The 69,958-nt window shown below is 50.4% G+C and overlaps 2 protein-coding genes across 4 annotated transcripts in view; both read left to right on the top strand.

Annotated features, from left to right (window-relative positions):
- Pnpla5 (patatin like phospholipase domain containing 5) overlaps positions 1-5,646 on the top strand; it is a 9,642-nt gene extending 3,996 nt beyond the window's left edge. The window contains exons 6-10 of one of the 2 annotated variants that reach the window (XM_028788792.1): positions 358-543; positions 2,192-2,318; positions 4,032-4,148; positions 4,703-4,783; positions 5,016-5,037. In XM_028788792.1, coding sequence (XP_028644625.1) covers positions 358-543; positions 2,192-2,318; positions 4,032-4,148; positions 4,703-4,783; positions 5,016-5,037 — 533 coding nt within the window. Of the gene's footprint in view, positions 1-357; positions 544-2,191; positions 2,319-4,031; positions 4,149-4,702 lie in introns of both variants that reach the window. The other variant, XM_028788791.1, reaches the window with a different exon arrangement.
- A 4,876-nt stretch (positions 5,647-10,522) lies between these two features.
- Positions 10,523-40,399, top strand: Sult4a1 (sulfotransferase family 4A member 1). 2 transcript variants are annotated; one of them, XM_028788774.1, is made up of 8 exons: positions 10,523-10,845; positions 23,699-23,829; positions 25,446-25,526; positions 25,908-26,034; positions 29,565-29,659; positions 35,819-35,957; positions 37,685-37,813; positions 38,940-40,399. In XM_028788774.1, exons 1-7 carry the CDS (start codon positions 10,677-10,679, stop codon positions 37,783-37,785), a joined length of 843 nt encoding a protein of 280 aa, XP_028644607.1. In that variant the 5' UTR covers positions 10,523-10,676; the 3' UTR covers positions 37,786-37,813; positions 38,940-40,399. The 2 variants fall into 2 exon arrangements, with proteins under 2 accessions (XP_028644607.1, XP_028644606.1); XM_028788773.1 differs by lacking the exon at positions 37,685-37,813.
- Positions 40,400-69,958: the final 29,559 nt, after the last annotated feature.

The raw sequence follows: 69,958 nt of genomic DNA, 5'->3' as shown, positions 1-69,958 counted from the left end.
TGAACCCAGGCTTTAAACACCGGAGCTATCCTCAGTCCCAGCACTCCATCCCAACCTACAGTGCCTTACTCCAGGCCAGAGCTTGAGAGTACTGCATTCAACTCTCATGACAGTAGGTTTTAAGTTCTTTTTACAGAGGGAAACTGAGGCAGAAGGGTTGAAACTCACATCACTGGCAGGTGGGACTATGGCAGAATTTGAGAACAGGGCTATATCTCTGGGCAGGCTGGACAGCAGGGCATGGCCCACTGGAGTCCTGGAGTTGGTTTGAGCACCAAGACACGTGGGTAGTAAGACACCGTTTTCTTTGGAGGTTGCCACTGTGCCAACTATCAGACCTTCTCCCTCTCATTCCAGGACTTACCAAGGAGCCAGTGCTATGGTCACTGGTATCTAAGGAGCCTCCAGCCCTCGTGGAGGGGCCCAGAGGCACTGACCATGACCAGGGCCAGAAGGCTGGCCCAATTGTCAGGTGGGATGTTCCCAATGTGCTGGTCAAGGATGTGCCCAACTTTGAGCTGCTATCACCGGAGCTGGAGGCTGGTACTGCCCCTTCTCATTCCCTTCTGCAGCCTGCATGCTCGTATCTGCCAAACCCTTACCAAATGTCAAGGGTGGCTGGGGGCTTTTTCTGCACTCTTAACTGCAACCTATTTCATCAGTGGGGAAACTGAGGCCCTGAGAGAAGGAACTCAACAGCTCTTCTTATCTGCCATTAGGGTACTGAGCCCAAGCCTGTGCCTGGGAAAGACAGGTTTGTGTCCAGACCACAGTGAGGAGCCTAGGGATGAACACAGGCACACCTGGCAGGTGGCATCCCAAAGACACTTCAATGGGAGCTACCAGTCAAAGATCGAAGGATGAGAGTTTGGGCAGAGGTCATCACATGGGCAAGGAAGGGCCTTGGGACTGGAGAGGCTGAGCTGGTAGGTCTCTGAGATCATAGCATGGTGGTTGGGGGACATGGCAGACATGGACTTAGGGATGACTGGATAGGCAGGAGGAGAGAGCTGGTGTCTTGGTTACTTTTGTATTGCTATGATAAAATGCCACGATCAAGGTACATATAAAAGGAAGTGTTTAATTTGACTTACAGTTCCACATGCTGGTAGAAATAGCTAAGCTCTCTCATCTCAAATTTCAAGAGTCCGGTGGGAGTCTTTTGAAATCTCAAGCCTGCCCCCAGTGACACACCTCCTCCAACAAGACCACACCCCCTAATCCTTCCCAAGCACTTCCACCAATCAAGGAGCAAGTATTCAAATATATGAGACTGTGGAAGCTATTCTCATTCAAACCACAGCTGGGGTACAGTGGAGCTAGTGGGGAGGGCAGTGGCCAAAGAAGTTGAGGTGATAGTGAAGGTTCGAGAAGAGGCAGTGAGGAAGCAATAGATTAATTTATATTCGGAAGGGTTTTGGTCTGCACTGAGCCCTGCGTCCAGGCTTCTGAATTTGGAATCAGTGGGGTATGGTTACTGCCCCTGCACACTGCCGCTAGCTGGAGTAGGAATTGGGAGAGTAAATCTAATGCTTAGACACCCTGGGTTCCCACCCACTGCCTTGGAGGAATGTTCTGCTGGGGACCCATTTCCCATGGCTAGGGCATAGCTGGAGTTAGGTGTTGTCTCCTTGTCTGCCGTCTGAGCTGCAATCTGAGCTACCAGCAGTCTGGAGTGGCCTTCTGGCTCTTGCCCTGACCAGTCACTCCCACCCTGCTTAGCATGGTAAATAGGGGATTGGATAGCAACATGGATGCTGTGGTCACAGCTGCTCTGAGGCTATCGCTGTGAGAAAGGGCCGGGGATGCTTGTTTATCCAAGGCACCATGGTGGGCTTCTCCTGGTAGGAAGACGGGAAAATAGAGCTCAGGACCGGAGCTTGGCGGGCCTCAAGATTGTCTTGTCTCTGTCTCTTCCTGGAAGAGGCTCTCACTGGGCACTTCCAAACTACCACTCTGAACCTGAGTCTCCTCTTCTATAGGGGGCCTCAGTGGGTTAAATGGGGTGTGTAGAGGGTGACCCCTGATGGCAGCTATGACTCCATCCATACAGAGACAATGAGGGTGAATACTGTCTACATCTCCTGGGAACACAAGGCTTCATGGCCCCAAGGTGACCTGGGCTGGCTAGGGGAGACAACTCCACAGCCTGAGGCTACCAAGGAGCCGTGGGCCTCTTCCTGTCTTGCAGCACTGAGAAAGGGATGCAAGAGGGACTTCTGGGCCCAGATCCAGTGTTCAGTGCCAGGGAAGGTGCTGACCTACCTGCTACTGCCCTTCACGCTACCCTTCGAGTATGTCTACTTTCGGGGCAGGAGGTGAGATAACCTGGGCTGAGGGGAGAGGTTTGTGGCCAGCAAGGGTGGCTGGGTGGCTAGAGATGGAAGGCACCTGTCTTCCCTGCACTACCTGCCATGGGCTGGCCCATGGAGTGCTTGGGTAGGCTCTGCCAAAAGAACTGATAGGGAGGTGATGGGGTTGGCCACACAGAATTTTGGCTAGTACTTAGGCTGTTCTGTGACCTTCTGCCCTCTGATTTGTGGCAGAGTTTCTGTGACAATGTGATGATGCCCTTGGCACCTTTCTCAGCTGATCTACCTCAGATTGGCTGTGTGGTATAGGCTCATTCTCCTGACCTCTCTGGGTCATAGCACGTTTCCTAGAAACAGGGTTCCTTCAGGTCAGTCTGTCTGCAGCTGAGCACTCCCTGCTGGGTTAGTGGACTATGTTACTTCGTTTGCTCACTCACCAGCTGCTGAGGACCAACCGAGGACCAGGTGTTAGCTCGGAGCAAGAGAGGTAGGCTGACCCTGACCTGACTTCTGGCCTGGTGGAGCACACAGCTCACAGCCAGCACAAGTGTGCCTGTGTAGTTTTAGGTTCTAAGAGAGAACCATACTAGCAGTGAGCTAGCCCAGCACATGCTCGGAACTGTTTGTTCATGGAAGTCAGGCAACGACATCTAATTATAGTTTTAAGGATGGGCCACAGCCTGTTAGGCAAAGGAGAAGGAAAAAAAAAACCTTCCAGGTGGACAAGGTACTGTGTGCAAAGGTCCTGGGGCAGAAGGGAGTCAAGCATACTCTAGGAACCCAAGGGGAGGAGGGTATAAGGAAAGCTTGAGAGTGGAAGAGGCCAGAGACACAGAAACACACAGTCTGTGGTCAGATGTGTGAGCTTCATGAAGACACAGAGGTGCTGCAGGGAGATCTGATGTTTTCTTTTGGAAAGGATCTTTCTAACCTTGTAATCCAGAGGATTTTGTAATCCAGAGTGGTCTTGAACTCAAGATTTCCTCTGCCCGAGGTTCCAGCCATGTGCCTCAACACTAGACCTGAGGTCTGTGCTTCTAAAAAGCCTCTTCCTTAGAAGTCTGTGATGGTGAGCCCCAGGACTCTGTGTTGTACTACCTGGAGTTAGCGATCAGGTCGGCAGTGGCCCAAAGCTGAGAGACTCACCTCACGCAGAGCTGTTTGCTAAAACCATGAGCTGCTGAAATGAAACTGAAGGAATGTAAAATCTAGCCATCTCTGTGGTGTGAGCCTGCCGGAGACAGTTCAGAACACTGCATCTGCCCTTCTGGTTTCCTATGACCCACACACAGGGCATTTGGAGCGGGAGAAGGCACTAGCCTCTTCATGAAAGCGACATGGAAGAATGACATGGGGCAGGAAGAGGGATGGATGGAGATAAGTAGGGGGAGGGACCATAGGCAGATGATTGACATTTGGCAGGTGAGCAAAGCTGAGCCCCAGAGAGGTCCTCTGAATCCCTAGGCTGCAGAGCAGAGGAGCCTCCAGCCTAACATCACACCACACTCTTCCCACGGAACTCTCTGGAAGCTGACCCCCAGTCACATCCCTCCCTAAAGTTCAAAGTCTACCTCAGGTCATCCTACCATGCATGCTCCCTGTGCGGCCATCCTGAGATGATCTTGACCAACCTGGGCGCTCCCCCTCCTCCTCTGTCACCATCTCTGATCTGTCACCATCCCGAGGCTCACTGGGAAGCTGACATTGCCCCTCCCGCAGGCTGATACAGTGGCTGCCTGAGGTGCCAGATGACTTGTATTGGATGCAGGGCCTACTGAAGAGTACCACCGTCGAGGTCTACTCCATGGCCAAGTCATGGCTGCTCAGGTTGGGCAGGCGCGGTGGGGGAGGGGCTGGAGTGTTTGCATGCTGCCCACGTTCACTACCCAGCACTCAGAGCCTATCACCTACTCTACAGTATCCATCTAGGGTCCCACATCTGATACATAGTACCCAGCACACGTGCCATATCCTTCTGTCTGTCCACCTGAGGGTTATGTGTGTGCCACCCAGTGTCTGGAATCTCTTCGCCAGTCATGCTGGCCAGTCTGGCCAGACTGCTGGGGATCTTTATCATGGCTCTGTGGTTGGAATGGATTCCCCCCCACCCCCGTGAGCCTCAGCAAGGCTGGCTCCATGTGGCTGGGGGCTGCTGGGCTGTTTTCTGACTGATGTCCTGCTGCTGGAGACCCAACCCAGTGTACCACCCTGTCCCTAGCCTCTTAGAAAAGCCACCCTGATATTCTCTTGTTTGGTCCTGCTGAGGGTTTGAGACTTCCTCTGTAGGGCTGGGATGAAGTAGCCTGCTCCCTGTAGGGGTCCCCTTATGGTGCATTCTACCTTCACCAAAATCTAGATCTTGCACTGACCCATGATTCCTGCTCCTACAGCCCACCTGTCACCAGCGCAGACTCCGGTCTCCCCCGGCAGCTGGGGACAGCTGCAGCTGGGAACAGTTCCTTGAACCACAGGCTTGCTGACTGCGCACTGGGTTAGGCCAACCACGTGTGTGATCCTCTGAACTCTGTCCTTGCCCTCGTCCTGTGTGTTTATCCCTGCCCCTGGCTGTAGTGACTCTGGCAGGTGGCCTGTGTCAAGTTCATCCCCCAGGATCTCTGAATTCAATGCCGAGCTCAGGGAGGTTGCTGAATTTCTGGCAAAAAGACCTGGCCTCCTGTCCACACTGGACCACGTGCTTCTTGTGTGGTTTCCTGGCATGGAATGAGGACCCTCTGCAGCTGTTCCTGGGACCTTGATCCCCAGGGCCTCTCTGGATGCTTCCAGCCTACTGTGTGCTCAGGCCATTGCAATCTTGTCAGTTTTGTCAGAGAAGAAAAGACAGAGCAAGCTAAGACACGTCTCAGTTCTGGATCTCCATGTGAGGGACACAGAAGGCATAGGCGTCTAAGCAGAGGTGTGTTCTGCACTAGGCTGGGACTGGAGATGGTGCTCCAGGGCTCTGACCATGGTACTGACTGCTCTAACAGGGCTCCCCCATCTCCTTTCTCTGACCCACACTTGTCCTAACCCTGTGACAAGTGCAGGTGGAAGGTGGCTGGCTGGGGAATCCATTCTAGAGGGTGGGGAGAATCCTAATCATAGATGCTTCTTTTGGGGATGGAGCCCACTGCCACTGAAGCCTGGTTCCTAGGGAAGGTTTCTGGGTGGCACACATACCAAAGCTCCTCTGGCCTCTCCTGGGGTCTCTGTTCTTCCTACCCCTGAGGAACTCACATTGTGCCCCTGGCCAGACTATAGGGGACACTCAGCCCGAGTGGAGGTGGGACTATAGAGAAATGGGGGTGCCAGTGAGAGAAAAGATTATGTAATAAATACTGGGCAGAAGAAATGATGTGTCATTCATTCATTCATTCATTCATTCATCGATTATACATACATTGATTATTCCTCTATCATTGATTGAGTCACCATTCATCCACCATTCATTTATTCACCATTTACCACTCATTCATTCATTCATTCATTCATTCGGCTCTCAGATGAGACACAGGTGGGAAATCCTTCCATGAGCTCTCCCAGGGGTGCTTAGAAAGGAACACAGTGAGTGAGGATGAAGCCAAGTGGAGAGACAGGGGCCAGGCTGTCAGGAGGCTGCTCCAAGAAGGCTGCTGTTGCGCTGAACTCTGAGAAGAGGCCAAATGTTAAGCAAGGCCCTGGAGGGAGCAGCAGGTGCAAAGGTCTGGCAAAGAGATTGAAGCCCTTGTCACAGCATGGCCATAGCTGTGGGAGAGAGGATGGAGGGTGTGTTGAGAACTACAGGCAGGTGGCAGCAAGGCTGTATCACCAAGGGCTTTGGCCATTTATTTTTATTATGTGTGTGTCTGTGTGAGTTTATGTGTACCACTTGTGTGCTGGTACCCACAGAAGCCAGAAGATGGCGTCCAATCCCCTGGAACTAGAATTGTAAGCATCTGTGAGATGTTTGAGGAGGATGCTGGGAACTTGGATCCTCTGCAGGAGCAGTGAGTCTCCTCTCTAGCCCCATCACCAGGGAGTTTGGATCGAGGAAGGTGCTGAAGTAAAGTAATGAATGAAGAGCTGGTGTAGGGTTTAGGGTGCAGGCCTATAATCCAGCAGTGAGGGGGCATAAACAGGGGAAATATCAAGTTCCAGGCTATCCTGGGCTACACAGTGAAACACATCTAAAAGATAAATAATCCCACATCCTCTGAAACCTCAGAGGTGTGAGCCAGTGGCACACAGACAGGGCAGCGCTTAAGAGACAAGGAGGGCAGACAGCAGGAGCAAGAGGCTCTCCACCCTCTGGCAGTGCAAGGACTGAGCCAGCCTCAACTTCCTGCTGTCTCTGCTGTCTCCCAGGTGGGCCAGACACAGATTTTATCACTTACATGAGGGAGGGGTGGTTCATTTTTGGGTTAAGTGGTTCCAGAAGGCCATCCTCTGTCTCAACCTCTGTCTGAGCTGGGGGTGCTGCCATGCCCTACCCTCAGACTCCAGTTTGAGGCTTTTCCACCCTGATCAACTGGGGCTCTCGGCTGGGGGACTTGACACCCATGAGAACATTCTCATCCCTGTCCTTTGTATCTTCCCATGGACACATCCTCTGTGCTAAAGTCTTCTCAGCCTCTCCATGACACCTTCGTCCATGCACTATCTCATTCTCTTATATTTTCTATGTTTGGCATTTCAAGCCCAAGAAAAAGTTATGTACTTATTTAAATTACATGCATTTAAGCCAACTAATTTAAATAAATTTAAATAAAATTTCTCATTTAAACCTTTATTTGTCCATCCATTAACCTATGTGTGTATGTGTGTGTGTGTGTCTAAGTATTGATCTATCTCTTCAGTGTGTGTGTGTGCCACAGCAAATATTAGGAGGGATCCATTCTCTCCTTCCACCGCAAGGGATCTGGGGATGAAAATCAGATCACATCTTTACATCTTGCCAGCCCCACCTTAAGGTTTTTAATAGTTTAGCGAAATAGGAGAATATGCCTCAAAACAATGTAAGCTGGGTTGCTGTGTGCTAGGCGGCAGGGGCCGAGCTTCGGGCGTTCAGCACCACGGACAGTGACACGGCGTCGCGCCTCTGTCAGCTGCTAGCAGAGCACAGAGGTCCTACGCACCACCTCTTAATACTCCTACAGCGGGTTCTCAGCACTCTGCCAGCATCTCTTTCCGTCTCACCAGGCTTTTTTCTTTCTTCTCTTCTCACATTTGTACAGTGTGTGACACAAAATGCTTGCATGGGGTTTCTTAGCTTTGTCTGAAGGACTTTTTTTTTTTTTTTTAAATTTTACATAAATGTTACCCAAACCTTAGACTCCAAGTGCTTGTCCAAGTGTGTGTAAATAGAATGGATTTTGGTTCAGTGGCCACACCTATCCTGAATCCACTAAACTCATTTCTTAGGTCCACTGGTTTTCATTTTTTTTTTGTTGGATATTTCTAGGAATGTCGTTGTTGAGGGAGAATTTCTGTACGTTCTTATTCTGAAAAAAAAAAAAACCCATTGAAAAATCTATTGTCACTCCGGAAGGCAGGATGCCTGTCCTCCAAAGATGTCCACTTTCTAGCTGGGAATCTGTTAGTGTAGCACTACATCAGAGTGAAAAGTGGGCATGCACAGCCTTGAGGTGAATATCTCAGAGCCAGGAATCAAAGTTTCCTCAAGCGTGGGAGAGGAGGATGAGGGGAGAGGGGTTGCTCTGCCGTGGGAAGTGATCAGAAGCCCAGGCATGCAGGCAACGTGTAGGAAGAGTCAGTGCATCCCTGTAATTGTGTCAGAGGCTGAGCCAGGAGGACCTGGTGTTCAAGGCCAGCGGTGGTGATGCAGAGCATGGAGTGCTGCCTGCAGGGACCTTGTGTACACAATGAAGCAGGAGCCACAGTGATGTTCATGTCTGTCCTCATTCCTGTCAGTACTGATATCATGTGACCCGGGGTCTATTCCCAGTAGACGCCCAAGTCAACACCCTTAGACTTCTGTCTGCAGATGCTGGTTTTGCTTGAACTGTGTGTAGCATCACATGGGACCAGTTGTTTCGTGTGCCTGGGCTTCTTCACTCCACACTGAGATGACAGCTTACCAGGGATTGTCATGCGTGCGGGTTAGCTTTTGTCAACTTGACACGAGCTAGAGTTATTTGGAAAGAAGGAACAAATTGAAAAAACAAAATGCCCCCAATACGATTGACCTGAAGGCAAGGCTGTGGGGCATTTTCTTGATTAATAATTAATTGATGAGGCCTGGTCCTATCCATTATAGGTGGTGCTATCCCTGGGGAGAAAGCCAGTAAGCCACACTCCTCCATGACCTCTGCTTCAGCTCCTGTCTCCAGGTTTCCACTTGGAGTTCCTATCCTGACTTCCTCCAGTGATGGTCTGGGACCCATAAGCTGAAATAAACCCTTTCCTCCCCAGGCTGCTTTTGGGCAAGACATTCAGCATAGTAATAAAAAAAGCAAATCAGGGAGCTGGAGAGATGGCTCAGTGGTTAAGAACACTGGCTGCTCTTCCAGAGGACCTGGGTGTGATTCCCAGTACCCACACAGTAGTCCCTGACTGTCTGTAACTCCAGTTCCAGGGGACAGCCTCTGTCTTCCTGGGAGCCAGGTGCACAGACATATGTCCAGGCAAAACACTCGCGCAGGTAAGTCAGTAAATAAATAAATAAAACCAAACAAATGCAAGCAGACCAGGGCATTCATCACGTATGAGGAATAAATTCTTCACTGCTCTGTGGCAGGATCCTGCCCTGTGTGTATACTATGTCACAGGGATCCTGTGACAGTTATTAACACCCCAAATGCCTCCAGCATTTGTCCATAAAGCTGTGACTGACACAGCCAAGACGCTTTCTTTAAAAAAAAAATTACATTTATAGTGTGTGTGTTAAGTATGCAAGTTGATGTGTATGTGAAGGTCAAAGGTAAGTTTGTAGGAGTTCTCCCCTTCCACTATGTGGGTTCCAGGCATGAAACTTAGGTTGTCAGGCTTGGCAGCAAGTGCTTTACCCACTGAGCCATCTTGCCAGCTCTGGGATGCCTCATCAGCGCTATGAATTCCGGTCTACGTGTTCTCTTCTTACTCAGCGGGGCTTTTCCTTGCCTCCTCCTCTTCACTTCACATGGATCGCGCCGGAAACAACGGCACTGGGGCCCAGAGCCCCTTTGTGTCACCGTAATTGCTCCCCATGATGCCCTTCGGTGTGGAAAACCAGCAGGTCCCATATCCCCTCTCTAAACCCAGACAGGTCTGCGCATCTCCCGTGCTAGACAGCAAAAAGAGCCAATTTGCTCTTGCCTTGAGAAAGGTTCTCGTGTATCCTAAGCTAGCGTCAAAAGTACTGTGTAGCTGGCTTTGAACTCTTGATCTTCTTGTCTCCACCCTCTAGCTACTGGGATCACAAGTGTGTGCAAGCCCAACTTTTGTTTGTCTGTTTCCCTTTTCTCCAGTGCTGGGGAACTGACCCCAGGGCTTCACAAGAGGGAGTAGCTCTATTCCTAAGGGGTTTCCCAGCCCCTTGGGTTCTTGTTAGTTGCTTCCCCCATATGTGGCTCCTGGAAATAGGATTCCATTTGTCAAGGGTGATGCGGACCTGGGCAGGTGGCGGGCGCCACCTGGAGGGTCCTCTCTACTTGGGGGTTTCCTGAGGGTGCATCTCTGCTGGGGTTCCCCTCTACCTGGGGGAGGTCCTCTTTGCCTGGGGGTCCATTTTTGGGTTTCTCTCTGCCGAGGGTCTTCTCTGCATGGGAGTTTCCTCTGTGGGAGAGGGGGATCGCCTCTGCCTGGGATGTCCTCGGGGAGGGGGACTCTTCGCAGCCTGGAGATTTCTCTGCCAAGCGTCTGGTCTTCTCTGCCTGGAAGGGCCCACTCTGGGGTTCTTATCTGCAGGGGGAATCCTCTACTGATGGTCTTCTCTGCTGAGGGGGGGTCCCTCTCTGCCTGGAGGTCTTCTGTCTTGGGGTTTCTTTTCTTGGGGCCTCTCTGCCGGGGATCTTCCTGGGGGAGTCCTCTCTGGCACCTGATTCCACCTCTCTAAGCGCTCGCTGCCTTTGTCAGCCGCGCTCTGATGCGGGCTTTTCCATCTCTGGCATCAGAAGCTTCTGGAGGTGCGGCTTCCCGGACCCCGGGGCTCGCCCTGAGTCTGCGCGGACGCCTCCTTTTTGCTCCAGGGCGTGGGGACCCTGACCTGGCACGGATGACTGACAGGCAGCGGTACTGACCGAACGCACCTTTGCGGCAGGCGCGGGGCCTCGGCCACCGACGTCACGGGGCGCGGCGTGCGTGGGTGCGGCCATGACGTCATGCCCGCGGAGCCCCGCGCCGGCGCCGTGACGTCACGCCCTGGAGCTGCGGGCCGGGCCGGGCGGCGGCATGGCGGAGAGCGAAGCGGAGACCCCGGGCACCCCGGGCGAGTTCGAGAGCAAGTACTTCGAGTTCCATGGCGTGCGGCTGCCGCCCTTCTGCCGCGGGAAGATGGAGGACATCGCCGACTTCCCAGTGCGGCCCAGCGACGTGTGGATCGTCACCTACCCCAAGTCTGGTGAGCCGGGAACCCCACGCCGTACCGGTCGCTCGCGCGGCTGTGTGACCTTGGGCAGGTCGCTCAGCCTCTCTGTGCCCTAGTCCTGTCCGGCTCCGCGTGTGGTGAGGGCAGCAGGGGCAGCGGGCGCGCCTCCAGTGTGGGCTCTGTGGGGGATGGGACCGCCCTCCGCTGCCCCTGTATCCTGTTTACAGGCCGACTGTCACCAGGTGGGACCTGGGCACTTGGTTCCCCAGCAGCCTTGTAAGGGAGAGCTTCCAGGCAGAGGATCAGAGAGGGGAGGAGGCTTGTCCAAGGTCACACAGCTGGGCTGAGATCTGAGCCACTCAGCTCTCCAGGCCTGGTGTAGAGATGGCTGTGTGGTGCCTTTTCTGGGGTCTGTAGGACAAGCTTAGTCGGTTCTCCTGTTCGTTCGTTGTCCCTGTAGGGCGTCCTTGTGACCACTGTCCTGCAGGCTCAGGGTTGTTGAGAAGGTGGCTGTCCATTACCCCGCGGTATCCAAGCAGGCGCTTACAGGAGAAAATAGAAGCAGGGTATCTCCCAGGGTGGAGTCCCGGTTCCCAGGGTAGCTGCCTATCATCCTCACAGAGAGTGGTGGGCGCTCTCGGGTTAGGAGTGGGGGTGCAAAGGCCCTGGGGTCAAGTCCAGGTGTAGCCACTGACCCACCACTGGGCGTACAGCCAGCTGGGCTGTCCTGGAAGAGGCATTTCAGGAGACAGGCAGGGCTGACTGAGGCTGCAACCACCCCACAATCTCATCCCAGCCCTGAGTCCCTGCTGGCTTTAGCTAGGGTTGGCCTTCAGAGAACTCTCTATGTGCTGGTCATCCCGCCGGGTGCTCCACATCTGGGTTAGTGGCTGCACCTGGTGTTTTCTCTTTTGGTTCAGTGCCTGGGATGAACCCAGGGCCTTGTGACCCTATCGTTCGTGTATGCCCAGCCTCAGGGTGGTACTTAAGGAGGAATCATGGTTGTACTGTCCTTGTCACAAAGTGGATGAATGTGCCCATGGGTAAAGGAAGATTCCAGTTCCCTCCGTAGACCCTGGGAATTGTGGGAGACTTGGGTTTTCAGAGCCCTTAGGACCAGGGGGTGTGGCTGGGGTTGTAAGCCGCTGGAGGAGAGGGACAGAGGCATGGGGTACTTCCTGGAAGGGGCTTGGGAGGGACTTTGATCCAGGATACTTGAGGGAGTAGCCAGGCTGGAGGTCCAGGTATGAAGTTGGAGGGCTGGTGAGTGTTAGACAAACTCTGTGCAGGGGCCTGGTGGGCTCTGGGGAGCTCGCTGGACACTGCAGAGAGGAGTTGGATGGGAAACATCTATGTGTTCGCGTGAATGTGTATGTGTGTGTGTGCACGCACGCATGCACGTGCGAGCATGCGTACATGCGTGCATGAGTATTTTGAGACAGGGTCTCTCTGTGTACCCCAGGCTGGCCTTTAATTCCAGTCTTCCCGCTTCAGCCTTCCCAGTGCTGGAACTGTTGGGGTGTACCATCACAGTCACTCCACAGGGTGTCAGTTTTTTTGTTGTCCGAGACAGGGTCTCAGGTAGCACAGGCTGGTATTGAACTTGCTGTGTAGCTGAGGCTAGCCTTGAACTCGTGACCCTCCTGTCTCAGCCTCTCAAATGCTGGGCGTTACAGGAGTCCTCCACCACCACCCTTGGCTGGATGCTGGTTTTCTGGGCAACAGACACATCTTGTGTGTAGCATGTACCAAGTGCAGAGAGAAACACAGGCAAAGTTGGTATAAAAGCATCAACTTCTCAGCGACAAAACCCCAGCAGTGCTTCAGGGGTCCCAGCTCTGCCCTCCCCACCCCATCCTGGGAGCTGCCTTCCTGAACGCGACAGTCCTATGGATGGCCTGGTGTTTCTTGATGGATGCCCCTGCCACTCCCTGTCTCTCCCTCCCCAAGGCCACCATGCTAGAGCACAGATGAGTTAGGAAGAGCCAGGAGCCACCTCCGGGCTCTGTGCTGGCTGGCTCAGCTCCTAAACTCTCACACTGTGTTTGAGTAGGGTGGATTGGGAGTCCTGCAGCCCAGGTGGAGACTGTGGCTCTGGTAGTTACCTGTGCGTCAGGTTCCAAGCCGAGGTGAGGTCCTCAGGCTCTGCTGGGAGGAAAGCTTTCTTTTCAGAAGTCAGGTGACCAGCCTCTGGGTCACTCTGGGGTCAGTGCCTTGGCACCAACATTGCTGCTGCAGGTGCCAAATACTGTGTGCCCAGGGTACTGGGGTCACTCACCTCACTTCCCAGAGAGGAGCCATTGTCAGGGCTGAGCCTGGCTGGCCCCAGCTCTCCTGGCACTTCCTGGACCCAGTGACCTCCAGGGCTGAGAGTCTGGGCCTGACAGTAGGACTGGGGTCCTGAAGAGTAGCCCAGCATTAATCAGGCAGGGAAGTGGTCTCAGTTGGGAGAGGGGAGGAACCAGAACCAGAGAAAGACAGCCTCTGTGGTCTTCTGAGAGACAGGTGGACATATCTCAGGTTCTTTGCATCTAGGAGAGAGGTTAGAGTCACTGGCAATTTCCCAACCCTGCCCCAGTGCTTGGGGGTTGGGCTATGGTTACTGTTCTTCTAACGTAAGCCTCCCTATGGAAGAGCTGGCTCAAGGCTGAGGCCAGGCACCTCCATGCATCAAGGAGCCATCCACTTTAGTGTCAGGGGACCCCCAGTGGCTGAAGGGCACTGTCTACTGGAAGAAGACAGGTGGCGAGGACCTAGGTTTAATCCTAGAGGACACAGCTTCCAGTCTGTCGAAGCTGGCCTTGGAGCCAGCTTATGTGTCTGCAGGGTATCCAGGCTTGCTCCAGGTGGATATAGCCAAGCCTACCCTCACCTACTTCTAACTCCTGGCTTTGGGATAAGCAGCCCAACCTGGGAAGGCCATCACAGTGGTAGGCATATGGAGAACAGCCAGAAGTCTGCATTGGTCACAGTGGGTCACATGGTTCTACCAGAGTGACAGCAGAATTGTTACGGCTGAGTGGCTGAGTTGCACCCGGGTGTCCGCTGTGCCCTCATGAGGCCTTTGATGTCCCCAGTTGTCCTAAGCTCTTTCTTCAGGAGCACCTGCCCAGTGATTTCCAGTGCATGTTCTTTTAGGGGTGCATGCTTCACCACATGGGGTCCTGCATTCAGCGAATGGACTGCAAGGTGGCATCTGCACCAGTGGGTAGCAAGGATAGCCTCCACCCGTGTGAGTGTCCATTCAAGAGAGCTGTAGGCTCTGGAGATTGGCACTGTGGGGAAACTGAGGCCCAGAGGAGTGGTGACTTTCCTTGGCTCCTAGAGTCACTGGAGGACCAGGTTGGATATCCTGGTGAGCTTTCGCTTGTAATAAAATACCCTTTGAGCAAAGCAACTTGGAGGAGGACTGGGTTTTTTCAGCTTATGAGTTCTGGTTCCAATGTATCATTGCGAGAAGTCAGGCTAGGAATCTGAGACAGGAGCCTGCAGGCAGGGACTGTGGAGGAATGCTGCTTGCTGGCTCAGCCTGGCTCATGTTTTTTTAGCTAGTTTTGTTACACAGTCCAGGGCCACCTGCCTAGGGATGGTGCTGCCCACAGTGGGCAGGGTGGGGGTCCCACATCAACAGCATCCTTTTCAGACACACCCACAGGCCAGTGTGAGCTGGATGGTCCCTAGATTGAGATTTCCTCAGATGCCTGTGGGCTGTCTAGAGCCAATAACTGAAGCAAACCAGGACAACTGTGGACCGGGCTCCAGGGATCTCTGTAGTGTGGCAAGGTGGTGTTGCCTAAATAGAAGAAGAAAGTTATACTCGGTGACTGGAGCTGCTACTTTCTTGGACCCTGTGCAGGCTTTGTTAGCAGTTGGGTCAGTGGAAGGAATACCCTGAAGGGTGAGGTTCCCAGCTCCATCTATCCTTGACAGGGTGCCTGGATCCTTGTTCCAGCCCTGCACCAGAGGTTGGAGGTTGCCATCTTTGGAAACATGGACACCAAAGAACTGATCTGTGGGACAGTACAGATCCAAGGGGAAGAGAAGTGATGGGTCCTCTGCCTACTTGTGCCTCCTTCCCTCCTCCTCCTCTTCTTCTTCCTCCTCTTCTTCCTCCTCCTCTTCTTCTTCTTCCTCCTCTTCTTCCTCTTCCCCCCTCTCTCTTTCTCTCGCCCTCTCTCTCTCTTTGTGTATGTCTGTCTAATCCCTCCATCTCATACGTGCACACACCTGGACTTCCCCTCGCTTCCCCAGCTGCTTCTGCCTCCCACTCCCACTGAGATAGCAATGCTTCCTGTAGGATAGTTGGTTCTCAACCTGTGGGTTGTGACCCCTTTACAGGGTTCACATAGCAGACATCCTACGTATCAGATACTTATATTTCGGCTTATAACAGTAGCAAAATTACAGTTAGGAAGTAGCAACAAAATGATTTTATGGTTGGGGGGACGACACCACAACATAAAGAACTGTATTCAAGGGTCTCAGCATTAGGAAGGTTGAGAACCGCTGCTGCACCATAAGAGACCCACAGACACGTAAGTGCAGAAAAAAGACACTGAGTAGTGTCTTAAGTGCCCCCTCCCGTGCCCTGATGGCTTCTGTCCTCAGACAGTGAGGGCAATATCTTCTCAGAGGAAGCATGGAGGGGGGATTGGTGGGAATACTTTGGGTTCCAGAAAGTCTTGAGAGGGAAAGTCCAAGAGTTGGGATGATAAGTGTTGGGCTGCGGGGTCTAGTGGAGGAAATGACAGTGAAGTAGAAGAGAGGTTTTTATAAAATGATACCAAGTGGCAGGGAGATAAGTGACTTGGAAGGTTGACATGAGAGTGGGGCCGGGACGGTTGACAAGACCATGGCTCTCAGAACTCGGGCGTGAGACCCCAGTATCAGGCCCAGAGCAAGTGGCTGTACGGATGTGCCGCTGTAGGGCAGAGGGCTCCATTTTACTGCTAGATGCTGGGGATGCCAAGACCGTGTTCTGGGAAGCGGCCTGCGACACCAGGACACCAATGGCACTTTCCTACTTTCCGACCCTAAGATTCTGGCCTGGGTTTCTGTGCCCAGCCCCCACTGCTGGTCCCTCATGAGGTGAAGATATTTGAGGTTTGAGGAAGCAAAGAGGAGAGAGCCAGTGAGGAGGGAGCGTGGGTGAGGGGCAGCATGCATCTGCGATGGAGGGAGATTCCAGGGAGACAGCTGTGTAGGGTGCTTCAGGGTCAGGTCACCAAGTGGGACCAGTGATCTGAGTGGCAGGGATATGTCCCCAAGAGATACAGTGATTTCCTGGTTTAATTTCAGTTATTCACAGCCAAACATGTCTGACAGCATTTCTACAGAGCAAGGAAGAATTAAGGCTCCCTCTCTCCTTCCCTCCGTCTATCCTTTCCCTCCTTCTGAGACAAGGTCCTCCACACACATATATCTGCTTAAAGAGTACACACACACACACACACACACACACCACAGTCACAGTCACACACATGCATAAGGAACATGTACATACACATACACAAAGCATCCTGAGAGAGAGGGACCATATTTATATAACTTTTATTACAGCATATAGTTATGAGTTTGTTTTATTTATTTATTTATTTATTTATTTATTTATTTAATCAGAGCTTTTCTGTGTAGCCCTGGCTAACCTGGAATTCACTCTGTAGATCAGGCTAGCTTGAACTCAGAGATCCACCTGCCTCTGCCTCCCGAGTGCTGGGATTACAGGGATCCATAACCACACTGGCTGGATAAGTTACTCTTAATCTCTTACTGTAAATGAACTTTATCGTAATTGTGTATGTATTAGAAAAAAAGCATAATCTGTGCTGTTCACAGTTTCAGAAGCCTGCTGGGGCTTCGAATGTGTCCCTGTGGGCAAGGGTGTGTATTGCAGACGGAGCTGGGGATGCCCAGGCCTCTCATCACACAGGAAGTGTTTGTTAGACTTGAATTAATGACTAAAGAAAACCAGACACAGGAAGACCAAGGCCCTGTATGAGACAGGATGCACAATTGCATCATGGATTGTACTGGCTGGTTTGTGTGTCAACTTAACACAAGCTGGAGTTATCACAGAGAAAGGAGCCTCCTTTGGGGAACTGCTTCCAGGAGATCCAGATCAACTAGTGATCAAGGGGGGAGAGCCCAGCCCACTGTGGGTGGTGCCATCCCTGGGCTGGTAGTCTTGGGTTCTATAAGAAAGCAAGCTGGGCGAGCCAGGGGAAGCAAGTCAGTAAGCAGTATCCTTCCATGGCCTCTGCATCAGCTCCTGCCTCCAGGTTCCTGCCCTATGTGAGTTCCTGTCCTGACTTCCTTTGGTGATGAACAGCAGTGTGGAAGTGTGAGCTGAATTAACCCTTTCCTCCCCAACTTGCTTCATGGTCATGACGTTTGTGCAGGAATAGAAACCCTGACTAAGGGAAATTGGTACCAGTATAGTGAGGTATTCCTGTGACAACCTGACCATGTTTTGGGGAGGACTTTGGAACTTTAGGCTAGAAGAGCCATTGGGTATTAAGAGCTCTGTGGGATGTTCTGTAGGACCTTTTGAGAGAATGTTGAGAACAGTCCAAATGACGGAGGCCTGGCTTGTGACATTTCAGAGGGAACATTAAAGATCAGGGCCAGCTGTTTTGATTGTGAAGATTCTGTGGTTTGGGTTAGCTGGGGCTGAAGACTCAGCTGTGATAACAAGATACCAGAACTACTAAAGAAAAACCTTTGCAGTACTGGGACTATTGATGCTGGCTAGCTGGATCTAAGAAGGATTAGTGGTGATTCAGAAGAGACCAGCATCAGTGAGGTGAAATCTTCTTGGAAGTGTTTTCTGAGAGAACAAAGAGGCTGTGTTCCAGAGATAGCCAAGGTTGTACCTCATGCTGCAGCTGGACATGGTAATGTGTAAGAGTCACCCAGGTGGTACTGGTTTTGAAGACATGAAGGGGTCATGAAGAGCAGCTGAGGCTCTGCACTGTGAGAGGCCATGGAAGGCCATTGGTGAGGTGCAGCCTCAGTTGTAATTGACGGCCCATGACTGAAGGGGTCATGCAAAGGAGTTAAGGCTTGACACCATGAAGAGAGCCTATGAGAGGCTATTGGTGAAGCCTAGTCGCAGCAGAAGACAGTTGTGTTTTGGAGATGCCAGTACCATAAGATGACCACCAAGAACAGCAGCAGCAGTGGGGTACAGGCAGCTGGAGCCTAGAAGACAAAGTGTGTGCTGTTAAGGGCAGGGCTGGAGAAGTGACCAAGCCCTTGGAAAAGCCCAGAAGATCGTGAGTGGATCCCAGACAATGGATGGTTAGAGTTTGAATTTGCTTTTAGTTGTGACTGTGCCCTGATATTTTTCCCTCTTGAAGTACGAAAGTATTTTAGTGGAGCCCACAGTTAAGAGACTTTGAATTGTAAAAGGATTTTGAATTTTAAAAGAGATTGGATATTTAAAAGGGATTGAAATTTTAACAAGAATTTTAAAGACTGTGAGACTTTAAAGTTATTTAGATCTTGGGGGTGAATAAGAAAGTAAGGATTGAGGCTTAATAGTGATGTTTTTGTGTGTCAAGTTGACAAGGGGTCAATTGTACTGGCTGGTTTTGTGTGTCAACTTGACTCAAGCTGGAGTTATCACAGAGAAAGGAGCCTCCCTTGAGGAAATGCCGCCATGAGATCCAGCTGTAAGGCATTTTCTCAGTTAGTGATCAAGGGTGGGAGGGCCCATTGTGGATGGTGTCATTCCTGGGCTGGTAGTCCTAGATTCTATAAGAAAGCAAGCTGAGCAAGCCAGGGGAAGCAAGCCAGTAAGCAGCACCCCTCCATGGCCTCTGCATCAACTCCTGCTTCCTGACCTGCTTGAGTTCCAGTCCTGACTTCCTTTGATGATCAACAGCAATGTAGAAGTGTAAGTTGAATAAACCCTTTCCTCCCCAACTTGCTTCTTGGTCATGATATTTGTGCAGGAATAGAAACCCTGACTAAGACAATGATGTACTGTATATGGAACAAGTGTGTGTGTGTGTGTGTGTGTATACATGCATGCATGTGTATGTATGGCCTTAAGAAGTACAGTACCTCTCTAGCTTTAAGCACATATTTTGTTCCACATTATGCTGTGGTTTTCTGGGAAGAGGGATGTGTTGAGGTCGTGTGTGAAGATCAGTAGCTCATTTGAGATACACAGACTGTGAATGGTAACACATTACCTGGAGGTTGGTGGGCAGAGCCAGCTGAGCCTTGGCCTCTGGGAGTAGGGTCTGGGGGAGGAGATGAGATTTTCTGTCATACATTCCACTGTACTTAAGTTGGTTAAACTCGATAGCAGTGTGGTTTGGTAAATGCTATCAATGAAAATTAAAGGACCCATCCCCAGGAGCCTGGGGGTGATGGGCCCTGTTCCCATTAGCATCTTGTCTTCAGAATTCTGGGAAGATTTTGCTGGTCTCCTTGGGTGTGTTGACAGGCTGCAGGTCCCCAGATTCCTGGGCAGGTCCACTTCTGAATTCCAGGGGGTTCCATACATCTCCACTTAGGACTCAAGTCAGAGTGCCCTGTCAGCCACCACCAGGAGGACATCGATACTTTGTCACTCAAGCTTTGGCTCTGTCAGTGAAGTCAGCTGTCCATGGCATTGGTCCACCAATGCACAGAGCCAATGGAGTTGGCTGCTTTCCCATCTGACAGCTGTCTCCCCTGTAGGCTGTTATGCTGGGGTGCTGCAGGCTGGTAGCTCAGGCAGCATGGGAGGCCGCATCTTTTGTATATTTCGAGGTGTCCCAGCATGACAGTGGCCACCACAGCAGCATGAAGGCCTCTTGGGATTCCCCTGTTGCCCTTTTTCCTAAGTACTTGTGTGGGTTTGGCTCCAGTCCCTAGTCCTGCTCTTTCCAGCTCTGACATGGCCTTAACTGCCACTCTGTATTTGGTGACCCCCTGAGAGAGAGGTACCCCTCCACCCTGCTCCCTGAGGCCCAGATTGATAGCTGGAGAACCCATACAGGATCTCATCCAGGAGCTATCCCATCCTGTTAGCCTGTGGCTGGGATTTGATGTAAAGTCCTTCTGTATGGTTCACAGCTTGGGGCGTGGGGCGCCCACAATCTGCATACTCAGTATTAATCAGCCACTGAGTGGCTTTGACCCGAGCAGGTCACTTGCTGGTCCTTCCTATGTCTTCTGTAGAAGGGAGGCTTCGCTTTCTTTATTTTAAAAATGTAATAGCTTTACTTATTCTTAGAGAATGTCATACATGTATAAAATGCATTTTGGTCATATCCATCCTCTGTTTCCCCCTCCAGACTCCCCTGGATCCTTCAGTGCTTCCCTCTCCGGCATTTAACCGACGGAGGTTAATCAGTGCCGCCTGTGTGCGCATGGGTGGCTGGGGGGTGGAGAGCTACTTTGGCTCGCATGAGTTTGTATAGTGGAGGTGAGGGTGGACTTACAGAAGGGGGTGGATTTGAAATACAGTTCAGGTCTGTTTGGGACATGGGCCTTTGTGGGTGGAAGGCAGGGTAGAGCATGTTAAAATAGACAGTGGGCCAGGAGAGGTTCATTTCAGGGCCTTTCTTGGATGCTAGCTGAGCATGAGTGGACAGTACTCACCAGGAGTGTCGGGCAAGCTGGCCTCACCGGGGTCTTGGCACTTTCTGGCCTTCCAGCCTCTTGTGTGTGTGTGTGTGTGTGTGTGTGCGCGCGCGCATGTGTGTGTCCTTTCTCCTTCAGTTATGGCCTAGAACCCTTCCTGTGTGACTGAAAAGCCTTGTGTTGCTGGCCATTTCCTCACTGGTGACTTTGCTTCCTGGAGCCTGAGCTGTCTCCTGTTGGTCCTGCACAGCTCAGTGTGAGCTGTGTCCAGGTGGCAGGCCCTGGGAGATGGATGGGGCACCGAAACATCTTGGCTTTCTGGCTATAGCTAAGATCTGGCCTTGGGTGTGTGGCTTCTGGGCTGTTGGCACGGAGGAAGAGGGTGGAGCACAGGTCAGCGGGCCTTTGCTGATAGGTGACATGTGCTAGACATGTAGGGAGAGAAGGCCGGGGGAGAGAAGGCCGGGAGAAAGGGCTTTTACTGTCCCTCCCCCCCACACCGAGAGAGAGAGAGAGAGAGAGAGAGAGAGAGAGAGAGAGAGAGAGAGAGAGAGAGAGAGAGAAGGGGGGGAATGCGAGCGTGCTTAGGATCCTCTGTAACTTAGAGAGCCCTCCAACTCAGTCCTCCTATCTCAATATCCTGAGTGCTGGATTATAGGTGTGTGTGTGTGTGTGTGTGTATCTAGATGTGGCTGAAGTTCTCCCTTTTATGAAGTGCAAAGTCCCCTGGAAATAGATGGGCCGTGTGATTTGGCTTCCAGGCCTAAGTCCTGACAATACTACCTTGAAAACAAGTGGGACATGTATACCCGACAGCCGCTGAGAGAGGTGTGTGGCTTCTCAGGAAGCAGTTTAGGCATGGAGACAGCATCGCTGTGGGTAGGAAAGCTCACCTGTGGTGAGCCACACCTGTGGTGGGGGTCAGGGTTTGCTGAGGTGTGAGGAACGTGAGGTTGTTCGGTGTGAACACCTTTTGAAGGTGTGGATTGCTGAGGTGTTGGAGAAGGGCTGTGGACAAGACTCCACCTCCACTGGCCTGGTGGGATGTGTGCGTTATTCACAAGGCCTGGCCTACTGTGGGTGGGTCTGCATGGGGCCACCTTGGGAAGGCCAGAGAGGAAGAACCAGCTATAGGAGCCAGAGCTCAAAGAAAAGGGACCATGCTCACCTCTCTTTGAGTTCCTGGGAGTTTAGTCTAGCTTTCTGGGAAGTACCCACTCCCATGCCTTGAGAATTGGAGGGCACAGGGGCTGGAGAACTACAGACATGTCTGCCTGCCTCCCTCAGCTCCCTGCTGACTGTTGCTCGGCTGATCTGCCTGGCCCTGAGACCCCAGCTCAGATCGCGTGCCCCTGCAGAGCTCAGGCATCCTGCTGGATGTGACTCATGCTCAGGGATTAGAATGCAGTAGGGGTGGACAGGCTTAGCATGGTGGGAGTGCAGTGAGGTCTGGATGGCGGTGTGTGCTGTGAGCATCCTAGGGCTTCTGAGAAGGCAGGCTGTGGGGCTGAAGAGGCTGTAGCCACCTGAGAGGATGAGTTTGTGAGGAGGGAAGCTAAGCCTGGACTCAGGTGCCTTGTGAACAAGGGGAAGTTTGTGGAAGTAACTTAGGTTAGAGACAGTGGGATCTGGTCTGAGGGGACTGATGGTCCCTAAATCCAGCAAGGGACTCATCTGTGTCATGCTGCTTTGGGAAGATGGGGTTTATTCACAGGTCCTTGGCCCCTTGTGCTGCTATGCCCATGTCTCCTGGTAGGTCCCTGTTGTTAGAAATATTAAAAAATCAGCACTATCCCATGATATACCCAGCTACTCTGCCCACGATCTCACCGCCTCTAGGCTAGCCCCATGTGGAGACTAATCGTGGTTCTCTTGCTGCGGATTCCGCTCACATTCCCAGCCATCTACCCCTGTGGTCAGCAGTCCTAAGTCCCAGTAACCCTGTAAAATCAAAACTCTAGAAGCTTATAATTAATCAGTCAGATTTATATATCAATAAATTCTCAATTTACAAGATGCCCACACAATTATTTCTGGGCCAATTGATAATGATGCAAGCTGCCCACCTAAATTAGACAAGCTATCCTAATTATCCTATCCCCTTACGATATTCATAGCTACCTGTGGCTATTTAAAGCCACATGGAATTTGGATCATCTTCCTCTTCCTCCATCTTTCTATCTTCCCCCACCCCCATCCTCTTTCCCTATCTCTTCTTTCTCCCCCAAACTTTTCAGCTCCGCCTTCCCTTCCACTGGCCAATCATTGGCTCTAGCCTTTATTTTACAAGTTAAGGTGGGGAGAAGGTTCACAAGAAGTCACCTGTGTGCGTGATTCACTCCTTGTGTGTCAGCAGCCCCTCCTGGGAGAGCGGAAATAGCATCAAAATACAAGCAACATGGGGCTATTCACAACAGGTCTCTCTCTTTATCACGTAGCTCAGGTGTGGGCTCATTTCTTGGCTTTGGCCATCTCCTGCTGTCTTGTGGGGCAGGCTGCGTGGAACGGGCTGTGTGGAACGGGCTGTGTGGAGCAGGCTGCTGCAGGCAGAAGTGGTTTGTGTTTCTTTGTGAACATAACTTCCACATGTACCCCATGAGGTGCAGAGAGAGACCTGAGACCCTGCCCCTCTTTATGTCTCTGAGTGACCACTTCATGTGGCCTCTGGTCTCTCCTTCATCACCTCAGCTCCTTTTGCAAAGGAACAGTCAGAGTTGCACCAAGGTCCTGGGTCCTCCCCACCTTGGGTGTTGCGTATCGTCTTTCCTTGCCATGTGTCTCCCATGGTGTGAACATCAATGTTTTCAGGTCTTGGGTGTTTCATGAATAACAAACCCAGGAATGATCTGGAACATTACTGTTGACTGTGTTTCCCTCAGTATGTTCCAGGAGCATGGATGGCATGTGTGCTTAGCTTAATTGACTTTGGGCAGATGAAGGAATCATTTGGCAGCTGAGGTCATACCCCTGCCCTCTGAGCTTGGTCACTCCTGAATCCAGTGGAAAGTTCAACTCTTGGGAGCCTCAGTTAAACTTGGTCCCCACCACAGTCTGTTGGTAGTGGGCGCATTCTGCTTGTTTTCCCAGCTGTCCTGCCCTACTGAACACCGAGGAAAGCTGCAGGCTGGACACTGGCAGCCGTGGTGGGATCAGGCCTCACGTCCAGCCTGGGCCTCTCTCTCAGTCCCTCTTCAGGTTACTCTTGCTCCCTGAGCTCTGTGCGTGCTTCTCAGGCAGCAGGGGCTTCTTGGACTGTGAGGCCGGCCCAGTGGCTCCTCTGAGCACCCTTCCTGGCCTCTCTACCCAGGTACAAGCTTACTGCAAGAGGTGGTCTACTTGGTGAGCCAGGGCGCCGACCCTGATGAGATTGGCCTGATGAACATTGACGAGCAGCTGCCAGTGCTGGAGTACCCACAGCCCGGGCTGGACATCATCAAGGTACTTGTGGGACTCCCTTCCTTCATAGTTACACCTGCTCGGTAACAGTGGCTTCTCAAGAGGCTCCTGAGGGCTCATGGGACAACTGAGGGCCTCCAGAAAGCTCCAGCTAGCCAAGAGGAAGAGACTGACAGGTCTGAGTTTTTGACTGTGACCCCGGGACCTGTCAGGTACAGATGACTGCTGTCAGCGGCAGGAGGTCTACAGGGTGGAGGGGAAATAAATACATGTGTTTGGTCATGGATTGAGGGAACACAGAGGATGCAGCAGATCCTGGTCCTTTCCTCATCTGTCAAGGGAGTCGGGAAGGACGTATTTGAATAAAACCTTTGGTATCAAGAATGAGATTAGTGGGTTGGAGAGATGGCTCAGCGGTTAAGAGCACTAACTGCTCTTCCAGAGGTCCTGAGTTCAATTCCCAGGAACTACATGGTGGCTCACAACCATCTGTAATGGGATCTGATGCCCTCTTCTGGTGTGTCTGAAGACAGCTACAGTGTACTCATACATAAATAAATCTTTTTTTAAAAAAGAATGAAATTAATTAGGTGTGGTAGCTTCTACCTATTGCCTCAGCACTTAGGTGGCTGAGGCAGGAGAATAGCATGAATTTGAGGCCAGCCTGGACTGCGTGATGAGATCCTGTCTCAACAGTAAGAAGGATTGTGCATTCTGTCCCTTAGAGGTATCTGTACCTTTCTTTCCACTTCATCCCCCACTACCTCTGTAGTTCAGGCTTCACAGCCCTTAACTCTCTCTCCTACCTAGATAAGCATTGTGGGATACATCTCTGAGAGCCCCACTCCACATGTCCTGGTAACAGATGCCTCCTGTTCTTGGTGAGCTTGTTCCTGACTGGAGATGTTCCTCCAGTCTGTAGTCTGTGCTGGTCTCATTGACTCCTCCCTAGGAAACACTGGGAGTGTGGGGTGCCTCTTCTCTAAGTGCCCCACGTGTGGGTGCTGCTCCTGCATCAGGGGCGGTCGTCAGCTGACAGTTCCCACCTCGTAGGACAGGAAGTCGTGATGGCTACAGAGCTGGGGACAGTGCACCAGGAGGCAGCAGACATCTAAAGAACATCCAGAAGGAAGAGAGGGACAGACCGCACCAAGACTCAGGGTCCAAGGGGAGGCTAACAGGATGAGGGCCTCTGTGCAGAGGGCTGAGAGAGCCAAAGCTGCTGCCCATGATCCCCTGGGCTGCTGCGAGGTCAGAGTTGAGGATAGCTGGCTTCTTTAAAGCTGGACATCTTCATATTCTTATGGGCACTATTTTATGCCTGTGTTTCGTGTTTCCCCTGCCCCACAGACCCTTCCTCATTCTCAGCCACTCAAATCCAACCCCTCTGGTCATAAGGGATCGATCCCTCAGGCTGGGGACAGGGATTCTCATTATAACTCTCAGCCAGGTGTGTACCGTGTCCAGATGGCTCAGGCGGGTAGTTGGCTAGAGCATGTATTAAGTCCTGTTTGGTCAGGATCCTCCCAGACCTGTTAGAAAGGCCCTGGGAGGAGAAGAGAAGTGCGTGCGTGCGTGCGTGCGTGCGTGCATGCTTGCTTATGCACATGCATGTGTACACACATACATGAATATAACTGCCACACATCTTCCCACAGGAACTGACGTCTCCCCGCCTCATCAAGAGCCACCTCCCCTACCGCTTCCTGCCCTCTGACCTCCACAACGGAGACTCCAAGGTAACCTACCTCCCCTCTCTCATCCTCCACTTCCTCATTAAGAACCCTAGGCCTCTAAAACTCCTCCAGGTGGCACTCACTATCCCTGGCCCAGGGTCCCTCTTGGATCATGTGTGCAGTGCTTTCTCCATGCTTACTAGGTCGCAGTGGGTGTTCTCTCACGGTTGAACATTGGAGGATGGAGTTCACTGTGTTCCCTGTTCTTAACTCTGTCCTCAGTTACAAAGTTCCCAGGCATCTGTCTTCTACAGATGACGGTAGTACCCTGATAAAGCACTGCAGTGAAACAGTCACGTGCTCACCCGGTATGCTCAGCCCATGGGCCAGAGCCCATCAGTGCCTGGAATGAGCAATGGTAGCCCATCTTCCTGCCTCCCACAGGTCATCTACATGGCTCGCAACCCCAAGGACCTGGTGGTCTCTTACTATCAGTTCCACCGCTCGCTGCGGACCATGAGCTACCGAGGCACCTTCCAGGAGTTCTGTCGGAGATTCATGAACGACAAATGTAAGTGCCACAGGGTGTGTGTGCTCTGTCCTATAACTGCCAGCCAGTGCTGGGCCTTCCTGGGAAGCCCTGCCTGTAATGGTACCTCACCTGCCACTGTGCAGATGGGGCTTGAGTTATCGCCAAACGGAGGAGGCGCTGAGGCTGGGGAGCTGTGGCTCTTAGAGGTGGTACAGATCCTGGGACTTCTGAGTTCTGCTCCCCACCACCTTGTGGGTTTTCCAGTTACACGTCTGTCCTCCCTGCCTTTTAGTGAGGTGAGAATGACAACTGTGAACTCAGAGGCCCGGAGCTGTACGCTGTGAATGGTTGAGACCAGCGTGAAGGCCCCCACTGGGTGTGAATCATCACGTGGGCTGGACTTCAGGGGCTGGGAGTGATACAGAGCAGGGTGTACAGGATGTATACTTCCTGTTGGCTCCTTTCTGTTGAGGTAGAGGGAGCAGGGCTTTTTCACCCCACCCCACCTCACTCATCTTCTAGGAAATCAAGGCGCATAGGAGGAAGCAGCCCTGTCCCCATCTCTGTCTTCATCTTCACCCTGCAGTTCATCTATCTCCTTGGAACTACTGTATCAATTCCTCTTTGGCTCTGTTCCCACCACTCCCCCCAAGTTCCCCCCACGCTCCTGTGGGTCTTGTGGCTGGCAAGGAACAGTGTAGTGTGCACCCAGTCATGAGGAAGGGGTTACATCACAGGTTCGTTAGTCCACACTGAGACTGTCCTCTCCCTGAGTCTGAAAACACGTTAACTGTTCGGTGTGGCTCATCAGGGGTCCTGCAGGGAGGTTGTGAGTCAAGGTGACAAGAGAGTGTGTAACAGTGAAGCCTCACGTGCTGTAGGCCTCAGGGCAACCTCCAGGAGCTGCCTACACAGGTTGGGGTGCAGACACCCTGTAGAGTGGACTGCAGCAGGCACGCTGGGCTGCCTGCAATTGGAAAACCACAGGGACCCAGAGGGTTTCCTTCTGTTAAACATGGCTTCAGCCATTCCCAGAGCTGGTGTCCTATTCCCATCTGTGGTGGGAAACTGCAGCACCTGTTGCCCAGGGTCCCTGAGCCTGCCGCAGGCTCCCACCCAACTTCTTTCCCTGTGCACTATTGGGATGTCCCAAGCAGTCTCGCAGGTGTTTGAACAGCCCTCTCCTGGTTCATGGCATCAGACTTTCTAGTCTTAGTGCCCGTTCTGGCCTCATAGGTGCCCAGGAATAGCACCATGGTGACAGCAAGAGTCTGCTACAATCAGCTTCTGTACTCTCAGCCAGTGGTGTTAAATGTCTCCTGACCCAGGCTTCCCTGTTCAGTGCAAAGCCGCAGGTTCAAGGCTATGCACTCTGGCCTGTATCCTACTCAAAGCATCTGACATGGGTACTCACTTGCCCAGCTTCGCTCTTAGCCTCTCAGTGACCACAACATGCTGACCTTTTTCCCGTGTCCAAAGCTCAAAAGAAAATGACAGCTAAGAGAAGAAGCATTAAAACGTTATTTCCTGGTCAGGATGGTGGCTCAGGGCCATAATCCCAGCTGCTCAGGGACTAAGGCAGGAGATGTGCAGGCTCAAGGCCAGCCTGAGTTACAGAGGGAATTCAAGGGTAGCCTGGTCAATTTAATGAGACCTTGACTCAAAATGAAAGGTAGTGAGAAGGCTGGAGATATAGGCGTGCTTGCCTGGCATGGCTGGCCCTGGGTTTGATGTCTCCAGTATAGGACAGAGTAGAGGACAGAGCAGGCACTATGAGGAAGGTCTGCATGAGCATGTTGGTGGCCCAAGACTCCAGAGCTGGGGATAAGGGATGTCCAGGTCAAGTGGCATGCCTGTGGAACCTCTTTGGGCAGGGTCAGTTGGACAGTACGGTGCACTCTCTGGACAGTCTTCCTTTGACAGAAGCACATGGCGGACAGTCTGTGGACATGGTCACTTCACAGATGCTGTGTTGGCAGTGGTCTGTGGATAGACACTGACTTTGTGTACTGTGGGAAGTATTCCAGAGGTGACCTCTTCCTGGGTTGGGACAGTGTTGAGCTATAACATCCTGCAGGCCTTGGGTAAGTGGCTTCATGGTTTTAGTATAGAGAGGTGTGGAGAGAAACAGAGTTGTGGCAGGGCCCCTTCTCTCGAGGCCCAGCTCCCACTAGCATGTGTGTATCTCTTTGCTCTATGGCCGCAAGTACAGAGGGAATGGGGTGTCCCTGATCTCCCTGGTAGCAGTCAACAAGGTTTTCTTCTTCTTCTTCTTCTTTTAAAGATTTTATTTATGTATATGAGCACACTGTAGCAGTCTTCAGACACACCAGAAAGAGGGCATCAGATCCCATTACAGATGGTTGTGAGCCACCATGTGGTTGCTGGGAATTGAACTCAGGACCTCTGGAAGAGCAGTCAGTGCTCCTAACCACTGAGCCATCTCTCCAGCCCTTGGTTCATGGTCCTGGCTGGCCTTTCTTGTGCAGCATCTTGTCACCAATGTGGTCCAGGCCATCCGGAAGCCCTGTGCCTTGTCTAGGAGTGGGGAGAGTTTCCCCTTTCTTTACTAGGCCACTTGCCTTCCTCCTGTCCCAGGATCTCGTCTGCTTGGCCTGAGTTCCATGGATCCAGACCACATGGAAGCAGACAAGGGCCCAGGCTCCCATGGCAGCTGATCCCTGTGACCTGGCCTGGCCCTGCCCTTTCCTGAGACTTAGCTCTGTAAAATGAATAGATGTGCTAAGTGGGCTTTGCAGAGGTCAACCAGGTGTGTCTGAGTAGGGTGTGACAGGCAGGGCCACTGTGCCCCAGTACAACTCCTTACCCAGGGTGCTTGCAGGTGGCCATTTATGCCTCTGCATCTTCCTGCTGCTCAGCAGGGTTTGAGTACCACTTCTGTCTAGTATCTCACAGAGCCTCCTCTGGGATCCCCCATGGCAGCATGGCATCATGGCCATCAAAGGGCTGCACAGTTCGGCCAAAGAGATGGGGGCACTATGGGACTTGCCCCTAGGAATGCTGTGACATAGCTTGCAGACTGGGCCAAGTCCTCTTATACATGCCAAATGCCTAGCCCAGACCCGAGGTGCCGTGGCAAGGGGAGGCCACGCTGTGGGACATCATGCCTGTGTGTCAGCGCAGCATTCCCACCTGTCTTTAATTGCAGGTTTCTCTGAGAATGCCTGGTGTCAACCAGAGGTCATGGGGTGGGGCCTTGTTTTGGAACTATCTCAGAGCTTCACACATCCCAGCCTACTCCACCTGCCCCTTTGTTCTGATTTCTCTGAACATTGTTTTCTCTCATTGGCATTAGCCTATGTACCATGTCCTCAGATCTTCAGAGCGTTCTCTGCCATGTCAGGTTACCAGGGCATCTTTACTTGGGATGGGTAGGGGTGAAGAGTGTTGACAGGAGCAGGAGGGCATAGGACCTTTAATGGTTTCTTCCTTCTAGGAGACCCCGTAGTTTCCTTCCCAGCAGCTGGGCAGGAGCAGGGCATCCTGTGGGGGCAAGAATGCCCGCACAGTTTCCCTTCCCAGCTGTGCCCCTTTCCCTGTTTCCACAGTGGGCTATGGCTCCTGGTTTGAGCACGTTCAGGAATTCTGGGAACATCGAATGGATGCCAATGTGCTTTTCCTCAAGTATGAAGACATGCACCGGGTGAGTAGTTGGGGGTCGGTACTCTGTCCACCTTGCTCAGAGACGCTGTCCACGGTGCTGGAGCTGTCCGTGGTGCTGGTGCTGCTCAGGCTTCTGGTGTCAGCACCAAGTGGAAGCATCAGAGGGATCTACACAGTTCCTTCCATGTCCAGGGATGCAGGTGGGCATACGTCCCTGGTCCAGCACATGGCCTCTGTTGGGTCAGGCTGGGTTCCAGTGATGTCAAGGAAAGCCTGTTTCTTGACTTTACTGTCTTAGCAACAGGAACAAGACTTTGGCCATTCTCATTTGCTGTCTCAATGCCATCACCTTGGTGATTGTGTGAGGCAGTATGCTGGGGTAGTTAAGTCCCTCTGCCTTCTGTGTCAGCTTTTGGGATGCTTGTGACCTTGTGTGTTGGCCTGTGGCACTTCCTCCGTGTCTCTCCTTGGTGCTCAGGGAGGAAGGTTGCTATTGGTTATTATTGGTATGCCGGGGTAGTTAAGTCCCTTTGCCTTCTGTGTCAGCTTTTGGGATGCTTGTGACCTTGTGTGTTGGCCTGTGGCGCCCCCTCCATGTCTCTCCTTGGTGCTCAGGGAGGAAGGTTACTATTGGTTAGTGTGGATGTGAAGTCTTACTCTGTGCAGGTTCTGCTGGGTTTGGCTGTAGTGGGGAGCACTTGGTATGTGAGCATTTTGGGTGTCTTGGTAGCTGCATTGTCTTCTCTCTCTCTCTCTCTCTCTCTCTCTCTCTCTCTCTCTCTCTCTGTCTTTGGAGGTAGAATTTCTCTGTGTAGTCCTGGCTGTTGTGAAACTAACTCTGTAGACCAGTCTGTCCTCAAATTCAGAGATCTGCCTGCTTCCACCTCCTGAGAGCTGGGACTAAAGTTGTGTGCTACCATCTCCCAGTGATTTCTTTCTTAAAACAGGCCGAGAGCAAACCTGGCCTTGACTTCTCTCCCTCTCAGTAGCCTACCCTTCCTTCCTCTCCTGTCTGAGGCCTCTCGTTGCCCTGGCCCCACAACCCTCAAGCTGCTCTGTCATGGTCTGCAGTGATTCACTACTTCATACAGCAGGTAATGGTTCCTGGGTTCCTATAACCCAGCCTTCTAATGATACTTGACATGACCCCCCCCTTCCTCATTTGGCTGCCAAGATACCACCCTCATCTCCCATGATCCCCTTCTCTCAGATTTAATTGATTGATTGATTGATTGATTTTGCCTGCGTGTATGTATGTGCACCACGTGTCTGCTGGTGCCCGAACAGGTCAGAAGAAGGTATTGGATCTGGAGTTAGGAATGGTTGCGAGCCACTATGTTTATGTTGGAAACCACACTTGGGTCCTCTGCAAGAACACCAAGTGCTTTTAACTGCTGAGCCACCTCTCTAGCTCCACGTCTTGCTTTGCTTGCTGTTTTCCCATCTCCTGACTGAAGATACTTGCATGCCACAGGCCTCAGCCCTGGCCTTAACTTTTCATCTTTTCTTCTGTTCACTTCCTGTGGTTTCATTCCTTTGCCATGTTTGGAGCCCTGCTGTCACTGTACACACAGCTGGCCGTGGGTGTCCCAAGACACACGTCTGTGTGGGTGTCCAAGGGAGATGGAGGACCTGATGCACCCAGACCAGCCTCTTCCCTCATCTCAGTTCATGGCAGGCCGCTCTCCCTTCCAGGATTGCTCAGGCAGAATTCTGTATTTGTCCTAGTGTCTGTTTCGCACTGTATGTCTGTGCCCCAAGTCCTGCTGGCTCTGTCCTTAAATCCTCACACTTACACAACCAGTTGCACCCAGCTCTGCCTGTCTGTCTGTCCATGGCTGCCTCTCTCCATCCTGTTACTGAGTTATAATCTGAGCCTTTGCACCTGGCTTCCTCCCCGGCCTCTCTACCAAGTTCTCTCATCACAGTGGCTGTGCCTCTTGGTCTAAAAATTCATCATAGTTTATCTTGTCACAGCCCATGTGGCTGTGGGTGAATGTCCCAATTCCTGGATACCTTAACCTCCCTGACTGCCTTGTTACTGCTTAAACCTGTCCCCAGCTTCTGTTTCAGGCTCGTGCATTCGCTCTTGCCATCCAGAATGTTCTTCAGATATCTATGTGGTTTGCCCCCTCACCTCTGTCTCATAGGCCCACTTTGTCAGCAGGCCCCTCACCCTCTTGTGTGTGTGTGTTCATGTGTTCACATCAATTGCTGACAGGTTTCAGACTCTCAGCTACTGCTTTCAGAGTGAGACACCTACCCCCTTTCCACAGGAAGACTGAAGTGCCGAGTGTCAGAAAGCCTGTGCAGACCTCTTGCTGGAAAAGGCTAAGGGTACACAGGTCTGGGCTGCAGAGAGCCAGGTTCAAGTGTCCTCTTGAGGGTCTGAACCAGGGCCGACCAGGGCCAAGTCATGCTGCCCACTGTGTCAGGGGGGAATGGGATGGTTAATGAGAGGGGCTTGAGCAGAGGTCAAAGAGACCGGAGATGTGTTAGAGCGAGTGTGGCAGCCTGTGTGGACTTCCACATGACCTTGGAAATCTGATTGTGAATGTGTTGAAGGCACAGGGTGGAGGTAAGAGGCTTATGAAGGGATCTGGGTGACGATGGCTCCTGAGCACCAGGAAGGGCTGAGTAGAGGCTGTGGTGATATGGTGTCCACCGTATCTCCTAATCTGCCATCCTGGATGTCCTCTCTGCAGTGACTCTAGGCTGGGTGTATGCACCGGGGGCCCATGGGTACCAGGAAACATGCTGTAGGGGAAGTAGAGGGAAGGCTTGTGCTATGGGGTGCTGCCCACCTGGTGGGACCTAGCCATCCTGCTGGGAAAGCTGCAGGGGATGCAGTGGGCACCAGGCTGATAGCCTTACTAACTACTGCTGGTGGTGGAGAATCCCAAGGTATCGAGGCCTGACCTTTAACCCCACAGCCAAGGGAAGATTCCTGATAGCCTGGATGCCCACGTTTGCAGAGAATCACAGGGGGATGGCTGTATTTCAGAGGATTCTGTCTATAGTCTGTGATTTGTTGATTCTGACTCTGAGGTGGGGAAGGAACATGCTTCATAGGTCAGTTACTCCCGTGGAGAGCAGGAAGCCAAGAAGGGCCAGAGGTTGGGGGACTCTTTTCAAAGGCCCACCCCTAGTGACTGCTTCTTCCAGCTAGGCCAGGCCTCCTAAGGATTCTGCTGTTTCCACAAACACTACCCCAGCTTGGGACCAGGCATGAGCATCTGGCTTTACGTGGGGCATTTTAGTTAGACACATGGCTACTGTCTGATTTTTAAAAAATCATTTAATTACGCATATGTGTGTGGGTTTGTGCATATGAGTGCAGGTGCCCATAGAGGTCAGAAGAGGGTGTCAGATCCCCCTGAATCTAGAGTGGCAGGCAGTTGTGAATGAATGTCACACATGGGTACTGGGACCTGAACTCCAGTCCCCTGGGTGAGAAGTGTGTATGCTTGATAGCTGAACCATCTCTCCAGTCTCTGCCTCCTACTTTTTAGGGTCCATCATCATTACCCCAGAGGTGTAGCTAATAACAGGAGTGCCCTGAGGGGAGATACTCACCTATAGCCAGTCACTGAAGGCATTGCTTTAGTGTCTAATCAACGTTTAGTGATCTTTCCAGAAACCTCACCTGTAGCTACTGAGGTGTTTGATGGAAGGAGGGTGGGAGGGTAAGATTACTTTGTTTGAGACAGAGTTTCTCTGTGTAGTCCTAGGTATTCTGGAACTCACACTTTAGACCAGGCTGGCCTCAAACTCAGAGATCTGCCTGCCTCTGCCTCCGGAGTATGGGGATTAAAGGTGCGCCATCATGCCCTGCCTGAGATTACATTTTTTTTTAATTTTAAATTTTTTATTTTATGTGTATGAGTGTTTTGACTGCATGTATGTCTGTGTACCACATGGATATAGTATCCACAGAGGCCAAAAGAGGGTTTTGGATTCCCTGGGACTGGAGTTATATAGGCAGTTATGATCTACCATATGGGTGATGGAAATTGAACCTGGGTCCTCTGGAAGAGCAGAAAACTCTCTTAACCACTGAGCCATCCCTCTAGCCTCTAAAATTACATCTTTTAGGAACTTAAGTTCTCATCTTACTGTAGAAAAACTATCCATGAGAGGGCATCTGCAGTTTCCAGTTGTGGAACAGGTGGGCATGTTTTTGTCTTGGCATTACAGGCAGAGCTGGGTGCTCCCCATGGATCTACTGTGTGTGTGTGTGTGTGTGTGTGTGTGTGTGTGTGTGTGTGTGTTTGTGTATACGTGTATGCTACATGACAACGTTAGTTCCTCTGTTTCTGCCTCTTGTCCTCTGTGACGCATGCCAGGATGGCTTGCCAGTGACCTTGCTGGGATTCTCCTCTCTGCTTTCCGTCTCCCTGTTAGGAGCACTGGCATTGTAGATGTATGCATCCGCACCCAGCTTTAATCAGATTCTGGGGATTTGAACTCAGGTCTTCACACTTGTGTAGCAAATGCTTTCCTCTCTGGGCTACCCCCCACCTCCCAGCCCTCACCTCCCCTTTAGCGCCTCAGCTGCCTCAGTGCTGGCAGTCCTGTCTTGGAGGCCGGTGCCCCAATTAAGGTCCCCCTTGACCCCCACAGTCAACCTGAGAGGTAGTCTGTCACTAGTGAGGTTCCCTGATAATGACAGGTGGCTGGCCAGCACTCCTGTCCCTGATTGTGGATGGAAGGTGCACCTCAGATGAGTAAGGAGTACAGTTAAGTTTGGCTTGGTAACCATCCAGCAGTTTTCCTTAACATGTGTCCAGATGCAGAACCAGTACATCCTCCAAGAAGGGTGTTGCATGGATGCCAAGCTGCCTGGAGCATCCTAGCCATCTGGTTATTTGCTGCAGCCCTTTCCTTGGGCAGTTTTTTCCCGAGGTCCGGTTTTATTTCCCCCTTGTTCTTTTTTCTTTTAAATGCCAGATGTGGGTTCTTCTTATTTACTTCGTGTTTGCTCTGACGTCTGTTGTTCACGTAGCCCGTTGTGCCATTCCTGTGCATGGGACCTTGAATGGCTATGTGCCTCCCTGCCCACAGGAAACAGAGAAGATAGGAGTGGGGACACCGGGATCAAGGCTGCTGGGTAGGTGCTGTGGGAATCCATGGAGGAGCAGATCCTTCTACCACAGCCTGTTGAAGTTAAAAAGCATCAGTTAACCAGTGTGTGCTGTGACCTTGCACAGCTTTAGGGACCAACCTAACTGGTGTGATGGGGAATGAAGAAATGACAGACAGACAGACAGACAGACAAGCTGGGGTCAGGTGGGAGATGTACTCTGATGGTGCTGCACAAGCAGCCACAAGGAAACTCACTGGGTTTATTGTATACAGCCTCACAACCAGACAGGCTTAGCTGATCTTGGTGGGGGTCTCTGTAGGGATGCAGTATCAGGACATAGACATCCAGGAGGAGGGAGGAAGAAGGGTATGTCAGCATCCTCACATGCACCCAGGGAAGGCTTTGCAGTTCCCATGGGTCTGAGGCATGGGGTTCCTTGGTGCATCTGTGCTTGTGTTACCACACATTCAGTCAGAGCTTCCTTTACTCCTGATGCCACCATGTCTAACTGGAACTGGCCTGAGGCTTTAGGTGATGGTTTCCAAGCAACATCCAGCATTTTCCTAATGTTTGGACAAGCCAGCTACAGGTGGGGTTTTGGGGACTTGGGAGGGACAGGAAGTTCCTCAGGACTTCCCGGGGAGAGCATGACTGCTGTGAGAGATGGTGTCCCTGCTCCAGCTGTATCCTGACTTCAGCTGTGGCGTTGTGGGGCCTGTAAGTGGTTCTTTGTCCAGTGTGCCACTTTGTAGGACTGATTTTCCTCTGTCCACTTTCCTGTAGCTGGGGCACGGGTCACCGGGGCACCTGTGGGTGCAGAGGATTCCAGAAGCTGGGTAGTAACTAGATCTTGCCAGTGATGGGATATTCTTTATTGCTGTTTATAAATGAGCCACAACTCTCAAAATCTTTTATGTGCATCCCCCGGCTCCCTCCTCTTCCCAGAGCCATGGGTTCAAATCCCAGACTTGCAGGTTTCCCAGTGGGCATCAGCATCTTACCCTCCTGGCTGATTTCCAGACTTGCCTGTGCTCTGAGGAATAAAGCCAGTCAGCCCTGTGTCCTGGATGCTGGCTCTGAAGGGCTGCTCTGCTCTCTGTCCTTGTCTTCCAGGACCTGGTGACCATGGTGGAGCAGCTGGCCAGATTCCTGGGTGTGTCCTGTGATAAGGCCCAGCTGGAGTCCCTGATTGAGCACTGCCACCAGCTGGTGGACCAGTGCTGCAATGCTGAGGCCCTGCCTGTGGGCCGGGGTATGTGTCTTCTCCCTCCTCCCTGCTTGGAACCTTCTGGATTTCTAATTTCTCTCTTGGTAGCAGCACTTGCTGGCTGGCCAATGCCTATTGAAGGCATGGTGCTCCGGGAATAGGGCATGCTCTGCCCGCCTGCCACGTGGTGCTGCAGTTCAACGGGGCAGCAGCTGCTGGGGCTGGCTCAGGCACTGGACAAGGTGTGTTTATGCAGAGCCATTCCCACAGAGGAGACCTAAGGCAGGGCTGTGGTGCCAAGGTGTTTTGCAATATAGGGTAGGTTACTGACTTAGCAGCCTTCCCTTCTAGTGGTTGTGAGTTGTGACCTGTGGTGGATTGGAAGATGGATCCCATGTGAGGAGATGGCCTCTTCCCTTCCCAACCCGGAGGATGCTGACCAAGGGAGGGGCTTCTGGGTTTGAGTGGAACGTATGACAAATGACTAAGCCTAAGGGCAGCCAGGCATGGATACTCAGAGCCAGATGGTAGCAGGAACAGTTGGTGGACAGGCAGACTTTGGGGGTGATATTCCAGACAGGAGTCCTCCCAGGGCCACTGAGTTAGTTTCTCAGCTCTTTAGGGCATGTGTTAGCTGCTGCCCAGTGGGGCAGCTTAGGTACTGAAGTCCTGGGATGTCTCAGAGCAGTGGCCATTCCCACAAGTCCACTCTAGGTAAGTATGGTCTAGGATTGCAGCCAGCTGTCAGCAGTGTGAACTGGACACTTCTAGAGGGTGAGAAGCTGTGAATGGAGATCTTAGGACTCTGGGTGCTACCCGAGGTGGAGAGAGATGCTGGGCTCTGATTGCAGCCTGGCTGCCTCCAGGTATGTACCGCTATCAGCCCTGGATCAGCTATAGCTTCTAGGCATTCCTGTAAGTTCCAGTTGCTAGGGGCCAAAGGCAGTGGCTAAGGGCCACAGGCATTTGCTAGGGGTCAGAGGCAGGGGCTAGTGGTCAAAGGCAGTTGCTAGGGGCCACAGGCAGTTGTTAGTGGTCAAAGGCAGTTGCTAGGGACCACAGGCAGTTGCTAGGGGCCACAGGCAGTTGTTAGTGGTCAAAGGCAGTTGCTAGGGACCACAGGCAGTTGCTAGGGGTCAAAGGCAGTTGCTAGGGGCCACAGGCAGTTGCTAGTGGTCAAAGGCAGTTGCTAGTGGTCAAAGGCAGTTGCTAGGGACCACAGGCAGTTGCTAGGGGTCAAAGGCAGTTGCTAGGGCCCATAGGCAGTTGCTAGGGGCCACAGGCATTTGCTAGGGGTCAGAGGCAGTGGCTAGGGGCCACAGGCAGTTGCTAGGGGTCAGAGGCAGTTGCTAGAGACCACAGGCAGTTGCTAGGGGCCACAGGCAGTTGCTAGAGCCCACAGGCAGTTGCTAGGGGCCACAGGCAGTTGCTAGGGGCGAAGTGCACTGGGCCTTGCTGGAGAAGGATGAACTCTGCCCCTCCAGAGAGCTGCTCACCAAACCACATCCCTTGTCCCGTGGCTGCATCTTCACAAGCATTTATTATTTTATTTGCAATTCTTTGGTTTTGCTTTCACCATATTCTGTTAACCCCTTCTGGGACTGCCTCCTCAGCCCCCTTTTGTTTGCACGTGGTGAGTGTGTGGTTTGTGTATTGCTCACCAGTCATGTGTGCTCCGCTGGGCACCCACATACTCCTTCAGAGGCGTTTGCTCTGTCGCTGTGGGCCTTGGTTTTGGTTTATTTCAGTTCTGTGGTTTTGTTTTCTTTTAGCACATTGCCTCTTTACTCAGAAGATCGCCTTGAGGTGGCGAGGATGCAGGGGCTCGGGGAGCCGGCTGCATTGCTTAAATTTGGTTCATGTCACAGCATAAATTGTCTTGATTCCAAATCCTACACCAGGTGGGTGACTCCTCTGACAAGCTCTCAGCTGGGAAAAAAAATAATCATGGAAAAATATATTTATAGTGTGATTGGTCTAGAAGCTTCTAATTTGGTCCCTTTGGTATCATTAGAGGGTGACAAGAAGAATTTTATTTTACTTTTCCAACACTGACAGATGATGTCTCATTAGCAAAGAGAGAGTCCTGGTGTGTCAGTTGTTTTAGCTCAGCTACTGGAGGGCTGTGGCTGCAGACCTGAAGTCCTGCTGGGATAGATTCGATGCAGGGCTATCCGTTAGAGATGACAGAGTTCTGACTTTAGAGCTTCCCCCTCCCCCAAACCCCATGCGTATAAAAGCACAAAGCCAGCCCACAAACTGTTTACCACTCCCATGGATGGGAGGTTTGGAATATAAACTCCTAATATCTCTCTCTCTCTCTCTCCCTCTCCCCCCCCAACACACACACACACACACACACACACACACACACACACACACTCACATACACACTCCCCTACCCTCCCACCCCTCACCTCCAGCTCTAGACAGCCCAGGACAGCAGCTGGGGCTATGGAGAGACTCACTCATTCTTTTGAGTGACGCGTTTTGTATCCAGCCTGGAAAGCCAGTTTATGCCGTGGGTATTTCATTCATTTAAGCCCTCCCCAACTTATTTTTAATTCAGGCTTCTAGAAATCTCCACCCTCAATGCTTTCAGGAGAGCTTCCTGTTGGCCCTTGGGATGATTTTTTTTTTAACTTTTGCAAATTCTCCAGAGGCAACTGATACACCAACAGCAGTTGGTCAAGCACTCCTCAGAGCATGGACTTAGCCCACAGTACTTTCTCTCTGGCAGGTTCATGGCAGAAACACCTGCCGTGGTAGGTTCTGGGAGCTAACCTGGAACAAGAAGTGAAGTCCCTCTCAGATCACAGGTGTGGATCTGTGTGATGCCTGGGGTGTAGTTGACACCAGACTTAGGGCAGTTGGTTCCGTTGAGTCTCGCCACAAGCAAGACTGGTCTAGCTCAGGTGGTTCATCCCACCCGGCAGGCCAAGTTCAGACGGGTCTGGCCATTCCTGAGGCTGCCTTTCCTTCTGAAACTGGTGGATACAGCCAGCTCTACTCTGGTCTGTGTTGCAGGAAGAGTCGGGCTGTGGAAGGACATCTTCACTGTCTCCATGAACGAGAAGTTTGATCTAGTGTATAAACAGAAGATGGGGAAGTGTGACCTCACGTTTGACTTTTATTTATAATACCGGAATCCGCGAACTTGCATGCTCACGGTCCCCAGACGCTCTACTAGCTAAAAGTCCTGTTTGCGTTCATTTATTCCTTGCTGGACACACTTCCGGAAGCTGCTTGGAAACAGCAGGGGGCGAGCCTGGTGGAGAGAGCCGAAGAGTAAGAGGATGCTGTCTACAGCAGCTGCCTGGCGTGTAGCGTTTGAGTCTCCACATGGTGGCCATACCACACACACAGGCAGGCAAATGTCTGCCCTGTACCCCGACTTATTCACTGTATTTTATAGTGCTTTTCACTGAAAATCAAAATAAATATCTGTCAACCAAATGCAAGTCCATTTCCAAGGGGGAGCAGGAGCTGTGCCGGGATGCTAGGAAGCTCTCAGGGGTCACTGTAACTTTTACAGTCTTTTCTCTAGGCACAGCTATCCTACCTTGTTCTGAGATCAAAGAATGAGTTGGGGGGAGCTGGCAAGGCGGGCATGTGTAGCCTGTGGGGTTCAGTCTTCTGGAACCATCCTGATGCCAAGCCAGGACCTGACCCAGAAACACCTCTATGCAGGCAGCTCTCTGAACACAGTGCAGAAGAGCCCAAGGAATGTTCCGGCAGGGAAGCTGGCCTGAGGCTGCGGATGGCATCTGAAGGCATTGGTAGTGTGTGAAGAGTCCCCACAGATACCAGGCTGCACCAAGAATCAGTGTCTTTCACAGCCTTCAGTTGCTCCCCAAGGCAGTGACTGACACACTCCTGCTGGCAAGAGAGACAACGAAGCATGGTTCTAAAGTCCCTAGTCACTGTCCCCATCTGCTCCTCCTGTGCCAAGGCTGTCACTCAGGAGACCCAGTCTGCAGGTTGACTGTCCTCCATGCAGATAGGATTGGCAAGCCCACCTGTGTGAGTGGGCACCTTAGCCCTCAAGAGTGTCTGAGGGAGCCATGATCCTGTATTCTACCCACCCCCACACCTACCGGCTCGAATTTGGCTCAAGTGATGACCAGATGAGCAGTGGACCAGGAGATGGCTGCTTGTGGGGACCAACTTGTTCTGTTCCTTGCCGGGTTTGGAAGAGTCTTAACGTGGTGGTGGAAGGCTCTGGCTGTGGAAGGGGCCTGCCGTGGGCCAGCTCTGAAGCAGGTCTAGTGGAGTTACCTCTGTCCAGAGAGAAGCTTGTGTGGGTCTGGTGCATGGTTCTCTGGGGTGGGCATGACAGCGCCTTTCCTGTTGTGTCTGGGGAGGAAGGCTGCTTTCTGTGAAATTTTCTTTCTATTTTTCTATTTTTAGTACTGTACGGATGTTCTGGAACCACACATGGTACTCTGTGCTTGCTTGCATCTTTAATAAAAGACACCTCCCCTGTTGGTGTGTTTTGTCTGTGTGCTGGGTAGAGAAGGGTCCCTGAGCGTTCTCCCCAAAGGATTATGAGCCCCATTCCTGCCCTGTCCCCTGGGAGTGGCTACAGTGGGAAAGAGCCTGGAGTGGGTTCTAATGAGGCAGAATTTGGTTGTTTTGCCCCCATGCAAACTTCAGTGAGTTGAAGCCTATGTACTGCTTCAATGACCTTTGACCCGGAAGTGAAAGGAAGGATGAGAGATTCTGGTGTTCCTGTGGATCTACCCCTGCAGTCTGTCTGCCTTTGACTCCAGCCTAGGGCATGGTGGGATGGAAACTGATCAAGTCCTTCCTGGCCATCTCCAGTCCTATGGGAGTGAAGTCTGGGTACCGTTTCCTCTGTAGAGAGGGACAGCCTTGGGTGAATGCAAACTCTGGATAGTCATATTTGTGTCCTCATGCTGTGCCTAGAAGGATCTGCCCTTAAGTCATTTCCAAACTGGACACACACTAGGAAGCGCAGAGGAAGCAGGGTGATGGAGTCCTTTGCCTGCTTCACCTATAACCCCTCAGCTTACACAGGACCTCAGTGCTACTGTGGCATCATGCTCGCCAGCAAGAAGACCCAGCCTTCCAGAGCTTTAGTTCCAGCCAGGGATGAGTCAAGGAGACTTAGGGTTAGTGCAGGATCAGGAGTGATGTCATGGGGCCATTGAGATCAAGCTAGCTCAGTGGGTAGAGCCCGTGCTGTACTAAAAGGACTGGTGTTTAGCTCCTCAGCTGTCCGTGAATGCAGCCACCCGTTATCCCAGCACTTGGGAGGTAGGGACAGGATTCACAGAACAAGCTAGACCAGCCTGTATTGGTGAGCTTTAGGCTGAATGAGAGACTGCCTTTATAATGTGACGAGCAAGCAAAGAGAATACTTGCTGTCAACCACCTGCCTCCATGTACACCCATGCACTCACATGCATATGTGTGTAAACATGTATGTACACCACACACATCCCCTAACCTCCCAAAAGACAGATGTTGCAGCCATTGAGTTCACACAGAGGACTTGGGCTTAGGAGATTGTGGGAGAGCAGGCCTGGCAAGCTCCAGCGCGCCCTGCACAGGGGCTGTAAGGAGGTTAGCCAGGCATCTGCTCACGGAGTGCCCCCTAGAACCTGAGAGCTCAGGGACGCCCCAGAAGGTTTAATCAGGAGGATGTTACCTGGTTAGTGTTTTCCAGGGCTCCTTGGCTGCTGGGAAGTTTCCTGTGAGGGTGAGGGCCCCTCACTCCAGCTGTAACACTCAAGCTAGAGGATAAGGGCAGGGCCTGTGTCTTAGAGGTTCTTTGTCCAAAAGCTGGGTTCGGAACATTCCTGGGAGAGTCCCAGTTATTTCTGCATGGCTCCTGCCTCTTGCTGGAGTGACAGGAGCACAGGATGAGGGACAGGTATCTCGAGTGGATTTGGAGGAGAGCTGTGCATTGAGCCGGGCTGTGGTAGGGAGCAGAACAAGCAGAGAAAGCTGGAGTCACGGGCTACTACTCATAGAACGACCATCCTTATGTTCCCCTATGGAAGGGCCTGGAGTGCAGGTCATTGGCAGCCTGACTTGGGTTCACAGAAGAAAACCCTAGAAAAGTCTTTTGGGGAGCAGCAGAGGTGTCACCTCTTCCTTAAGAACTGGAAGTTCTGGCTGCTGCAGCTCTCCTGCTGAGGAGTGAGGCCTGAGCTCTCCTGCTCTGCCTCACCGGTTTGGTTTGTGTGCGGGGGGCCTCTCTGCACCTAAGAGGCTTCCACACGTTATAGTCAGTGAGCTACTTGGACACTATCTTGCTTACTCTGTGCAGTAGTCTGGAACACCACCAGGAGGAAGGTCACTTTGGAAGCTGAATAAAATACACAAAACCTTTCCCAAGCCCAGCACTGTGTTACTTGCCCGAAAGCCCACCAGTGGGGAAGCTGGAGCAGGAAGCTTATGAATTCAATGCCAGTCTGAGATTCTCTGAAATCCAAAACAAACAAACAAACAAACAAAAATCAGACCTAAAATGTTAAAGAAAACCCTTACCTAGCATGTCCTGCCCATCCCCAAGCTGCAGGCCAGCCAGCGGCACCTGGTGGCTGCAGTGGGATTGTCATGTCACAGCTTGGGTTTAGTTTGTGGGGAGTGGGGTGGGAAGGACACCACCACCCTCTGTGGGCACATACACCACAAAGAGCAAGCCCCATCCTGGGGACCTCCTGGGGACGGTGTTCACTGACCTTCCTGTGTGTTAATAGTGGGAGAGGGCGTGTGGCTCCAACGCAACTAATTCTCCTCTGTGTAGCTAGCCAGCCCTGCCCTGCTTAGAACTCGGTATCCCCTCCCCAGAATGCCATCCATCATTGTACACTGCATGTTGCATGTTTTAGAACTGGGTGGCACCTCAGTCTGGGTATAGTCATGGAATGACCTCTGACCCTAGCACCTATGATCTCAACGCCTCAATTTGTATCCCCTGGCACACGATGTCCCCGTGTGGCCTGAATGACCCTTAGCACGCTCATCTCCCTCTCCTGAGCTGCCCAGCCCTGCATCTCCAAGGCAGCATCCCTTCCTGCACTGAATTTGTTCCTCTACACTTCCACCCCTGCTTGCCTCCTGATGTCTGCGTCACCTCCTGGTATCCCCCTCCTCCAATGGACAGGGCTTCCCTGGGATGTGCTGCCTAACCAGCGGCTGATGAATGAATAGGGTCACATCTCAGAGCCCAGAATCTTCTGTGTACTGCCGCTGTTGAGTTGGTCGAGGGTAAACCTCCCAACTCAGGCCCAGGGTGAGCTACCGGCTCCTGGACTTCCCAATAACCAAGGAAGACCCTCCCATACCTGTAGGTGGAGCCTGTGAGTCACTACAGGAGCTTGTGCCTGGTGCCCCTCCTCCCAAGTCTCCACCCAGAACTCAAGGCCGTGGAGCCACTGTCCTTCCTGGGGCATTCCACTTCCCTGCTCCTCCCCTGCGTGTCATTCACCGCTGTGGTAAGGCTGAGTGCTGCGGACGGTTGTGGCCATTCTGCTCTGTAGATCTTTGCTCACTTCTCGTCCCCTTCTCTGTTCTAGGGCACCGGTTTTCGACTTTCCTAATGCTGTCACCCTTTAATACAGTTCCTCATTCTGTGGTGACCCCAATCATAAAATCATTTTGTTGCTACTTCATAACTGTCATTTTTGCTACGGTTATGAGTTGTAATGTACATATTTTCTGAGATGGAGGTTTGTCAAAGGGGTGGCAACCCACAGGCTGAGAACCACTGCTGGAGGAGCTCATTGCTCTGCCTACCAAAAGCCAAGCTCTAGCCAGCCGGGAAGAAGAGAGGAGCTGCAGGGGGTGGGGCGGGGAGCAGATCCAGTGCCCTGAAGGAAACCTCAGGAAGGGTGGAGACACTGCTGGGTGTAAGCAATAGGCTGGAGCAGTGACCCAGCAGGGAGCATAAGGAAACAAGAGGGTGCTATTTCCTTGCCTGGAGTCCCCTAGCCCCTCCAACACTCTTGGGACCACAAGGAGAGACCTTTCATCTCTGACAAGGGATCCCAATGTGCAGTCCCGGGAGCCTCCTGTGACTTTGGCACAGTGGTCTGGAGAGGGTAGCAAGTGTGAAGATTGTAACTGCTGTCCAGTGGGGATGGGGCCAGCAGGAGACAGCCAGTCCCAGAAACATCTGCCACACAGTGTGGCCATCATCATGGTCTCCGAGGCATGCTGGTCCTCGGCCAGCTCCTCACGTCAAAGGACAATCTGGCTCATGCTTGGATCCTGGTGTGGGTGTTGACACCGCGTGGGAGCTGCAGTCCTGAATCCTGCCTCAGGAGGGAGCCTCCTGCCGCCACAGGAGGGAGCTCGTGTTCTATTAACAATGAGAAAGCAGATGTTAACGTGTTACTGAAAGGTAACCAGGAAATACATCTTACGGTTTTAAAATTATTATTTGTGTGCAGGTGTGCACGCGCATGTATACATGTATACACATGTTTACATGCATGTGAGGCCAAGAGGTTAGTGTTGGGTGTCTTTTTCAGCTCCTCTCTGCCTTGTTCTCTTGGGCAAGGCTAGGTCTCCTGGAGTCTGGAGCTCACTAATTCAGTTGAGCTAGCTGGCCAGTGAGCCCCAGGGAGTCAACTATTTCTACTTCCGCTCTTGGCTTTTTCTTTTTCTTCTTCTTTTTAAAATATGGACTCTGGGTGCTCAAGTTTGCGCAGCACACACTGTATTGACTGAGCCATCTCCCTAGCCCCCAGCATCCTGTATTTTTTTGAAGCCACCATCTTTACCTTGATGTACAGTGTTGGGTACCAGCTGTGAGGAAGTTGAAAATACCTCATGACAGGCCAGCTCTGTGGAGGCACACGCTCCCTCATTTCCATGTATGCCCTTGGGAACCTCTGGTGAGTGGCTGCAGCCATTGGTTCCTGCACCCTCTCCCCTCACAGTTGACTACAGTGTCCAAAGAGGGAGGAAACTTTTTGACTGGCGACTTGCTGGCTGTGGCTCACACCTCTCTGCCAGGGACTCAGTCCAACTGTACAGTGCATGAAGGCTTTGAGCTTACTTTTGGTGGGCATTTCATTTTCTGTAACATAGCTGGGATATGCTGGACTCCTGCTTGGAAAGCTTCAGGAAGCCAGGGCCCAATATCTCTTACTTCCATTGGTGTTAAGAATGTTTGATGTTAGCAAGAATGAGACCAGAGAGATGGCTCAGGGGTTAAGAGCACTGACTGCTCTTCCAGAGGTCCTGAGTTCAATTCCCAGCAATCACATGGTGGCTCACAACAATCTGGAATGGGATCCGATGCCCTCTATCTGGAGACAGCTATAGTGTACTCACATACAAAAAAGAATGTTTGATAGCAAGAGTGAGACCAGAGAGACGGCTCAGGGGTTAAGGGCACTTGCTGTCCTTGCAGAGGACCCCAGGTGGCTCACAGCTGCCTGTAACTCCAGTTCCAGAGGATCTGGTGCCTTCTCTTAGCTTCTGCAGGCCCACAGAAATAAACAAAAAATGAATTAAATGATGACAGGCTCAGTCCACTGCTCATGGGATCCAGCTTGGCCCCATCCCCCAGCAGTGCCCGGCCACCAGCGTCCCTCACTCTGAAAGCGCTTTATGTCTTGCCCCGGGCTCTTCTGTACCACACACCTGCTACTCTGACTTCATGTTGGCCTCCCTCACTTTATCCTGTTGGAAACTTTTCCTGCTTCTCTGTTTAGAATTGGGGGTGGAATACAAGGCCTTCAAAGGTTGAACACGTGTCCCCTCAGCCACACCCATCCCCTCTAAGGGCTGCTAGTCCCAGTCCCTCAACCTCCAACATAAATACAGTCTTAAGGATGAATCTTGGCTTGCTGAGTGGGCCCTTCTCCCTAACACGCCATTTTACCTGCGATGGCGTTAAGAGCATCATCAAGTGAGGCTGACAGACTGGTGACTGTCTCTGTCCTGGATTCCTACCACAGCTAGGACTGTTACAGAGGGAAGGAAGGCCGGAGACTGCCTTAGCCTGAGCTTGGGCAAGTGCAGGACCCTTAGTCTCATCCTGAGACAAGGTGTGGCTACAGGTATCATCCATTGAGGGGAACATTCGAGGACTTAGGGTCCCGAATGTAATAAAAGGGAGAATTTTCTATAACTCCACACTATTTTCTATTTCTTAACCGGTCTCCTGTTTCCTTCCCGAAGTGGGTATTTTCAGCCCCCAGGTGACCGGAAGTGGAGCGGGGGTGGGGGTGGGGGTGGGGGCGCCTTATTCATCCCTCTCCCAACCTGTTCTGTGTAGCGTTCCTTTCCTATCAGGTAATCAATAGATACTTGTTAGCTAACTAAAGGCAAATTAAATGCTAAACAGCACTAATTACAAGCTGTTGCAAGATCCTAGCTCTTAGCAAAGAGAACGGCTGGTGATTGCCAGGGTTTGTTGCTGCCCAGGTGGATGAGTCTTGAAATTGCTCTTCTCTAACTGCGGGTTCCGGAGGGGGCCAGGTTTCCTAAGAGAACTGCAGCGTGATTTGGGGGGAAGGATTCGTGAAATTCAAAATCCCAGTGTACTTCATTGTGTGGTCTTGTTGAGGAGCAAGATAAGTGGATTTTGCTTCCTGTTTCCATGAACGGAGATAACCAGCAACTATTAAGTGGGGGGGAGGGGGGGAAGGGCTCAATGGAACATCGGAGTGTGGGGGGAGGGCGGGGCAGGTAAGGTACCACACGGAGCTGCACAGTCTCTCTCCGAGATGAATCCCGAAACGCTCTAGGAAATAGCTCCCATTTCCAGGCTATTGTCAGTTATTGGTGGTGACAGTGTTTAAAATGTGCGATTTAGTTTCTGGCTGATGGAATTAAAATGAGCAGGCCTATCATCTGTCAAGGTAAATATCCAGAAGTGGAGGGGGAAGAGGGGGGGGGGAGAAGATGGAGGTGGGGAGGACTATTTTTAGTCAAGAAAAATAACTGCAGCAGGAGCTACTTACACCTCATTTATTTTAATTTTCAATTATTTTAGATTTATCTTATGCGTATGGGCGTTTTTGCTTGCGTGCATGTAAGTGCACTATGTACATGCTTGGTGCCCGCAGAAGCCAGAGAGGGCATCAGGTCCCTTGGGAATTTTAGTTCGGGGTCCTTGCGAGCTACCATGTGAGTGCTGGGAACCGAACCCGTGTCCTCTGGATGAGCAGCCAGTGATCTTTAGCCATCTTTCCATCCCCGGCCCTTATTTATTTTTCTGTAATTTCTTTTCTCCTAAGGACAGCTGGGTAGAGTCTTGTCTTCATTTGTGAGACCACCAACAAGACAGCGTTCTTAGCCTGGATCCATGTGGTGGTACTAAACTCCCCCAGCCTTTGACATTCGTCACCTTGGTGAGCAGCCCAGCTCCTCAGGGCTGGGTCACTTCCTCTGCTTATCTTCAATGCAAAGGTCTCTTCGGCCCTCTTCCTGAACTGACAGGGTGACAAGCTGCTCGCTCTGGTCCCGCCTCTTAGACATGTTACTGAGAAGAAGGTTACTGTGAATGACCAAACCGGCCATGCAGCAGTCTGTCTTCTTGATTCCCGAGGGAATGAGAAATCTGTTGACTCACCTCACTGTAAAAATTGTTTTCTTCCTTTTTGTGAGGCAGCACCGAGGACGGAACCTAAGCTGCACACATAGGAGGGGAGCCCTGGGCTCCACTGCAGCTTTTCTGACTTCTCTTGAGTATTTTTCAGGGGTGTCACCTGAAAAAAGTGGCTTGGGCGGCAGATACACGTGGTGGATGGAGAAGTGCAGGCACTGAGGAAATATAAAGCGGCGTACTGTGGAGGAGGATGGGGTGGGAGTGGGGGTGGGGAGAGAGGGAATACCTGGCGGGTCCCTGCCAATGTGTCCCCCTGAGAAATCACGACATACGACAGGCCTAGTACAAAAGGAGGTTTATTGTGGGAAGGGAGGGGAGCGGGGACCTGGAAAAGAGGTAGGAACAGAGAAAGGGGGAACAGAAGGAAAGAGAGGTGGTCGAGAACACGTGGAGAGAGAGGGAGAGAGGAAGAAGAGGAAGGAAGGAAGGAAGAAGAGGAGAAGGAAGAGGAGGAGGAGGAGGTAGAAGGAGGAAGAAGAAGAGAGGGGTGGCGTAGCGAGCAATCCTCTTAACCGCGGCCACACCTGGCAGCTGCAGAGCAGGTAGTAATGGCGGTGGGCGGGTAGCTGTTGGGCGGAGCCTAGCGGAATTGTCTGTAAGCCAATAGTGAGCCCCTCAAGTTCCAGGGGTGGAATGATGCTGTGGGGGATGGGGAAGGATGCAAACACCGCAGCCCGGGTCCAGGCCCCACCCTTTTGAAAGCAGCCCTTTGCAGGGCGGCCTGCACCCCGACTTCCCACCCCTAACTCCGAGGGAACCAGCAAGGTGTTTGGAAAGTTTTCCCAGAAGAGATGACAATCATTAAATTGTTGCCTGAGGACACTGTCTGGATACAGAGATCAAACCCCACGCTAATAGGTGTTATGGTTTCATTGGGCAATAAACAAGTAAGCTGAATTTAGCTTCTTGTGAAAAATAGTCAACACTTCACACAGAAGAAAGAAATTGCCAGAGCAGGAAAACACAACAGAGTAAAGATGTGGGCGGAGGACACAAAAAATAAAACCAAACGTGAGCAAATCCTATCAGGGATGAGCCCCCGCTCTCCGCTGCTGTGGACCTGGAACCTGGCGCACACCGCGAGCATGAAAGGCCAGCAGTGTACAAAGCTAAAAAGGGACCCTGCATTTGCCCATGCAGGTCCAGGCTGTGGCCTGCTTGCTTTTTTATTTGCAGACTATAGCTTCTCCTCCCTAAAGATTTCTAGAAATTTTCCAGGATGTGTGTGTATGTGTGTTAAGTTTTTATAAAAATAATATTTCCTAAAATAACAACAAAAGAAGGCTTTTGCAAATCTGTTTATTAACAGGCACCTGGATTCTCTTACCTTCTTTGATCTTATTTCCAGCAGTGCTTTACTTAGGTGAGAAGAATTGAAAAAATCCAATAATGTCTTAGCTTCATGAGAAAACAGTCTTCACCACATGTCTTCCGAAAGGGCTACAAACACAAGCAAAGGTCTCTGAGGAGGCTAGCACATATCCCTCTGTGGAGGGACCCGGGGCAACCAGTACAGGAGTTGGACTCTCTGAAAAGCAGTTCTCTTTTGGGATAAGAGAGAGTGTCAAAGAAATTGTGGACATATGCCATGTATGTTGGGGGTTTATGGATTCTATTTCCTAATGACGGGAGGCCTGGTCATTCAGTTAGAGAAATGAGTGGCAACTTAGTAGTGGATGGGAGAGATTGTTTACTCCTTAAATAGGCCAGGAGGCAGGGGCTACATAGGGTCCAATTGTACAGGCATAGATCACAGTACCCATTAACTCGCCTGCTGCCAGAGATATACGTTAGGTATCTTATCCACGAAGCAATGTCTTCCTCTCCAAATAAGAAGTCAGGAAGGCTGTAAGTGGGGGCTGTGAACTCAGGTCTATGGATTCTCATTCTGGGTCTGGCTTGACCAGCTGTGAATCCTTGGACAAAATATTGTGTGTGTGTTTCCACTGGACCTATCTCATCAGCATGCCGTGAAGCAGACTGAACTACACATAAAGTACTTACATGGGTGTCTGTACTGGCTCGCTTTGTGTGTCAATTTGACACAAGTTGGAGTTATCACAGAGAAAGGAGCCTCTCTTGAGGAGATGCCTCCATGAGATTCAGCTGTAAGGCATTTTTTCAATTAATGATCAAGGGTTGGAGGGCCCACTGTGGGTGGTGCCATCCCTAGGCTGGTAGTCCTGGGTTCTATAAGAAAGCAAGCCGAACAAGCCAGGGGAAGCAAGCCAGTAAGCAGCACTCCTCTATGACCTCTGCATCAGCTCCTGCCTCTAAGTTCCTGCCTTGTGTGAGTTCCGGTCCTGACTTCCTTTGGTGATGAACAGCAATGTGGAAGTGTAAGTTGAATAAACCCTTTCCTCCCCAACTTGCTTCTTGGTCGTGATGTTTTGTGTAGGAATACAAACCCTGACAGTGTCTGAGGAAGGGGACTCCACAGAGCCAGGCAGAAAGACCATTGTTTTCATGATCACTACTGTCATCCCTCAGGCTGACTAGGTCTGGGGAACTCTTGGTACTAATTCATTTGTGAGGGCCCTATGGTTGTATACCATGCCACGTGCTGGGCACAATCCAAAGATAGTGGTAGGCAAAGCAAGCAGGTCTTGTGTTTGTAGAGTCATGCCCTACAGTAGTAGACAAATAGGCCTCTGCCGGATTTGCTAATTCTAAGTTAATCTTGCTCACCAGAGATCCAGCTAGCGCTCATGATGTATGATATGAGGAAGCTGGATTCGTTATCCACAGGGCTGGAGAGATGATTTCATGGTTAAGAGCACTTGCTGCTCCTTCAGAGGACCCAAGCTTGGTTCCCAGCACCCACGTGGCAGCTCACAACCGTCTGTAACTCTAGCTATAGATGATCTAACGTCCTCTCTGGTCTCTGTGGGCATTGCATGCACAGAGTGCACATATACACATGCAGACACAAACTCAAACACATAAACGTAATCTTTTGAAGGCAAACGGAAACATTTTAGTTTCTTATTTTTAATTGTAACACAACAATTTTTGAGACGATAATGTATTTAGGTATATGCATATTCGCAGACAGATTATATGTACACATATAAATAGGCTTATATAATTCTGATGAATATAGCACTTATACAAGAAAAAGAACACGGGGATATTTTGCTATAACAATGTAAAAATAAATAACTTTTTAAAAAAGTCTGCTTCTCAGAGGTGGGCCGGGTCCCTGGGACTCGGCTTCAATCACACAGAAATCCAAGATAACAAAAACAAAAAAGACGAGACACCACACCTGTCCCCTGGCTCTCATCTCTCCCAGGGACAGCACTTCCGGCAGAAGTCCTTCCTGGGCTTAAACCTCGTTTGGTTCTGCCTCCTTTGTTGGCCAATCGCAACTCCGTTACTTGCCGGGGGCGGGGACTTACCATCTACCTAGCACGCACCCTGGTTGCTGGGGCAACAGCGTCCTGAAGACGTGGCTCGCGCCGCCCCTGGGACCCAGCGGCCAGGTCTGTGCACCAGTGCGAACGCGGCGAGCTGGAGGCCACCCAGCCGGGTAAGGCGGCGCGCGGGCCCCGGAGGCCCAGGGGAGTGCGGGGCTGCGCCGAGCGATGCGAGGGGCGCGTGGGAGCACGCGGGCGGGCGGGCAGGTGGGCACCCGCGGCGGGTGCGGTCTCAGACTTCCTACGGCTTGCAGAGTTCCTCACCCTGCTCTTTCGCGCCCCGCCTAGATCCTGAACACAACGCTCTCTGCTTTGTCCCAAGGAGGACTTGGGTGACAGACCTGTCAGTCACACAAGTAGCAAGTCGCAAAGGTAGAACCGCCTCATTCTACTTCCAGGCAAATGCCCCCTTACACAGCCTTGTTCTCTACCAGTTAACCCCACTGCCCAAATTCCATGTGAAAGCACTTCATGAAATGTACGAAGCTTTCAGGCTGAAGACTGCCCCCCAAGCTCACCCTTCCACTCCCTTTTCTTTCCCTCCTTAAAAAAAAAAGTTTTGTTTATTTTTAGAAGGTCTCACTGTGTAGCCCTGGCTATCCTGAAAGTTGCTGTGCAGACCTGACCTTGACCTCACAGAGATGCACCTGCCTCTTCCTGAAAATATGTACTTTCTAAAAGTCTACCTCTTCAAAAGGGCTTTTATATCACCGTGGGGAAAGTACCTATTTTTCTTAAATTGTACCTGTGTCCTTGAAGGAGTGAACTTAGAGAAATATGGTAAATAAATCCTATCTACAAACCACCTTCATCTTGGTCTTCAATCCGCTGCTTTCAGTTCAATAAACATTTCTTTGTCTAAAGCGAATCTGCCATTGGCTGCTTGGGCTTAGGTTGAATGTGTGTCTTCTGTCCAGCCATATGAATTGGAGGAAAAATAATTCATTGGAGTTGTCTGTGCATTGCCTTTATTTACGTTCATTTTACTGCTTGGTTCAAGGTAGGGATTTTTATTTTTAGAAGAAATGCTTGACTGAAGCTGGACTCGGTGGTGTATACTTGTAATCCCAGAATTAGAGAGAGGCTGAGGCGGGAAGATCTCAAGTTATAGCCTGGACTACATTGAAACCCTGTCTCAAAAATAGGAAACCCACAAAGCATACCTTATATTTTATATTTCACATGCCAATGTTATTTGCACTTACATTTTCTATTCTGTGCCCCCCTTTCCAGCCATACAGAAGTTGAGCACCTGTGCCGTGACCCTTACAGCTGATCAGGATCCCCAGATAGAACCGGTTCTGCAGGCCGGTTCAGCAGCCTGATGCTAAAGAGGCAGTTGCTTTAGTAAAGCGACCTCACTGGTCTTTATCAAGAGCAAGTGTTTAAAGCTCATAGACCAAGGGTTCTCAACCTGGGGGTCGAATATCAGATACTCTGCATATGGATATTGTACAGGCTGGTTTTGTGTTAACTTGATACCAGTTAGAGTCATCAGAGAGGAAGGTGCCTCAGATGAGGAAATGCCCCCATGAGAGCCAGCTGTAGGGCATTTTCTCAATTTGTGATCAGAGACAGGAGGGCCCAGCCCATTGTGGGTGGTGCCTGCCTTGTGCTGTGGGTCCTGGGTTCTGTAAAAAAGCAGGCTGAGCAAGCCAGGGGAAGCAAGCCAGTAAACAGCACCCTCCATGGTTTTTACATAAATTCCTGCTTCTAGGTTCCTGTCCTACTAGAGTTTGTGTCCTGACTTTCTTCTGTGGTGAACATCTATGTGGAAGTATAAGCCAAATAAACCCTTTCCTCTCCAACATGCTTTTTGGTTATTCTGTTTCGTGGCAGCAATAGAAACCCTAAATAAGATATTTGCCTTATATTATAGTTATGAAGTAGCAATAAAATAGTTTTATGGTTGGGGGTCACCACCACATGAGGAACTGTATTAAAGGGTCACAGCATTAGGAAGGTTGAGAACCACTGTCATGGATGCTTAGAGTCACAGGGTGACTTCCTGATGGCTCCTTCCGCTGCCAGGACTGACACATAAGCCATAGGCAGTAGATGGTGTAAGTGGGAGAAAAGACACCTTTCCTCTCAACATACTTCATGTGCTCTTTTTATAAAGTGTGTAATATACTCAAGTATTAATACACTTTCCTCATAGTGTTCTTTAGGAAGAGGACACGTGAGGGGAAGGGATGTGTTTGTCGAACCTCATGACTAGACCTGCGACTCTCAGGACCCCACCAATGAGCACTTCAGTTCTGTTTTGCTCTGTCCTGGGTTTTGATCCTTACTGCTGTTCTGTCTTATCTGGTTTCAGATACCGTTCGTTTGTCTTCTGCTCTGATTTGTGATTTGATCACTTGTTGTGTCAGGCATCCTCTAGGACCTCAGGTGGATTTTAGAGTGTTAGATTCAGTTGTTGTTGTTGTCGTCATTGTCGTGGTCATTGGTGGTGGTGCTGTGTGTGTGTGTGTGTGTGTGTGTGTGTGTGAGAGAGAGAGAGAGAGAAAGAGAGAGAGAGAAAGATAGAGACTGTGTGTGTGTGTGTGTGTGTGTGTGAATGTTCATGTGGGTACACATAGTCAGGACAGCTTGCACAAGTCAGTTCTCTCCTTCTACCAGGTGAATCCCAGAGATCAAATTCAAGTTGTCAGGCTTTGTGGCAAGTGTCTCTATCCAATGAGCTATCTTATTGGCCCTCATATACCTTTTAAATGTACTCCTCAGTTCTCAGCTATGAAAATCTATAGTGGGCAAGCTAGGTTAAGGCACTTCACAAAGCTGAGAAGTAGCAGAGTGTGTCTTCTCTGCTATAGTGTATGATAGTAGAGCCTGTTTTCTTGGCAAGCAGCTGTCCAGTTTCATACCTGAAGTCCAGGCGGGCTTTGGATGACATGTGCGAACACCTACCATGTGCTCAACTAAATCATATAAATCGTCACAAGAAAAAAAAATGCTGTGTCCTAGCTAGCTTAAACTGCCACCTTGACACAGCCTGGAGTCATCAGAGCAGGGAGTCTTAGTTGAGGGATTGATTGGCTTGCAGGTATGTTCCTAGGGGACTATCTTGCTTGTTAATTGATGTGAGAGGGCCCAGTCCATTGTGGGCAGCATCATTCCCTAGAAAGATGTGCCTGGACTGTATAAGAAAGCTATTTAAAAATAAACCAGTAACCAGCCTGAAACGTGAGCCAGCAAACAGCATTCTTCAGTGGTCTCTGCTTCAAGTTCCTATTTCTGTTCCTACCATGACTTCTCTCAGCAATGGACTATGACCTGGAAGTGTAAATCAGATAAATCCACTCCTTCTTTAAGTTGCTTCTTGGTTCCTGTCTTAGCTAGGGTTTTACTGCTGTGAACAGATACCATGACCAAGACACATCTTATGAAGGAAAACATTTAATTGGGGCTGGCTTACAGGTTCAGAGGTTCAGTCCATTATCATCCTGGTAGGAGTGTGGCAGCATCCAGCTGGCATGGTGCAGGAGGAGCTGAGAGCTCTACATCTTCATCTGAAGGCTGATAGCAGATACTAACTTCCAGGCAGCTAGGATGAGGGTCTTAAAAGCCCACGGCCACAGTGACACACCTGCTCCAACAGGGCCACACCTTCTATAGTGCCACTCCCTAGACAGAGCATATACAAACCATTATGGTTCCAGAAAGGAGATTAGAGCAAACAAGGAAATCGTGGGGAGGAAAGAGAATGTTCAGATCTTTGATCAGTAAAATTGGGCGTTGACATTAGCTGTGAGCTTCTTGTTAAGGCAAAGCAGACTTAGAAAAGATATCAGTGGCTGGCGTATAACCCAGTAGTAGGGCGCTTGCCTGGCATGTATGGGGCCCTAGGCTCAATGTCCAGCGTCTTCAAAATGGAATGTATTTAGTCCAGAAAAAATAAGACCTTCAGTTCTTTCAGGCAGACATTTTTTTTCTCGCATTTAGATGAAAGGGAGAGTCCTGGGTTTCATCAGGCCAGGCTGAGATGAGCCTCTGGATAACCACTAAATGACAAGCACACAGGCTCAGTGTCCTCGCTTTTGGGAGAGAATGTGCTTCAGTTTGAACTAAAGATTTGAAATTAAAGAACGCTGAATCATAACGGTTTCCAGTAACACATTCTGAAAATTTCCCCTCTGAGACTCGGTAGGTGGGATTATCCTGTCCCCTGGGTTGACTCTCTGTGTTTATTTACTTCTTGGTGATTTAGTAAGCACCTGCCCTAGGCTGACCCTTGTCTGGGCTTTGGGGATGGTACAGTGATGGCTCCCACCTTGGTTCATGTTCTTCCAGCTTCCACACTACAGTTGTAAGAGGTCTGTGATTCACCGAAGAATGATACCCCAGACTCAAATAGTATGTAAACGCAAAGAGTGTTTTATTTTTCAGAAGTCCAGCTTGCTGGGGTCTCCCATTACCAGAATAGAGAGACACCCAAGTGAGCTCGCAGGCCTGATTTAAAGCACGTTAGGGAATTCCGGGGAAGGTGACCTCTATGTTAATCTGTTGGGTCCATCTCTACAGATATTCCATTACCAGGATGTGAGGGCTGGAAACTTGCTGGGGAGGTCTGGAAATTGTTGCTGAGGAAATAGCTGAGGAAGTCTGGAAACTGCTGCTGACCCATTGTCCTTGCCTCAGGCCAGGTGGCAGGGCAGCTTCTTTGGGCTGGACTTGCCTGGAATTGCCCAGTTCTTGAAAACAGAGATTTAGGCTTCGTCTCCTTAACTGCCAGTTTGAAGCCTGTCATGAAATCAGCCTAGCCTTCTCACGGTCACCCCCGAGGTGGTTTTTCTTGAGTTCTGTTTGATTGTGTGATTATCCTCTGATACCTTGAGATGGTGCTGTTGACCTGTGTTCTGAGTTATCTTTCTACTGACTGGTGAGCACTCACACTGAGATGAGCTGTGATCCTCCTCCAGCTCGGAGAGCAATGGCCTTAGCAATTTTTCTCTGGAGATTGTTATTTATGTTTTAGAGGGCATGAGTGATATCGCACATTTGTGGAGGTCAGAGGACAGCCAGTGGGAGTTGGTTCCCTCCTTTTACCTCATGGGTTCTGGGGACTGGGCTCAATCATCAGGCTTTGCAGCAAGCGCCTTTAACTGCTGAATCACCTTGCAGGCTCCTTGGGGAGAAGTTCTGGAGTCAGATCATCCCTCTGCCCCACCCCCCCCATGACACACACACTTTTGCATTTGATGGAGGGTCGGCAGAGGTCACACACAGTTGTCTCCCTTAGGATCCAGGTTGAGAACATACACTTGAAGGAGAGCTGCTATTTCCATTTTGCAAATGAGAAGACGGGAGAAGAATCAACTTGCAAGATTGCACAGTAGATGGCAGTGTCAGTCTGACCTACACCCTGTGTTTTCCCCACTGTCCAAAAAGGAAGATACTTGGTGACCGAGGTGTGTATGGAGGTCTGTGGAAGGTCACGGGGTGCGGGTGGAGGAGGGTGACCCATTTTAATGTACACGTTCTCAGGTAGAACAGAACACCCTCTCGATGGTCCAAGAGAGGCCTCTCAAATATGTGGATGGAGCGGCCCACATCTTTTGTACGGCTCGTGATCTCTTTCCAGTTTTGTCAAACACTCTACCCCTTCCCCGTGTGATGCCAGAACCAACAGCTTTTGTTCCTGAAGCCGTTGCTGTTGGCTGCATGTATATTTTACTCTTGTGTTGAGTTATGTTTCTCTGAGTGCCAAGGCAGACGGATGGTACTTTTGTTAGGATTCTGTTGTAAATAGCATCTGCTAAAAACTGGACATCAGTCCTCTGGCAAATGAACAAATAGATCTGGGAACTAGCTGCCACATGGCAGGTTTTGCCTGTGGGCAAGAAGCATAGTTGGAGCTGGATGTGGTGGCTCACTCACTCCTGTGATCCAGCAGGCAGGGGGGTAGAGGCAGGAGGATTAGGAATCCTCTGGTACATAGGAGCTCTAGGCTAACCTGGGCTGCATGAGAGCCTGTCTCAAAACAAAACACCAAAGAATCGAATCAAATCTGTCTGTCTGTCTGTCTGAAAGTCAGCAAGTTACTGGCTTTTCAGTCCTTGTCAGTGTCTACCCTCAGGTTCTGCATAGTTCCATTTGTAAATGTCTCAGGATTCTCTTTTCTTGGAAAAACCTAATGATGATGTAGTTAGGGACGAGATGTGTACAGTCTGTCATAATGTCTTGTCCCGCTCAGCACTTTGTTAGCTGTCAAGACCAAGGGTAACATTAGCCCAGGTGTCTACCTCACAGTGTGAGGTGTTGATTGTAGCCCATCAAGAGCAAAGGGTAATGATGTGCTCGTCCTGGCCCAGGTCTCCATAGGTCCAGAAAGTCCATGGGCTCTCTCCTGCTGGAGGGCTTGTTGACGAGCAAGTTCCTTTAGATCCACAGAAAAATCTAAAAGCAGAGAATTAGTGAATGCCGAGGATGGGGTGAAAGGAACAGACAGGAAATTATTCTAGTCACACTCCCCCCCTTTCCCATCTGTGGCCCCCAACACAGGGATGGAGCTGCAAGTGCTTCTGGGTCTTGTGTCTTTTTCTTTATCAACCAAAGTTGTCAGAAAATAAACTCACAGGCCTAAGTTAGACATGACAGCCTCATGACAGAAGGAAGCAGTGTATTTTTAATCTTTTAAAAATATTTATTTTTATGTGTATGAGTATTTTGCTTGCATGTGTGTATGTGTACCCTGCACAAGCAGCTCCCACAGAGGCCGGCTGAAGGTGCTAGACCCCGTGGAATTGCAGTTAAGGACAGTTGTCAGCCACCCAGGCCCTTTGCAACAACAGCCAGTGCTAACCACTGGGCGATCCCTCCACCTCCCCCTTCCCCCATTTTTAGACAGGGTCTTACTATGTAGCTTTGGTTTGCCTGAAACTTGCTCTATAATCCTGACTGGCTTAAAAAAATAAATCACAGAGATCTACTAGCCTCTGCCTCACAAGTGCTGAGATTAGAAGTGGGCACCACCAGGCCAGGCTCTGTATCTTTTAACTTGAACTATGAACTGTGCCAGGAAGATCAGGAGTGGGATGACTGTTCTTGGTTGTCAAGTTTGACACACCTGGGACAAAGGAACCTCCATTAAAGAATTACCCCCATGAGATTGACCTGTGGGCATTTTCTTGATTGCTAGTTGATGGGTAGGGCTCCACCCACTGTGGGCAGTGCCATTCCTAGGCACATGGGCCTGGAATATAGACTAAAGGTAGCTGAGCTGGAGGAAGCAATTCAGTGAGCAGCAGTCCTCCAAGACTTCTGATCCAGTTTGTGCCCCCAAGTTCCTGCTTTGAGCTCCTGTCATGGCTTCCCTTGATAATATAAACTATAAGCCAAATAAACTCTTTCCCAAGTGGCTCTTAAAAGTCATGTATGTCTTCAACAAAGACTGCACTCTTTGATACTTAATTTTTCTATGTTTGCATAAAAGTTGAGAAAACTGGTAGAGAGAGGCAGTGAGTAATTCGAGCTTTCCCCTCCCCTAAGCCCAGTGATATCATTCACAGAATAACCACAGTGTAGTCTTCAAAACTGGGACACACGCTCAGATACAATGTCAAGTTAAACTGAACCCAGAGTTTAAAGCTTTATTTAGATTCAGGAGTGTCTTTTCACCCATTGTGGGGGTCTCTGAGCTGACCTCGGTCAGCAGATTCACAAGAGGCAAGACCGCAAGAAGGTCTGTTCAACACAGCTCAGTAGCAGGTGATGGTTTAACCTAAATGTCAAGAGTCTGACCCTGAGTAGTTTTGGCACATTTAAGTACAGCACAATTTGGTGAGAATTTTTCTGGCGATAATTAACAATCCCTTAAACATCCACATGATTGGTGGGTTGCATGATTGGTCACATGATTGGTCCTTAAGTTCAATTCCATTGAGGTCTAGCCCCTTCAACTGGCCTCTGTGGGAACTGCAGTACATGGAGGCATATTAAAGCCTAAGGCATGGCTATATTGAAACTTTGTAAAGTCTACCTGACATCTTCCATAAAGCTAGGTTTTCTAGATTGACTGAGAAAAACAAGCTCATGAGAAGGGTCTGGGGGAGGATCTGGTGAGGTCTTGGCCACACAGGTAGTGCAAAAGTCACCAGGTCATTAACCACATTTGCTCCCAGCCTTCTGGGCAGAAAACAGGTTATACGTCTCTCTGCTTGAGGAGATGACTGTGTGTGCTTAGCATTCATGAGTCCACTAGTGCTTATCTGTAAGCAAAGGACTTTCATGTCACCCACATCTTGGGACATTTTTATTGAAGAGTAACAGTATAATTTGGCAGCATTCATTAGACAATTAATAGGCTGTAGTAATTTGAGGTGCGTGTGGGTGGGGGGCAGGGTCTTCTGTGTTGTCCTGGCTGGCCTTTAACCCGTAATCCTCCTTCTGCTTGGATGATTAGTGTCCACCACCCTGGTCCCCCTGGCAATATACTTTTGAAGAATGGAATAATATAATTTTGTATTTTTTTGTCTTATATTTTCGTGTGAGGTGCATGTGAGCGAGGAGGCTGGAGGTCAACCTTCTGTGTCATCCTTAGAGATGGTGTCTTCTTTTTTTAAAATCAATTCCATAGGAGTGCCCCCAACACTCTCCTGCCTCCACCTCCCCAGCACTGGGATTTTGTATGTACCTCCATTCCAGAATTTATTTTATTTTTTAATGTGGTATAGAACTCGTGTCCTCTGTGGGAGCAGTAAGTGCTCTTAGGTACCAAGCCATCTCTCCAGCTCCATGGTTTTGGTCCTCAGAGTCTCAAAGGCTCTCACCAATAGACACATCATTACAAAGTGGGTGAGGATGGTCGGATTCACTGTCACCGCATAAAGGAGGCTGGTCTGTGCGGAGAAATTCACAAAGGCTTCTCAGGGAAATGACATTCATTTTGAGGTTCAGAGCAGTAGTTTCCAGAGTGCTGTCTGGGGCCTGTGGAGGTAGTAGCTGCCAGCCCTCAGGAACTTGGACAGTCACACATTCTGAGTTCCCGCCCACTCTTCATGTCGATCGGAATCTAGAACTGAGTGCAGCAATCTGTTTCTAAGAAAGATTCCAGGTGACTCTGAGGGACATTTAGGCTTGAGAACCAGTGATCCCCAGGACGAGGAGAGTTCAGTAGGCAGAGAGGGAGACGTGTGGGTGGTTAGGCAGAGGTGACAGCATGTGAGGACAAAGGTGTCTGTGTGGAGGAGACCTTGTGTGTCTTGGAGACCACCAGAGGCCAGTGTGGTAGAGGTGTGGGAACAGGAGTGAGAGGCAGCTGCCGGAAGACACCGGTTGATGCTGTGCCTTTGTGGGTATCAAAGCCCAGGGCTTGAGGGACAGTGACAGTGACTGGAAAAAAACAGGACACCACAGGGCTTTCAAGTTATTGTTCTGGCTGTTGTGTGGACGATGGAAGTGTGCGTGTGTGTGTGTGTGTGTGTTGGGCTGGTACCTGGGAGGAGGAAGAATGTGCCTACAGTGCTCACAAGATAGCTTTACTAGTAGCTCAGAGAACCAAGGAAACTGGTCAGCCCACGGGTGCTAACCCATGCTCCCTTCTTTCTCAGAATTCTCAAATTCGCAAGTATTTGATTTAGAACGAAATGAAGTGCAACGGTGCCAGGCTAAATGCGGCTCAAGTCAACAGCACCAAGTCAGGCAGCACAAAAGCAAGGTGAGTCGCTGTGATGCACAGCCCCATGCTGCCTGCTGCAAGGCCTGCTGGGAAGGTGCCTGCAAAGCTAGGGAGGCTCTTGGTCCCCCCCCCGCCCCCCCCAGTTTGTGTCAGCCACTCATCTGGCATGTAGGAGCTTTCCCAAACGGGAATGCCTAGGCTCGTGCATCTGACGTGGAGTGGCCCGATGCTGATGTCAACCGGGCAGCCACTATTGGTTATCCACAGTGACTCCCCTGCAGGCACCATGCAAACAGTTGGACCACTCAGGCATCCTGCAGCACTTCCCTCTTCCTGTAGGTGGCAGCAGCAGCAAATGTTTGGTTGCTCTGCCTGCCACAGAGAAGCTCTGGAAACTTTGCCTGATGCATCTGAAGACTTGGGGGCATGGCTGGACTATAAATAGCATTCACAAAACACGCCGTGTCTGCTGGTAGGGCAGGGAGAGAGTTGTCTCCAGTTCTTATACTTCTGAAGTGCTGAGAACGGGACAGGTCTGCAGCAGCTGACTGTGGTTCTGCTTCTTCCCGTTGTCCCTTCAGTGTCTGTCAGTATGGGGGGTGGGCACTGAGAAAGCCACCGGGTAGAGCATTATGTCCATGACAGAAAATGCAGAGCACAGACAGCCTGGGACACACAGAGATGCTCCTGCATGCTGAGATTAAAGGTGTCAGCCACCATGCCTGGCTCATTTACCACTCTTGAGGACTGATATGTGCTAGGTATCATGGTCCCCCTTGTCACGGCCTCCTAGGGAATACACATGGAGCTCATGAGACTTGTGGTCCTGTGATAACTTTACTGATACTTTTGCCATAGAGGAGAGGAGTGAGGAGTCACGGATGGTGTGGGGAGTGGGGTGGTCTTCAGGCGTGGAAGGAAAGAATGGTGTGAGTGTATATGTGCATCTGTGCACATGTGTGTGTGTGTGTGTGTGTGTATGTGTCCACATGTGGTGTGTGTGTCTAGGCAGTTGAGCATGTGTTTGTAGTGTGTATGTACCTGTGTGGTTTGTGTATAGAAGAAGTATGTGTTATGGTGTGAGCAGTGTATATAGCATGTGGTGTGTATATGTGCTTCGAGTGTATGTGACACACGTTGGGTGTGTGTGGTGAGAGTGTGACATTGTGTGGTGACTTTGTGGTAAGTATGTGAGGTATGTATGGTAGGTGAGGTGACTGGAACGTGAGGTAAATATGTATGATGAGTGTGTTTTCTGTGTGGAATGTGTTGTGAGAGTGTACATGTGTATTATGTGTGAGTGTATTTGTACTATAGTGAGTGTGTGGTATGTGTGGGGAGTGCTGTGTAGTGAGGGTATGGTATATGTGTCTATGTATATGTATGTGGTGTGTGTGTGTATGGAGAGTATCTGTGCAGTATATGTGGAGTGTGTGTATATGTATGTGCTGGAGTGTGAATGTGTGTGTGGTGAGTGTGTGTGTGGTAAGCGTGTATGAGTGTATATGTGTGTGGTGAGTGTGTGTATGATATATGTGGGGTGTGTATGTGTGTATAGTGAGTGTGAATATGTGTGTGTGTGTGTGTGTATATGGTGAGTGCCTGTGTGGTGTATGTGGTGTATGTGTGTGATGTGTGTATGTGTATGTGGCAAGTGCCTGTGTAGTGTGGTGTGTGTGTGTGTGTGGTATGTGTGTGTGGTGTGTATGTGTGTGTGACGTGTGTATGTGTGTGTGGCAAGTGCCTGTGTAGTGTGTGGTGTGTGTGTGTGGTGTGTGTGTGTGGTGTGTATGTGTATGTGTGGTGTGTGTGTGTGGTGTGTGTGTGTATGTGTGTGTGGCGTGTGTGTATGTGTGTGTGTATGTACTGCCTGTGTGGTGTATGTGGGGTAAGAGAAGCTGCTTGCTGCTTGGTTTTGTGAAGCTTGTAAGTCTAATTTACAATTTCCCACATACAAGTAGAGTTTCCAATTAAGGTGGGTGCAGTGCAGAGGCAGTCCTGATGTCCAAGGGACGCTGGATGACAGGGAGGCTTCAGCTAGGAGTGGAAGGGCGCAGCTGGTGGTGGGAGGCACAGGGTGGGCAGAAGCCAGTGCTTATGACCCACTTCTAAGAGAACACAGAAACAAAAGGACCCAGGCTCTGCCATCCCAGTGTGGCTATTCTTGTTGCCTCTTCTCCATGCCAGCCATGTGAGGAAGCAGGTATTTATATCAGGGCGTTTGGACTGCGTGCTCAACCCGGCCCTTTATACATTCTAAATGCATTGTGTTACTATATATTCTTACAATCACCATTTCCAGGTCATTAAAACACATTATCTTTAGGAGTTGTGCTTGTTTGACTGTTGGGTTGTCTTGTGCTGTGAGAGAAACCCTAACAGCATTTCTTAGGCTGGGGTTCAGGATGAAGGAGGGGGACCGTTATGCAGGGACATGAGAGACTCCAGTGAAGGAGGCTGGGGCCCAGAGAGGAGGCCGCCATCATGGAGGCTGGTCAGTTTATAAGTACGGTTGTTTTTGCTAAATTGAATTCAGATGGCTGGCTAATTTTTTTTTAAGACACCCTATTATTTAGAAGCTGCTTGCAGATCAGCTCACATTCTTCTAATTCCTATGTTGAGAACTGTGGACTGGGGCTTGCTGCAGCCTTGCACTGCAGTCTAAGATGGAGGCAGTGAGGGACACCAGCCTGGACTTCCCATGTTCGTGTTAGGTCCCTGGACTCCTCAAGGGTCTAGAGCCTCGCTCTCTCTTCCTCTTCCTCTCCCTCTCCCTCTTCCTCTTCCTCTCCTCTTCTCTCTCTCTCTCTCTCTCTCTCTCTCTCTCTCTCTCTCTCTCTCTGCCTCTCTCCATCTCTGTCTCTGTCCCTGTCTCTCTGAGTGTGTGTGTGTGTGTGCGCGCGCGCGCTTGCGCACGTGCACTTGCCGTCTCCTCCCAGCCCTTCCCTTGAATAATTGCATGGATTAGTCTGCAAACTCATGTGGCTAGATAGTGAAGGTTCCCTATTCTCCCATCAAACCTGTGTAAGCCTCCTTGTCCACATTGACCCCTCACACATGCACATAAACACACACACAACTGCACACTGGTGCAAGTGTGTAACAGGCTGAAGATTAAGTTTAGGAGAGTTTGGGTCTCCACCTTAAGGACCTAGTAAATTTGTTTTGTTTTATGTCTAGTATTTAATTTCCTCTTCTTGAAAAATACAGGTAATGGTGCAAAGTTGATAATTGGACACTCAGCAGCCAGAGAAGTAAGCATTTGGCATTGTGTTTGAAGCTGGTATAGGTACTTTGCTAGCTTTTTTTATTGGTCTGACTTGTGTGTGTGTGTATGTGTGTGTGCATGCTTTGAGAAAGCCCCATGGCCCATGTTTTTCAGTCCTTTTCAAGGGTTTCTAAAGTAGTGGGCAAGCTTGTTCAAGCCAGCTTGGGGTCACCTGAAAGTGTGTTTCTAAGAGAAGGCATGGAAGGCGGGCATGGTGGCTCAGGGACACTGTCTGCACCCCTCAGTGCTGGGCTAATACACACATTTGGCTTTTGTTTGTTCGTTTTCACTTTTATTTCATCTCTATGGCATTTGCCTGTATGTCTGTATACCACACATGTCCTTGGTGCTAGCAGAGGTCTTAAGAAGGCATTGGATCCCTGGGAACTGGAGTTACAGATGGCTGTCATGTGGATGCTGGGAATTGAACTTGGGTCCTCTGGAAGAGCAGCTAGCGCTCTTAATCTTTGAACCTTCTCTCCAACCTGTGCCTGACTTGTTTACATGGGTTCTAAGGATCAAACTCTGGTCCTTTGTTTGCAAGGGAGTGCTTTACCAATTGTGCATTCTCCCCAACACCGAATTCTGTTTCATATCTATATCTGTATCTACATATGATTTTTAAAAATTTTTGTATATGAACATTTTGCCTGTATGTATGTGTATCATATATGTGTAGTGTCCATTGAGGCCAGAAGAGGGCAATGGATTTCCTGAAACTGGAGCTACAGATGGGTGTCAGCCACCCTGTGTATGCTGGGAATCAAACCCAGGTCCTATGGAAGAGCAATAAGTGTTCTTAATCACTGAGCCATTGTTCTAGCCTTTATGATGTATATTTTTATTCATAATAGTTATAGTACTTTGCATAAGTTTGCAGAATATTGTTTGACCTTTTTACTTTCGGTGGTGCTAGGAGTAGAATCTGAGCCTTTTATATACTAAGCGAGTGCTGTACCCGAATTATGTCCTCAGCCTCAATACACCATCCAGACACATGGATTCTACATGTAAGGCACAGAACAGAGTAGCTGGCTTCTCATCTCTTCAAGCACTCCTCATTTCCTGGCGTCTGGAACACTCAGGATCCTCTCTGCTAGCTGCTTTGGCATGGTGTTCATGGCAGGACGTTGCCCTCCTGTGTGCTACAGTGTTAAAGGCTCAGCTCTATTCAGCTGGACCTGCTGTTCATGTCCCACCTGTTCCCAGGCTCTCTGTTCCACTGTCTTCTATTTGATCAATTCAGTCTCCATGGAACACCTTGTCCCTACATTCTACACCGCTGTTGTTAGAGAGGGAGGGGCCCCTTGTTCCTAAACCTGCGTGTATATATGTTTGTGTATGAGTCCATGTGTATGAACATGTATATAGAGGGCAAAGGCAGTTTCTTCCCTCCTTGTTTTTTAAGACCTACTCCCTTACTGAATCTGGAGCCTGCCAACTCTCCTAGAGGGCCCCAGGGAGCCTCCTTTTTTGTTTGTTTGTTTTGTTTTGTTTTGTTTTTTGAGACAGAGTTTCTCAGTGTAGCCCTGGCTGTCCTGGAACTTACTCGAACCAGGCTGGCCTCGAACTCAGAAATCTGTCTGCCTCTGCCTCCCAAGTGCTGGGATTAAAAGCATGCGCCACCACTGCCTGACTCCCAGGGAGCCTCCTGTCTCAGCCTTCCCTGCCTTGGGGTTGCTAAATGCCTGCTACCACAACCAGCTTATTTACACAGGTTCTGGGGGCTCGAGCTTAGGTCCCCATGCTTGCCAGAGTAATCACTTCTCCAACTGTGCCATCTTCCCATCCCTGTTACTGTTTTAAAACATGTTGTCAAAGTTCTTCTACTCCCTGACTTAGCTGGAAAGATGCAGGAAGGTGAGAGGGGTTCATTCCCCCCCCCCCCCAAGACCACAGCTGTGGCCTGCCCGTAGCTTGTGCTGAGTGAATACTTGACTGGAATATGTTTGCATCATGCAGGTTTAGGTTGAATATCAAATAGGGCCTGCTTTCAGAAGCTTGCCGGTCAGCCCTTTGCAACATCTGTGTAGTAACAGAGTCACGTCAGCCTGCCTTTGGTGGGAAGGAGTGTTGCAAGAGATCACACAGGTCACCCAGCCATCCTCCCCAGGGAGAGAGGGTGATTCCCTGCCAGGCTCTCAGCTGCCATCAGGAGGAATTGCTTTTCCTGGGATGGCGCTTTTGTTTGTTTGTCCCTCCACCCCCACCCCCTTGTCTTCAGCTAAGTGTTTCCTGAATCAAATGGCTCTGTATTGAAGTAATAAAGCACACCTCAGGCAGTGGTCCGGGGGTTGATTATTTCACTCCTCAGGTGGCACAGTAAGGCATGAGGCCAAAGCCTCAGCAAGCAGCGTTGTTATTAAGAAGGGGATTTATGGGAAAAATAAAAAAACCCCGAGTCGTGCAACAGCGTGCACTGCAAAGGCTGTGCTATGGCGCATGTTCCCTCATGCCTGAGGAGAGGTCCCGTGTTCACAACACTCCCAACCCTCAGTCTTCCAGGAACTCCGTGATTCTGTAAAATCACAGGACAGCCTTGGTCGTCAACTAGAATGCAAACTTGTACAGCCAAGGGTGGCCTTGAGCTTCTCCTCCCGCCTTCCTCTCCGGTGAGGGGTTGTAGGTGTGCACCACTGTTGTGGTTTTGATAACTTGGCACAAACCTCGATATGACTCGGAGGAGGGAATTGCAGTTGAGGAACTGTCTCCATCAGATTGGCCTGTGGGCCTGTCTGTGAGGCAGATTACTAACTGATGGAGGAGGACATGCCCACTCTGAGCAGTACCACTCCAGGGCAGATGGTCCTAGGATGTGTAAGAGCACAAGCTGAACAAGTTGGCGAGCAGCTCTCCTCTATGGTCTCTGCTTCAGGTCCAGCCTCTAGTTTCCTACCTTGGCGCCTCTGGCTGATACACTACAAATTGTAAGGTCAAATAAACCCTCTCCTCCCCAGGTTGCTCTTAGTTAGTGTTACAGTGCAGCACCAGAGAGAAACTAGGACCGCCCCACCCCTGGTTCCTAATGGTGCAGGGGATGAGCCCGGGCTTGGTGCATCCTAGGCAAGTGCTCTGCCAATCAAGCCATCTCCTCTGAGCCTTGCCATCTCTGCTGTCCATCTTCATTGCTACAGGGTCGGATCCGAGAGGCCCAGGAGTTTACCTGCTTTGTTCATGGATCCTCGGGCTTGTTAGAAGGAAGTTTAATAACTGTATGTTTACCCTGTGAACACACAAGCCACAAGTTTTAGAACCTGTAGGATTCTGGAAGCTTATCTGTGATATTACCATCCCTGCTTTCAGTTCAGTTGGAATAAGCAGGTTCTAGAAGACAAGCTTTGCTGGGCTCTGATGTTCTGATGGGCCTACGGGGATGGGACACTTAAGAGTAGGGGGTTAGTACAGATATTAGGTAGTGGGAGCTCTGCCTTTGGGAGGGCTCAAAGGATATGTGTGTGTGTTATGTGTGTGTATGTGTATATGTGAGTATGTGTGAGCGTGTGTGCATGTGTGAGTATGTATGTGTATATGTGGGTGTATTATGTGTGTGAATGTGTATGTGTGTATGTGGATATTGAATGTGTGTATGTATGCGTTTATGTGAGTGTATGTGTGTGTGTGTATGTGTACCTGCACTGATCAGAAGAGGGTGCCAGACCCCCTGGAGCTGGTGTTACAGGCACTTATGGTCCAGCCAATGTGAGTGCTGAGAACCAAACCAAAAGAGTAGCCAGTGTTCTTCAACCACTGAGCCATCTCTTCAGTCCAGTGGCCATCTGTTTTTGAACACATGCATTTAACTTCAAGCAGGTTGACCAAATTGGGACTCCCTGAGGATTATGATGTAAATCTGGATGCTGCCTCAAAAACAAACAAACAAACAAACAAACAAACACACACACAGAAACAAAACAGAACAGTTACTATATAACCAAGCAGGTTCATTCCCAGGTACATTTACAAGTGACCCAAATTGCACGACCACACACAAGTGTGTATGTGACTATCCCAGCAGCACGAGTGTTAGTTCCCAGAAGTGGGAATGCCCTGCAGCTGAGCTAGCCCCAGCCTTGGTCAGCTTCTCTATGCTGTTCACAGGAGGAATCCCACTGGGCTGTGCTGTTATCTTAACCAAGCTGTTAGGTTTAGTTTGTTAGTGTCCCTGTGCCACATAGAACATCGTTCTGTGGCCGTGATTTCTGGTGACATCATCTGCTTTCTGTCAGGCTGGTTCTGGCTCTGTAGATGTGGGGACAAGTGCTCTTCCTTCTCAGTCTGTTCCTCTTATTCTAGGCAAGCACTCTGTCACTGGGCACCACATGAGCTGTCCCTCTTACTTCTTAGAGAGTTTGTGGTAGACTGGCTTCTGATTATTCCTTGAGCGTCTGGAAGAACTCACTGGCTAGTCCGTCTGACACTTGACTTTTTGTGGCAGTTTTAAATATTGAGGCAGTCTCTTCGTTTGCTGTCGTGCTTCCTGAGTTCCCACTTCCTCCTTAGTTCCAATCTCGTTGTCGTCCTTGGAATGCCTGTTTTCTCTTGGTCGTCCATTTGTGCTGTGTTCCCTTATAATCCTTATTTCTGGAAGGAGGGTGGCAATGTCTCTCCCATTTCTACATTTAACAGTTCGGATGTTTCCTAGTTTTTCCTTGGTCCCCCTAGTATTTATCAACTTTGCTAACACTGTCAAATGGTGGCCTTTCTGCTCTGCGTCTTTTCTCTGCTGTCTTTGGGCCCCAGCCTTCTTTGTGTTCTTCCATCTGCTCACTTTGGTTTTATTTCCCTTTCTTAAGGAAGAAGCTTACTTTATTCATTTGAGATTAAAGCAATAAACACAGGTCTCTGTGGCCAGAGAGCTGGCTTGGCTGTAAGGGTGCCTGCTGCCAAGCCTGACCACTGGAATGTGAGCTCTGGAGCCCACATGGTAGAAGGAGAAAAAAGACTCTGTAAATTGTCCTCTGACCTCTGATCTCCACATGTGAGCTGTGGCATGAGCACACACACACTATATAAGTAAATGGTGTGAAATAATTAAATACAGATATGTGTATCACTCATGGCTCAGTGTTTCTTTACAAACGTTTGTGACTGCCCCTTCATCTCCCTCCCAGTGACATGAACATTCTGCTGGGTTCCTTTGACCTTCTGGCTGTTGACAGGCACACTAATTACCACACAGTTGTGAATGATCTAGCTGTCTCTGTTACTGACTTGTGATATCATCCCTGTGTGCTTTAGTTTTATCTTCCGATGTAGGCTATCAGGAGGACGCTCCCCTCTGCATTTGAGAAGAATTGGTGTCTAAATTTGTGTTCTAAAGGTGTCTGTCAGTTTGTTGGGGCTTTTGTGACTCTCAGGTCTTGTCCTTTCTTTTTAAGGCTTCATTTTATGTGTAGGAGTGTTTGCCTGCATGTGTGTCCATGCACTATGTATGTACAAGGCCTGTCGCGGTCAGAAGAGGACATTGAAACCCGTGGAATCCGAGCCACAGAGCGATGTGAGCTACATGTGGGTACTAGGAAGTGACCCAGGTCCTCTGGAGGAGGAGCCAGTGCTCTTACCTGCTGAGCCTGTCTCTCCAGCCCTCAGTTATCTTCTAGGTAGTTCTGCCATTGTTACTGGTGGGTGTGGGAGTCCCCAGCTGTGGCTGCTGAAATGTCTGTTTCCCTGTCTGGTGACGTCAGGTACCTCCACGGATCAGGCTCTGCTTCTAGTGAACATGGGCTCGATTCCCCGTCACACCGTCTGTGTACAGCACACTGGACGCTGGCTTTATTGGTATTATTTCTGACCTATACAACTTTTCTTTGTTTGGGAAAATGCTCTTTGAGAGATTTTGCAAGCAGGTCTGCTGCTACTGCTGAATTATCTGAATTTTCATGTGGCCAAGGAAACCCTTATTTCTCCCTGATTTTTATGCTGGATATAGAATTTAGCTTTTTTTTTTTTTTAACATTTTCTTCATTGAAAAGTTTCTTTCATATACTATACTCTCACAGAGCTCTTATGGATTGCTAGTTTCTGAAGGCAAGTGTGTATGGGCCATACTTAATTTTAAATTTTGTGTTTTAAAAAATTTATTTTAAAATGTGTTTGAGTCTGTGTCTGGTATGTGCACATCACGAATGCAGGTAACCA

The sequence above is a fragment of the Grammomys surdaster genome, unplaced genomic scaffold (genome assembly GCF_004785775.1).
Source record: "Grammomys surdaster isolate TR1022 unplaced genomic scaffold, NIH_TR_1.0 125767, whole genome shotgun sequence".
Classification (NCBI taxonomy): domain Eukaryota; kingdom Metazoa; phylum Chordata; class Mammalia; order Rodentia; family Muridae; genus Grammomys; species Grammomys surdaster.
The sequence above is the reverse complement of the archived record's forward strand: the minus strand, read 5'-3'. Positions and strand labels throughout refer to the sequence as shown.

Bases quoted from the DNA above. Each gene is read 5' to 3' on its own strand.
- Sult4a1 (XM_028788773.1), top strand. From the start codon at position 10,677: ATGGCGGAGAGCGAAGCGGAGACCCCGGGCACCCCGGGCGAGTTCGAG. The intron at 10,846-23,698 runs GTGAGCCGGGAA...CTCTCTACCCAG, and splicing joins CGTCACCTACCCCAAGTCTG to GTACAAGCTTACTGCAAGAG. The intron at 23,830-25,445 runs GTACTTGTGGGA...ATCTTCCCACAG, and splicing joins CCGGGCTGGACATCATCAAG to GAACTGACGTCTCCCCGCCT.